This window comes from Hemiscyllium ocellatum, chromosome 11 (genome assembly GCF_020745735.1).
Source record: "Hemiscyllium ocellatum isolate sHemOce1 chromosome 11, sHemOce1.pat.X.cur, whole genome shotgun sequence".
Taxonomy (NCBI): domain Eukaryota; kingdom Metazoa; phylum Chordata; class Chondrichthyes; order Orectolobiformes; family Hemiscylliidae; genus Hemiscyllium; species Hemiscyllium ocellatum.
The window spans coordinates 79,208,430-79,280,518 of NC_083411.1; positions in this window are offsets into that span (position 1 = coordinate 79,208,430).

Here is a 72,089-nt window from a genome sequence, read left to right on the forward strand (position 1 = left end):
CTGTTTCCATGCTGTACATCTCTATGACTGTACGACTTTATGAATCACATTGCCAGTGGAAGTCATTGTGCCAGAATCTCAGGTCAGAACCTCAAAGTATTGGGCACATTTTAGATTTGTAATTCCAAAATGTGTATTTTTAAAGGGAGCTTCTGCGGTCAAAAATTGCTCAAGATGTACGTTAAGTGGCTGTTTGGAGACACAGGCCCATGGAATGTCATACCCATAGATGCAAAGGGAACTTCAATAGCTGTTCAAAGAAGGGGAGAAACCAGTCAAAATAGACTGGACTGTGATAGCTTGGAACTGGAAAGACAATGAGAGGTTAATGAATCCCTCCACACGTGCCCTACCCCACCTCACTCAACTGCAAGCCATTCTCTATCGAACCACAGATTCATTTTCACAATGAATAACATACATTCATAAGACACAGTTTGCTGATTTCTCAGCAACTAACCCAAACAAGCAGACAAAATATCTCCAGAAACACCAGCCACTCTCCCCTACATCAAAAACATCTCGAAAATGACTGCCAGACTACTCAGACCCCTTGGCATCATGGTAGCCCACAAACCCACCAATACACTAAAACAGCAGTTGATGAACTTGAAAGACCCTATACAGGCAACAAACAAGACTAATGTCATTTACAAAATAATTTGCAAGAAATGTAACAAACACTACATTGGACAAACAGGCAGAAAACTAGTCACCAGGATACATGAACATCAACTAGTCACAAAAAGACATGACCTAATCTCACTAATATCCTTACATATGCATGAAGAAGGGTGCCACTTTGACTGGGACAACACATACATCCTAGGCCAAGCCAAACAGAGACATGCATGAGAATTCTTAGAAGCATGGCATTTCAACCGGAACTCTATCAACAAACACATTGACTTGGATCCCATCTACCACCCCCTGAGAAAAAGAACTGGAAAATGACATCACCATAGAAAATGCCATCACCACAGGAAATAACATCACCAACCCAAGGAAACCCAAACATACAATTAGAAAGCAGACTACACCACCATTGCTTCATCTGGAGGCTCCCTGAAGATGTTACCTAGTATGGTGATGCATTGTCTGAAAGTGCACGGCGGCTCAGTGGTTAGCACTGCTGCCTCACAGTGCCAGGATACTAGGTTCGATTCTAGCCTCTGGCGACTGTCTGCATGGCATTTGCACATTCTCCCTGTGTCTGTGTGGGTTTCCTCCCACAGTTCAAAGATGTGCAGGTCAAGTGAATTGGCCCTGCTAAATTGCCCATTGGTTAGGTGCGTTAGTTAGATGGAAATGGGTCTGGGTGGGTTACTCTTCACAGAGACGGTGTGGACTTGTTGGGCTGAAGGGCCTGTTCCCACACTATGGGGAATCTAATCTAATAAAAGAAGCGAACCTTCCAGGTCAGCGAGCAAACCTGCATTTAGAATCTTAACAATCATAAGAGTTAGAAGGGCAGCTTCAACTGTCATGGAGTGTGCTCATGGAACTAATTTTTTTTGTGTACAAGTGGTGTTCAACAGTTAGCGTGATGAAAAGGTTACAATTAAAGATTTATACCTGAGTCACCACAATGTTGATGGAAATAAGTCTCTCATTCCAAGTGCTGAGAATCATCTAACTAGCAGCAGATGAACGGAAAACAGGACAACTTGAGGAATGTCATTCTTCCTGTATGCCACAATTGAAAGGTAAAGAACTACAGAATCTCAACCAGTCTGGAAAAATAAAGAACATAAAACTAAGCGTTCAATTACAACATCAGTGCTATTGGTAAATCCACTGCAATGGGTACAACATTTCACCATCTGCTTCTTTCAATCAAGTCAGAGTCATCAATATATCCTAAATAAAGACAAAATGCTACGTACCTGAGAATTGGAAACAAGCTTAGAGAATGCTAGAGAAACTCAGCAGGGTCAGCAGCTTCAATGGAGAGACAAATAGTGTTCGTGTTTCCAGTCAGGTATGCCTTTTTTCAGAACTGAAACCTGTTAATGTTTGTTTTTTAATACTTTTGGTACACTAGAAGCCTGGTGCAAAAGACAAACAGTTTGTTAATGAGGGAAAAAAATGTAAAACGGGTGTAAATTAAGGTGTGAAAGGGTGAGAATTGGTGCTCACTACTCAGTCCATACTAAACAAGATAAGGTTATGTGGGCGAGGGGAGTGATTGTAAGAAAAAATTGCAAATGGGCGTAATATGGTCAGTTTCTAAAGTTATTGAATTTGATAGAGACTTCTCAGCTGGAAAATGCCAAAGCAGAAAATGAAATATTGTTTTGCGACCTTGCATTGTGCTTTGTTGGAACATTTCAACAGGCCTTGGCAAAAATGTTAGCATAAGAGAAAGATGGTTTCTTGAAGTAGCAACGTTTGTATGTTTGTATCTTTATTTCTAGCTAGCTAGCAAACCTTTGTTTGAATATCTTAGAGCAGTGGCTTTGCAATGAACTAACCTTTATCTTATTTCATACAGGAGCTATATTGCTGACCTGATCCGAGTCCCTCCATCTGCATGTACCTGACTCCCATCTGCTGACATCTAATTATGACCTGTGCCCCAACTATCATGTCTGATCTCCCTCCAAACAGCATCCTCTCCTCATTTTATTCTCTCTCGAACACCAACTGGATCCCACAAACATGATCACTCCCTATTACTTTCTCTGCTGGATATTCCTGCTGCAGGCTGCTCTAACTGAGGGGTAGCCAGTCTGTCAAATCAGTCAATACATTGATCGGCTGACGGTTGGAAACCCAGGGGTATGTGGTGGTAATCTCAAATTTGTCTTTAGAATTTTTTTCCATTCACTTACAGAATGTATTCTAGTCTCTTGCTATGTTCCTTCTAGCTTACAATTCATATCCTATTTTCCTTTGATTATCAGGGATGTTGGTACTCCTTTGCTGAATTCTAAAGTGCTCCCAATTTTCAGCTGTGCAACCATTTTGACAATGTTTTTGAGCCTCCAGATTTGATCTAATGCAGTCTTAAACTTTCAGTTAGCTGTGGTTGATTCACTTCTCCTTTTCGGATTTTGTGCCATAAAAATGAAAGCAAAGTCATCATTGCAGGTCTGTAGTTGCCTCTTTGTTGATGGACACAGTTGTAACAGCAACTTCAAGAAGTGTGTCAATATCCCTCCTCTTTATTGGTTCTGCTGGAATGACAGCATGACAGTTAAAAACTATCTGGAATCTGTTTCACCAGAATAGTGGACACCATTATTCTACAGACCTGGGTGTTGGAGGGAGAGAGAGAGAAAACACAACTTTCATGTGTGGGTTGCAGCAACTTTAGTCACAGCTGATGGTCGAAGCTATCGTCACAGAGTCCGCTGAGATCTCTGAACACTCAATTAATCTTTCAACCAATCTTTAATCACAATTAAACAAAATTGCTGCTGATGTTGACTTTGATAGAGTATTGTTTGAAAAGGCGAGTTCAATTTTGCTTGATTTCACTACACTGTCCTTCCAGTCTCCTATACATGACTGCAGAAGCTTTGAAATGTCAGTGGACATTCCTGGAATAACTTGAATTATTTATTGATATTTAGTGATCAATTCTTAAGGAACACATCGAGCTGTCTGCTTTTGACTGCAGTGAATCAACAAGAGCAGTTATGTGTCTTCTGGCAGGCGTCTTGTAAGATTGCTCAATTTAAAAAGACAGATTATTCTTATTTACAAGATATGTACTATAATTACAAGTCATGTCAGCCCTATTTAGCTGTATTTCCTTGTTAACATGTGACACCATCATGGCAACTTATGTTTCCTCGCATCTGTCTTGATTAATTTGGAATCTTTCACAGATAATATCTTCCAAAACAATTGCGAGGAATGCAAGCTAAAATGAGGAAAGATTTAGATATGATTGGAAGTTAGATAGAAAGGTTATATACAGCCACAATAGAAGTTTAGTATGATTTCCTTTATTGGTCAGAGCATTGAGTGTCGGAGTTGGGAGGTCATGTTGCGGTTGTATAGGACATTGGTTTGGGTCATTGTGACATTGGCCACTTTTTGATATTGCACGCAATTCTGGTCTCCAACCTATTGGAAGGATGTGAAACTTGAAAGGTTTCAGAAAAGATTTATAAGGATGTTGCCAGGGTTGGACAGTTGGAGCCACAGGGAGAGGTTGAATAGGCTGGGGCTGTTTTCCTTGGAGCGTCAGAGATTGAGGGTGACCTTATAGAGGTTTATAAAATCATGAGGGGCATGGATAGGATAAATAGACAAGGTCTTTTACCTGGGTTGAGTGAGTCCAGAACTAGAGGGCATAATTTTAGGGTGAGAGGGGAAAGATATAAAAGGGACCTAAGGGGCAACCTTTTCATGCAGAGGGTGGTGTGTGTACGGAATGAGCTGTCAGAGGGAGTAGTGGAAGCTAGTACAATTATGGCGTTTAAAAGGCATCTGGGTGGGGATATGCATAGGAAGGGTTTAGAGAGATATGGGCCAGGTGCTGGCAAATGGGACTAGATTTGGTGAAGATATCTGGTCGGCATGGACAAGTTGGACTGAAGGGTCTGTGTCCGTGCTGTACATCTCTATGATTCTAAGTTCAATAAAGAACTGCAGATGTTGGATATTTGAAGCAAAACCAGAAATTGCTGGAGGAACTGGTCTGCAGGTCTGCCAGTATCTGAGGAGAGAAAGCAGAGTTTACATTTTGAGTCCAGTGATCCTTCTTCAGAACCGGAATACAAAGGTTTTGTGGGGACCTTTGTCTTGCAGTTCCTGCTGTTAGGGACAATAAGATATAGAATGAGGTCATTCAGCCCAATGAATCTGCTTCACCATTTGATACCTTTATAGAGTTGGGTTACTCCCAGAAATTTGGAAAGGGCTTTTAAAACAAACGAGGAAAGCTTCTGGGAGACCTTTTCAAGATTTCATTAATACTTTCTTTACATTCATTAAAAAGGTTAGTGTAATTATATGGAATGGTATATGTTAGTTTCACTCATTCTGCACACACAATCTATAGGTGGAGACAATGAGTTCTATTCCAGCTTTTAGAGTGACCAGATGCACCAACAGTATATCAGTGACCTAAGATCCTGTGATGATAGCTGACCAATTGTTGTTGCATTTATTACAGTGCAGAGTGTGTTGTTGGGAAAGCACAGCAGGTCAAGTAGCACCTGACGAGCAGGAGAATCGACGTTTCGGGCAAAAGCCCTTTCCTGATGAACTGCGTTTGCTGGAAACATGGATTTGGGGCGGCACGTTGGCACAGTGGTTAGCACTGCTGCCTCACAGCACCAGAGACCTGGGTTCAATTCCCACCTCGGGCAACTGTCTGTGTGGAGTTTGCACATTCTCCCCATGTCTGCGTGGGTTTCCTCCGGTTTCCTCCCACACACCAATGATGTGCATTTAGGTGAATTGGCCATACTAAATTGCCTGTAGTGTTAGGTGAAGGGGTAAACGTAGGTGAAGGGTTTGGGTGGGTTGCTCTTCGGAGAGTCAGTGTGGACTTGTTGGGCCGAAGGGCCTATTTCCATACTGTAAATAATCTAATCTAATCAAGTGCTCCTCGGATGCTGCCTAACCTGCTATGCTTTTCCAGCACCACACTCTCAACTCTGATCTCCAGAATCTGCAGTCCTCACTTTCGGCTAGTTGTATTTATTGCAGTCAGGCGATAAAATTTCTTATCTAAGAGCAGCACCTCTGCAGATACTGAACAGTAATGTATCCTCAACCACTAAACATTAGAAAGGTCAAAGCTAAAGCAGGGAAAAGGATGATTCAGGATTAAAAAGCAACCTGAGCAATCCTTATTCAGAACCAAAGATGGAAGTGGCAAATACCGCAAAGTGCCAGCAGTGGTCAGCTGGGGGAAAAAAAACCAAAGAATTCTTATATGAAAAATTATTTGGTTATCATGAGTTGGCTCGGGGTCTGATGTGGTCATCAGACAAAATGAATGAAAGATGTGAAACAAAAGCTGGAACTGAACTGGAAAATACTGTACCAATACAAAAGTGGGCGGCACAGTGGCACAGTGGTTAGCACTGCCGCCTCACAGTGCTAGAGACCCGGATTCAATTCCCGACTCAGGCGACTGACTGTGTGGAGTTTGCACATTCTCCTCATATCTGCATGGGTTTCCTCTGGGTGCTCCGGTTTCCTCCCACAGTCCAAAGATGTGTGGGCCAGATGGATTGGCCATGCTAAATTGTCCGTAGTGTAAGGTAAAGGGGTAAATGTAGGGGAATGGGTGGGTTGCGCTTCGGCGGGTTGGTGTGGACTTGTTGGGCGGAAGGGCCTGTTTCCACACTGTAAGTAATCTAATCATCTAATCTAATGTCTTCAACACAGTCAGAGAGGTACTCACAGATACGATGGGACATCCTGATGCAATGGTGTTGTGGATCTTCAGAAGGCAGTAGAAGTCACCTACGCAAGAAGTACGTGGGATACGGGTGTATAGCGAACTCTGGGGGACTGGATCAAAAGTCCTGATCAGTGTTTTTAGTTCACCGGTGTGCTCTTTATTGGATCAGCTGGTAGTTGCCTGCAGTGTTCTGGTTATTCAGTTGTTGGTCGTCAGTTCAGTTCTCAATCTGTCGATCCTACATGCGTACATATATAAGCTTGTGGGGTGAATGTGTTTTTGCAGAATTTCATTTTACTTTGCTCAAAATCTGCATGAATCCACGTAAAACTCTAAAACTTTACAGAGGGGTTGTCAGTCTGACATTGCATTGGACACAGACAGCTTCACATGTATTGTTTAAAAAGCTGAGCTGTTTTGAGAATGTAATTTAAAAGAAGTTCTGGGATTTACTTATCAAAGAAACCAGCATATCCCATTATAAAAGATGGAAGTTTTAATCTAAGATTGTTTACTGTATCACATCTCCATGACACTGGGCTCCTTTGGTTATACATTCTGTGAGCATGATCTTAATCTCTGTGACCACCTAATGAAGGAGGGGCGCTCTGAAAGCTCGTGCTTCCAAATAAACCTGTTGGACTATAACGTGATGTCGTATGATTTTTATCATTCTGAGAAGGTTTGTGCTAAAACCCCACCTTTAAATAAGTATATGTTATTTGCATGGCAACCATTTAATACCTGTTTTCACCATTTAACCAATATAACATTCTCCCTCTCCCCAATGTTCCCACCATTCTGCGTTCTTAACAGTGTGATTTCCTTGATTCAGGCATTTTTAAAAAAATTTCCAAGTTAATTACTTTTCCCCGATTAAGTGAAATTGAACCATTTTTCGGGATCTGATTAAATTCAGATTTTGCTGATGCCAGTGAAAACAGCTAATTATCATCTTTATGGGGCTATTAGGCAGGGACCAGAATGCTTTTATAATTTTTTTCCAAATATCTGTTGATACAGATGCAGAAATGAAGGAATGAAAGAGTACAAATATAGTTCAGATGTGAGTAGGGTGATGTAAATATCCGAGCACAAAATGAAATCCGAGAAGTGGATAAAAAAATTGCTTTGGGATATTCATTTAAAGTGAGTTGGAATTCTGTCTTTATTTTTGACAGTTCTCAGTCTTACACTTTGCTTACTTCCCTGAAGTACTAATTTTTCGTTTGGGGGCATGTTTCTTGAATTGCCTGTTAACCACCTTGTACTTTGCTTAACTGCTGAATGTTTAGCTTTGTGCCATAACAACACATGTTGAAATGCTATCAAATAAGTGAAGCCTGATCTTGTCTCCATTTGATCTACATTTCCAGCACAGATTAGCGAATAGTGCCATGCAAGCAGAATTTGTTGCTTCCTTTTCTCTCTGCCTGTAACCCAGGGCAATGAAGGGAGCTCTGAAATCACCTCTGGCTGACATCAGAGCTTAGAACAGCGGTTAAAAATTGGATGTTTGTGGTTTGCATAACTGAGCTACTCACTGAACCATTAGGAGAACTGTCCAAGGTTTTTAAATGCAATTTCTATTTAACAGGTAGATGTTATTTAATTGGCTGGCTGATTAAATGGAACTGTCTGTACTAGTTCAAAATGTCCTTGTTTAAATTGAATCGACAGTAGTTTTTAAAAAGCCTTGCGTGACATTTTAGCCAAATGTTAAATAATACCTATCAAGAACAAAATGAAAAAATAGCAAATTTCTAACTGAATGTGTAAAAATTCCTCTCTGCACGACTTGTTGAAATTGTTCTATTTGTGAAGAGTCAGCCAGCTCTGCAGAACATGCATCAAATGAGCTGATTCAATACAACTATTGCAGTTGAATGTAATGAAAAAGCCCTAGGGAACTTGTCAGCTTGCGCCACATCAATCAAGTGCCTCTCACTTTATTTGTGATGTGGTTTTCTACCATAAATGATTGTTTATTGTTTGAAACTAATCCAGTACTTACTCTGCCAAGGGGCCTCTTTATTGTGGATATTGAAAAATCTGGCAGGAATTTTGCAGTGATATATGATGAATAGCGTTCAAGTCTTACACACGATGAGTGGAGAAATGAAATTTTATTTTGCTCTCATAGTACTTCAGGCCACCAACCATTCTGTCACATATCACCTGGAATAAATTGGTGATTGCTTTGTCTGTAGGGGATGCTCATTCTTGTTTTTTTTCCCTGCCAGTTATTTCTATTAGAGTCCATGTGTATCTAACAAAATGACAGATAATCTGATCCTCTTCAGTCAACCTGTACAATGGGTTGGTCATGTATTGTGTACTGAGAGGATTTCCACAGCGATCAACTAAGGATAGTGGTTGCATGGAAGTACAATGTACTGATTCGTTTTGACATTGAATGGGTTTGTTTTGGACTCATTTCTCTGGGAAGAATTTACAGAGGACATGTGTTATTCCTCACCCCTCATTTCCACTTGCCCCCCTTCTTTTTCCACCAGCCCCCACCCCCCGTGACAAACTTTGATCACTGGCTTTCAGAAGGATCTCCCTGCCATGGTAACATGCTGGGATAATAGACTATCTTTCACAAGCTGAGAAGGGATAGCTGCCAGCACATCCTGCCATTGTGAGCTATTGGATCCTGCAAGAACTCTGATGGGATGAAGTCCCAAGAAAAATAAGTACTTCTGTGGATGTTAGACAGAAAGTAACTATGGGATTTTTTTTGATCAGGAAGGTACCTTTGATCAGGCATCTCATCGAACGGGTGAGATGAGTAAGTGGTCAAGGTTGCGTTCCGGAGACCAGGGAAGGAGGCACAAAGTGGATGCCTCCAATGGAGAGAGGGACCTTAACACGCACCATTCCCAACTATTATCCCAACTATTATCCCACATTGGGAAAAATAGTGGGCTAAAAATAGTAGTCCACTATTTTTCTGTCTTCTGTCGCCAACCATGTAATGGTGATGGAAGCAGAAATAAGTATTTAAGTTGCTCTTAGCTGATATATGAAGAATGTAATTTGCAAGCATTTGGCCCATATCCCTCAAAACTTTCCCTATTCGCATACCTATCCAGGTACCTTTTAAATGTTGTAACTCTGCCTGCCTCCATCATCTCTTCTGGCAGCTCATTCCACACACTCACCACCTTCTGAGTGAAACAATTGCCCCTCACATCCATTTTCAATCTTTTCTCTCTTGCCTTAAACCTGTGGTTTCTCGTTTTGAACTCCCTGAGGCTGGGAAAAAGATCTTTGCTATTTGTCTTATCTATACCCTCATGATTTCATAAACCTTCAAGTTTACTCCTCAGCCTCCCACACTGCAGAAAAAAAAGCCCCAGCCTTTTCATCCTCTTCCTCTAACTCAAACCCTCCAATCCCAGCAACCTCATTGTAAATCTATTGTGCACCCTCACAAGTTTGACAACTTTCCTATAGAAGGGTGACCAGAGTTGTATGCAGAATTCTAAAAGTGGCCTCACCGATGTCATATACAGCCACATGATGTCCCGAATCCTATACTCAATGTTCTGACCCAAATCAGGCAAGTGTACCAAGTGCCACCTTCACCACTGTGTCAACCTGCGACTCCATTTTCAAGGAGCCATGCACCTGCACCTCTTAGTTTCTCCGTTCATGTTTCTGTTATGTGTCTGAACATGTTGATTCTTGACCCTCAGACCTTTAGGCACATGGGGCAGGATGTTTAGAGAAAGAGTGGGATTGGAGGGCAGGATTTTTCGCTTTTTCTCTTCTCTGCCTCTGCACTGCCTCATCATAAAGGCATTTGAACTCACAGCAAGATGGCAAAGTTGTTGTTACTTTGAGCAATTGGTTGCAAGTGCTTCCCGGTTGGTAATGTCAACACTGCTGTGCTTCAAGGAGATCTTCATAGCAATAAACACATTGCAAAACTATACAGTAAATGAAGACAGACTGATGAATGTTCACCTGAAGGATGCAAATCAAATATTAACTTTTCCTCAAGTATCGTTTGAATGGCCATGGCTAAGTGTTATTCACACTGTCAAGAGAAAAACTTTCTCTGTAATTTCCTCTGAATTGTTTCAAATGCAGTTCTTTCAATGAAACATATATGTTTGCAACCCAGTTGTGATGCTTTGCTGTGTTTCAAAAGATCCCATTTTCTTGCTTCAGTTGTCTTTTATATGTGAAACAAGACAGCATTGTAGTTTTGCACCTAATATCACATCTATGCCCACACTTCAGACAGAAGGCATATCAGCTTTTGTATTTCACTCCACTTTCCTATTATTTTCTGAGTAAACAATGCTGAGTTAAAAGCAGTCACACAAGCAGTTTCAACTAAACAACAAAAACATTTTACTTTTAACAGGTAGCTGGTTAATTTTATAGAAAGATCATTGATGTCATCATTGACCAGCAATGCTGTTTACCTTTTTTTAATTCTTTTGAGGGATGTGGGTGTAGCTTGCTGGCCAGCAGTCGTTGTCCATCCCTAGTTGCCCTTGAGAAAGTGGTGCTCCAGTGCTGTACTCACAATCTTTCATAAATTAGAGGTAAATTTGCTTTAAAAAACATAATCTAATCTGTCAACATATCCTTGAATTATGATTGAAAACCATATTTAAAAATAAAGATCTTTCTGGCAATTGTCAGGCTCTTCTTAACTGTTCTGAATTCCCTTCTGTCTAACAATCTTTGTGCTCCAATTCATTATCTGCAGAACAGGATAGTTGTCATATTGTGAAAGAAATAGAGGTGAAATAATTTTCACAACATTTGTGTTGTGTTGAGTTGAAGTGGGAATGACGCATAGGTACAGGACTTCAAACCTAACATCCTCAGGACCGAGACTGTACTGGATTTTGGAGTTAAAAATCACGCAACAACAGATTATAGTCCAACAGGTTTAATTGGAAGCACACTAGCTTTCGGAGCTACCACTAATGAAGGAGCATCGCTCCTAAAGCTAGTGTGCTTCCAATTAAACCTGTTGGACTATAACCTGGTGGTGTTGATGTTGTGTGATTTTTAACTTTGTACATCCCAGTCCAACACTGGCATCTCCAAATCTGGATTTTGGAGGTATCCTGATTTCAGGTTAGGTGTTTTGAAAAGTAGTTAGCTTTGTTCATCCAGATTGAGTATTATCACAGGCAAAACAGAGCAAGTTAGTGAAATCAGTGACTACCCTGCATTAATACCTACCTGAATTGTTCATAATTTTTATAAATAAGTTTACTCAATTAAGTTTGAGATAAAAAAAATGCAGTTTGCTCACAACTTGAGTTTTAAAGTAGTCAGATTTGGGAGAGATTACTTTGTATGACCATTTTTTAATATCCCAGAACAGTCATCAATAAATTGTACTTTCATCACATTTACATTCTTAAATGATCATGGAACCATATGGCTTAGAGAGTTTTCCAGTCCATCATGATGTTTGCACTGGATTTCTGAAACAGTGATCAAGTAGTCTTACTTCCAAGCTGTTTCTCTATCATTCTTCAAAGTTTTTCTATTTATGAACAGTCTAATCCAATTTTATACACATTGATAGTGAAAGTGGTTCCAATGCCCTTTCAGGAAGCACATTTCAGATCATAACAAACGCACTGAACACAGTAATGCTTCTCGATCTACCCTCTGGGCATATTGCCAATTATTTTACATCTATGTCCTCTCATCACTGACCCTCTGCCAGATGAAACTGTTTCTCCTCAACTACTAAAATTACACTTCATAATTTGTTATGATGCAACTAATAAAATGTGAAAATAATTCTGGTTCATTATAGCGTTTATTTGTGACATGCAGCAATGTTATCAGATACAGAAGGCATTGGTAAGGTTATGTTAACGATATCAGGTGAAACATTTCTCTCTCAATGCTCACTAGGATACCACAGTAAGAAAGCCCATTTCTATATTTTAATTAAATGTCAAGTAACTTGCTAATGAGGCATTTTGAAAGAGGGCTCAGCTTACTATTCTTATTCTGGTCTCTAAATTATGCAAAATGACATTGGCTTCCTTTGTGGAAATAACATGCATTTACAATTGACTTATAAGTGACCTCTATTTATTAACTGATAAGTAACTTTAATGTTTTGTCATTTAATTATTATTTCACTTTTCTATAATCTGTATGAGTGACAGACATCTTCACTTTAACTGCTTTCAATCACTCATTGATCTTCCTTATCATCGACATTGTCTGGGGTACAGGGTGTTTGTTTCAGTTATATATAATGGGACTCCTGCAGTAAAGTAATAATAAAATGTATTCCCTAAGCTCTTAAATTAGTTCATTCGATTAACAACAGAATGAAAACGTAGGTGTATACAGTCTATATTAAAAGAAACTTTATACATTTTTAATGAACAGAAACATTTCATAGAGATAAAAAGACCATAAAGCCGAGAAATTAACCTGGTGTTACTTTCCATAAATGGCAATCAATGACGTTGATAATGTGCCTCTCCTTGGTTCCCAGAATTGTTGTTAGTTTGTGGCCATGTCAAAGAAAATAACAAATTACTTTTAAAACATATTGGATGGGAGATCTGTGTTAATCTGCACAGTGACTGCATCATTTACCAAAACAGAGAGGGAATTGAATCATGATATTGGTGGCAGGGTATTGGGAGTGGGGAGGTTATCCTGAAATCCCAAGGACACAGAGGCTCCTCTGACAAATTTGCAAGGCTGGCTGAAAGTCAATGTTTGGGAAGGGGTTTGGCCAATCAGTGCCTTGAAGAGAGTATGGCCAATTGGTGAGATGGAAGGTGAAGATTTTCTTACGAGGTTGGGAAATGCAATTCTTGTTGTTAGGTTGAGAAGACTATCAAAATTGGTAACAACTTTAAAGAGCACTGGCGCTAACTGAGAAGTGCCAGAGAAAGATGTACCAAAATAAGCCTCTGTGTCCTTGGGATTTCAGGATAACCTCCCCACTCCCAATACCCTGCCACCAATATCATGATTCAATTCCCTCTCTGTTTCGGTAAATACTGCAGTCGCTGTGCAGATTAACACAGATCTCCCATCCAATATGTTTTAAAAGTAATTTGTCATTTTCTTTGACATGGCCACAAACTAACAACAATTCTGGGAACCAAGGAGAGGCACATTATCAACGTCATTGATTGCCATTTATGGAAAGTAACACCAGGTTAATTTCTCGGCTTTATGGTCTTTTTATGGTCTTTCTGATGCCAGAAAGAAATGTTCTCAAAGTAATTACTTGCTTTACCTAACTGCTCCCACACCTAACTGCTCTGACTTCCTGGAAATCCAGCCAAGGGCCATGTAATTTAGTCAAGATTCCAACTGCTCAGAATATTCACAGATCACATGAAGTGTGAGGCTTTTCCAGGGTAGAAAACATGCATGCCACACAAGCTGCCACTCTGATAGTGGTTAGAGACAAAAAAAAAAGATGCTGGAATCCAAAGTAGACAGGCTGGAGGCTGGAAGAACACAGCAAGTCAGGCAACTTCAGGAGGTGGAGAAGTCAATGTTTTGTGTTACACCTCAAACATCAACTTTTCCACCTCCTGATGCTGCCTGGTTTGCTGTGTTCTTCCAGCCTCCTGCCTGTCTACCCTGACAGTGGTAGCAGGTTTGGGGCGCATCCCTCAATTTTTAATTGATATCCTTTCTCTCCCACTCATTGTGGGTGTTTGAAGGAAATCAATAGCGAGCCCTGTGTGACTGCAAGATTCACATTGAACAATGAGAAGACTATCAAAATTGGTAACAACTTTAAAGAGCACTGGCGCTAACTGAGAAGTGCCAGAGAAAGATGTACCAAAATAAGTTAAAATCGAGTTAAAGTTTACAGATGGATTAAAGGGAAATAATGATATTGACATTGACAAATAAAACTTGTTTTACAGCAAATTATCAGTTCAATCATATCCATGCAAAAGTGACATACAGAGCTCCATGTACTTTAAGCAATATTGTAACCTCAACACAAAACTTTGATTAACCTTACATTATATGTTTGTTAATTCGTGCAGTGAGCATTTTGCCAACCTAACAACACGAAAGGGGAAACAAACTAAGCAGTAGATGGGACATATCAAAAGGTTAAGAGAATTTGATATGACTGAATCATAAGCTTAGGAGACCCCATAACTGAAAACTCCATTAAACTGTCTGTGAAAAGCAAAAAGAAATCATTGCACCAGCAGCCCATTGCCTTGTAATTACACACCAGCATAGCGATAGGTTCCTCATTGTTCAGTAGACATAAAATATTTACTTTTTGGATTTAATTACTTGGCGTTCCTTTTGCTAAGTGCCCATCTGTCTCCCTAGTATCATTTTTCATTTGTGCTATTGATGTTTTTGAAGGTGATCGGTTTGCATGAACTAAAAATAATGCTGCTTCAAAGGAAAATGGGACCTACACAAGTCAGAAAGATTTATGACAAAGTACTTGTTTGCTTTACGGCTTTCAATTGATAGATTAACAAAATAATGTCGAACTGAGTTTTATTAGAAAGTCTCGGAGTAATTTATAGGCCAGAAATTTATTTACACAATGTAGGCCTGACAGGGGAAGGAGTTAAACAACCATCACAAGGTGATGCCAGTTTCATTTCAACAGTTGCTTGGTTATTGGATAGTTAGAAATGTTGCTCATTTCATGATTTGTTGAATGATATTTTGAATAATTTTCATTTTATTGAAATTTTGTTTTCAGTAGAAATGATGATGCAATCCTTTTGAATAGAGCATTGATGACTGATGATGCTTTGATTCAGATTGATGATATAAGGAAGCATAGAAAATAGAAGTAAGAGTAGGTCATTTGGACCCTTGAGCCTGGTCCATCATTCGATATGATTGTGACTGATCATCCAAATCAGTACATTGTCGTGCTTTCTCTCCATATCCTTTGATACCTTTGGCCCTAAGACAGACAGGCTGTTTGTCAGTAGGGATCTATCTAGTGGGGTGGTCACACCTCTGTGAATGGCACACCTGGACATTAGTTTAACATGAACAATATGTGCCAGCTGCCTGCACGGCAAAAAATTATGCATGTTCATTCAAACAGAAAGCCGTATCGGAAAGTAGTTGGGGTTAATCTTCAGCTCAGTCAAGTGGGGGCCATTGTTGATCTAAGTAACCTGGTACTATTAGTCATGGGCACAGTCTGCACACAATCCAAGGTAATCTTACTGGCAACATCATGACACATAGCCAGCATGGCTGACCCTCATTCACGGGTATTTAGATTAGATTAGATTACTTACAATGTGGAAACAGGCCCTTCGGCCCAACAAGTCCACACCGACCCGCCGAAGCGCAACCCACCCATACCCCTACATTTACCCCTTATCTAACACTACGGGCAATTTAGCATGGCCAATTCACCTGACCCGCACATCTTTGGACTGTGGGAGGAAACCGGAGCACACGAAGGAAACCCACGCAGACACGGGGAGAACGTGCAAACTCCACACAGTCAGTCGCCTGAGTCGGGAATTGAACTGGGTCTCAGGCGCTGTGAGGCAGCAGTGCTAACCACTGTGCCACCGTGCCGCCCACTAACCCATTTACTAACACTAGTCACAGTTTGACCACGACCACACAAAGCTATCTTCCATCTGAGTGCACTAAATCAGTGCTACCCGATCCCCAGTGCCCTCTAGATATCTGCATATTGTTATTGTCCAATAGGGACAAGTCATATAAAGACAAACAATTGAACAATTCCAAACATGACCCTTTATTTACAGATAGGAAAAGGGAACACAACAAATCCAATAGAGGCTGAAGATGGCCCCAAAAATGCAAACCAGATTTCAGCAACATGACCAACGCATAATTCACAGTTTGCATGCATTGTGAACATAGTACTTGTTATAAGGATGTCGTGTTTGGAATCCTAACTGGGTAGGAAGCCAAAGTTAGAGTGCAGAAACAAAAAGAAATGATAACAATATGGAGATGATTCACCACAGAATGTGTAAAGAAATGCAGCTTTAACTCATAAAATTCAGGCAATCAAAATACAGACAGCTGACTGTGAGGCCTGGTATCGTTATGGCTCAGTGGTTAGCACTGCTGCCTTACAGCACCAGGGTCCCAGGTTCGATTCCAGCTTTGGGCGACTGTCTGTGTGGAGTTTGCACATTCTCCCCGTGTCTGTGTGGGTTTCCTCCGGGTGCTCCGGTTTCCTCCCACAGTCCAAAGATGTTCAGGTCAGGTGAATTGGCCATGCTAAGTTGCCCATAGTGGTACATGCATTAGTCTGGGAAGTGGGTCTGGGTGGGTTACTCTTCGGAGGGTCAGTGTGGACTGGTTGGGCCGAAGGACCTGTTTCCACACTGTAAGGAATCTAATCTAAACATGTCAGACCAACAATCGAGTATAAGAACTATTTGGTCTTAATGATGAAAGGACCATGCAATAATTTTAGTAATAATGCTGAAGTAATGATAGTCAACAACTTTTATTGTCAAGTACTCTCCTTTTCTTTCACTCTCACCTCACCATAAAATCTAACCGGGACCTTGTGTGTCCTTTCATTCGCATAAAATCATTTTTTAGTAGCCCTTTTATTGAACATCCTGAATTCCTGCCCTAAACCAGCAGAATATTGTTGAAATATGCAAGGGTGTGCCCCTTGTCTGTTTTAAAAGACTGGGTCCATACCTTCCAAGGAGAAATGGACAGAGAGGCTAGATTCCATTTCTCAAGGTGCTGAGTGGCATATTAGTGACCTGAACAGGACTATTGGATAGTCTTATCAGAAGCTTAGTTGATTTTCCTGTCTCCCTCTCCACATAATCACCATTCCACACTTAGCTCATCCCCCCTTCCTGAGCCACTCCAGATCTTTGAGAGTCCACAAGCAGCAATTTCCATTGTCTCCACAGAAAGCCTCAGGCCCACTGCCAGCTGGACTGCCAACAGTCACTTTGACATTCACATCAGGTACACAACCAATATTGAATCCATCTTGCAGCCATCCCATCTAAAAAAAACATTTCCCTTTGTATTGCAGTCCTTACAGAGAATACAATTGAGTGAAATACTGCTGATTGCATCTTAAAATTCAATGCAATGCATTCGGCGAGAGTTAGTGGAGCAAACTTTGCTTTAACCAGCACTTTATGAACTGGCATTCTGAATTATATATCTCAAATACCACAAAGTTTACTGTTTTATTCTGTCCTATTATTATAGTTTTTTTTAAAATTTATTAACCGCAATGGAAATATATTTTTTCAATTGAATGGCCACATGAAATGTCAACAGTTGATTCAATTTCCAGTCAATTTCTCCTCAAATACTGCAATGTCCAATTAATCAGTTGAGGGGGTGAGTGGGAAGCCTCTCTGCTGCTAAGTTTTATTTAAGGAAAAATTGCTCTCTTATTTAAGCAATTTAGGCTATTAATAAAGTATAACAGTGATGTGTAAACCCCCTACATTATGTTTCTATTACTGAGTGTGTGTTTTTACGTTGATGATGTGGATCTCTTGGTCAACTGGAAAATTTGACCAACTGATACTCTCCTTGTCCCATCGGTGCCGGGTTATGAAAAGTCTGGTGGAATTAGAAAAGTATAGTTTTAATTTAAGGTCAGGACATGAAGAGTGAGAGATAAGTATGAGGTGACAGATATGATCAGGTCTGTCATATAACTAGCTGCCTCTCACTGTCTTTTGTAAAGTAGGTTGGGCAAGCACACAGCTGGATATGAGAGCTCTTAAAATCTGGTGAACTTGCACTTTATAGAGAATTTAAAAGCTGTTATGTCCTAAAGACCTTATTATGTTACAATGTCACAGGTCCCCATTATAAATGTAAGTAGTTAGTGTTGTGGAACTCTTTAATTGTCTCATTCAAACTAGCAGATACAAACACGAAAAGGAGCAGAAAGGAACAATAATCAGGCTTTACACCATAAATGTGATATCATTTTCCTCAGAGAAACATTTAGGTTGAATCATTTTGCAATAAAATGAATATAAAATGGTAGCACCACTTGTTGAGACTGTTACTGCAGTCTTATGGAAATTTTAATTACAGCATGCACAGAGTGAGAGCAATAAACAAAAAAGGTTTGATTTATTAAACAATAGAAAAGCAAAACTGCCGACTGAATACAAAACAATGTAAGAATGTACCTTACAACAATTTATTTAAATCACTGAGACATTTTGGTCAATTTAGATTATCATTGAAGCTAATTGCTTTTCCCCATCATATCATTCAACTATCAGACAAATATTTTTCAATGGTGGCTCCATATAGTCATCCAGTTTTCTCTGAATTGGTTTATAAAAGTAGTTCTCAACATTCAATTCATTCATTTTCTCTCCCTAATTATCCAGAGGGCAGTTAAGAGTCAACTTCATTGACAAGAGTCTGGAAATACATAGATGGTACATTCATTCTTGAAAGGACATTAGTGAACCAAATGGGATTTCCAACAATTCATAATGGTGATCATTAGCCTGTTAATTCCAGGTTTTTTATTGTGTTCAAATTCCATAGCTGCCATAGCAGGATTTGAAGCCAGGCCCCAGATCATCACCTGAGTCTCTGGATTAATATTCTAATGATAATAGCACAAGGCCATCACTGCCCATCTCATGTTTTGCTAGTTAATTTCCATATCTACTTGTTGCGCAGTTGATGGTAATTTTAACTCATGGATATTGTAATGATGTAATGGCATGCAGATTCGTGAGCACACATTTTATACCACTAACAAACATTATGTGGCTCAATAAGTGGTGTAAGAGTGGCAAAGGCTGGAGATTAGATGGTGGGTATGTTGCTGGTAGTATGACCATGCCAATTCCAAATTAGAAGAGATCAGCTTCAACCTTTCTGACTGGTGTGTACAGGAAAGTTCACTGCCATGCTTTCAGTCACCTGGACAAGGGCACTGCCATCATGTATATGTCCTGTTGGTCAACAGAAGCTTTCCTTTGAAGTCACAAGGTTGCTGCTTCCCATGGCATGCATTATGGTTGGGAGGACCAACTGGGAAACATTATGAGATGACGGGCATTCATTGGAATAATGGGGCATACGGATTGCAGAAAGCTCTAAGAGAAACTGAACTATCTGTCTGACAAGACTGCCTCCAAAGATCGCCTGAAAATAGCATTGAGATGGTAGGGATCAACCCTGTCAACCTCCTGGTCATCTCACTTCTCTTAAAAAAAATATAGTGCAGACATCACCATCTCCAAATGCTATGCCAAGAGTGATAGGAGTAGCAACAGCAGGATTTGACACCAGTTACAGACCAACTTGTAGAGGCAGAGCAGAAGGCAAAGGTAGAACCTAAGTTGTTGTGGTTCTGTTCGCTGAGCTGGGAATTTGTGTAGCAGACGTTTCGTCCCCTGTCTAGGTGACATCCTCAGTGCTTGGGAGCCTCCTGTGAAGCGCTTCTGTGATATTTCCTCCGTCATTTATAGTGGTTTGTCTCTGCCGCTTCGGGTTGTCAGTTCCAGCTGTCCGCTGCAGTGGTCGGTATATTGGGTCCAGGTCGACGTGCTTATTGATTGAATCTGTGGATGAGTGCCATGTCTCTAGGAATTCCCTGGCTGCTCTCTGTTTGGCTTGTCCTATAATAGTAGTGTTTTCCCAATCAAACTCATGTTGCTTGTCATCTGCGTGTGTGGCTACTAAGGATAGCTGGTCTTGTCATTTCGTGGTTAGTTGGTGTTCATGGATGCGGATCGTTAGCTGTCTTCCTGTTTGTCCTATGTAGTGTTTTGTGCAGTCCTTGCATGGGATTTTGTACACTACATTGGTTTTGCTCATGCTGGGTATTGGGTTCTTCATTCTGGTGAGTTGTTGTCTGAGAGTGGCTGTTGGTTTGTGTGCTGTTATGAGTCCTAGTGGTCGCAGTAGTCTGGCTGTCAGTTCAAAAATGTTCTTGATGTATGGTAGTGTGGCTAGTCCTTTGCGTTGCAGCATGTCCTCATTCCGTTGTCTTTCCCTTAGGCATCTGTTGATGAAATTGCGCAGGTATCCGATTTTGGCGAATACATTGTATAGGTGTTCTTCTTCCTCTTTTTGCAGTTCTGGTGTACTGCAGTGTGTTGTGGCCCTTTTGAACAGTGTCTTGACGCAACTTATTTTGTGTGTGTTAGGGTGTTTGCTTTCATGGTTCAGGACTTGGTCTGTGTATGTGGCTTTCCTGTATACCTTTGCGGTGAATTCTCCGTTAGGTGTTCTCTGTACCATCACGTCTAAGAATGGGAGTTGGTTGTCCTTTTCTTCCTCTCTCGTGAATCGGATTCCTGTGAGTGTGGCATTGATGATCTGGTGTGTGTTCTCTATTTCTGTGTTTTTAATGATTACAAAGGCGTCATCCACATATCTGACCCAGAGTTTGGGTTGAATTTGCGGTAGGACTGTTTGTTCTAATCTTTGCATTACCGCTTCTGCTATGAGTCCAGAGATGGGTGAGCCCATGGGTGTGCCGTTGATTTGTTCATATATTTGGTTGTTGAATGTGAAGTGTGTTGTGAGCCACAGGTCCAGTAGTTTGAGTATGCTGTCTTTGTTGATAGGTTCAATGTCCTGTTGTCTGTTCTGTATGTCGAGCAGGTTGGCTATTGTTTCTCTGACTAGGGTTTTGTCGATAGAGGTGAACAGTGCCGTTACATCAAATGAGACATGACAGAAGCGCTTCACAGCAAGCTCCCAAACACTGAGGATGTCACCTAGACAGGGGACGAAACGTCTGCAACACAAATTCCCAGCTCAGCGAAGAGAATCACAACAACGAGCACCCGAGCTACAAATCTTCTCACAAATGTAGAACCTAAGTGTTGACCTGAAACCAAGTTGACAGGGTTCAGTGTAGTTAACTGCTTATAAAGGAGTTTTAAAGTCATTGCCATCTCGTTATATCCTGGGAAATTCTCTCCAACATCTTCCTGGGGCTGAGTGAGCACTTGTGTCATGACAGACTGGGAGAGAAACACATCCTGCCAAGAGGTTAATGGTGGTAGTCAATTTCTAGGAGAATGTGAGGTCTGCAGATGCTGGAGATCAGAGCTGAAAATGTGTTGCTGGAAAAGCGCAGCAGGTCAGGCAGCATCCAAGGAACAGGAGATTCAACGTTTCGGGCATAAGCCCTTCTTCTTTCCTGAAGAAGGGCTTACGCCCGAAACATCGAATCTCTTGTTCCTTGGATGCTGCCTGACCTGCTGCGCTTTTCCAGCAACACATTTTCAGCTCAGTCAATTTCTAGGCCAGTCAATCAATTCAGAGAGCTACTGGGGAAATGTGTGTGATCTCACAGACAACTGGTCATAATAATTTCCAAGAGATCACTGATACTCTATTTGTTCAGGCTAACCTCTTTATTAATTTCCCATGGAATTTCCCAATGTGAGTCCATCAGCCACGACAGTTGCTTTGTACCATTACAAGATTTCTGCAGATCAGTTTTCCCAATGGAGCCAGCAGAGTAGTCTTCCTGAAAGGGCAAGGGTTCCACTTGGTGAGTTGTCAGATTTATTTGAGATCCAAACAGCCAAATACTGCACATCTGTGCATGTTATTTCGCAAGTGTGCACAATGTCTGCACTCTGGAGCACTCACAGTTCCCCTGATATATAGGGATAGTGAGGCAGCAGTTAACCATTTCCCCTCTAACTCTGACGGATGACATTTGACAGGAATCCACAAACTGACACTGAGGAGAGATAATGGCAATGCATATACTGACACAGCAGCGGAGACAATTGGCTTCTGAAGCTGAAATTCGGATGTCTGGACCAGTCAGACTGTGAAGTGCAGTATACCCCTGACTTCCTTTCATTTTACTGGTAATCATTTGTACCATTGGAAGAGAAGTTGAAGAGTGTGGCACTGGAAAAGCACAGCCGATCAGGCAGCATCCAAGGAGTAGGAGAGTCAATGTTTCGAGCATAAGCTCTTCATCAGGAATATCCCGGCATCCCAAGCTGGGATATTGTTCATATCTTGTTGTATTTGAATATGGACTGCTTCAGTATCTGAGGAGTGGTGAATGGTGCTGAACATTATGCAATCATTGGCGAACATCACCACTTCTGACCTTATATTGGCTGGAAGGTCATTGAAAATGCTTGGAGCTAGGAACTCTGAGGCACTCCTGCAGAGATGTCTTAGAGCTGAGATGACTGACCTCCAACAACTGCAATCATCTTTCTAAGTCTCAGGTAATGACACCAACCACCGTAGAGTTTGTTCTGGTACCCATTGATTTGAGCTTATCTAGGGCAATGTAATGCCACACTCGGTCAAATACAGCCTTGATGTCAAAGGCTGTCACTCTCCCCTCACCTCTGGAATTCAGCTCTTTTGTTCATGTTTGAACTAAGTTTGTAATGAGGTCCAGAGCTGAGTAGCCCTGACAGAACCCAAACTGAGCAGGTATGCTTATTAGCACTGTTGATGATATCTTCCATCCTTTTCCTGATGATCAAAAGTAGACTGATGGAATAGTAATTGGCCAGATTGGATTCTCCCTGCTTTTTACATATAAGACACACCTGGGCAATTTTCCACTGTTGCCAGTGTTGTAACTGTATTGGAACAGTTTGGCTAGGGGAGGAGCACATTCTGGAGCACAAGGTTTGATTCCACAGAACGTGTGGAATTTGCACATTCTCACCATGTCTGCTCCAAAGGTGCCTGCTTCTATGCCATTCGATGGTTCTACAAGTCTTGAGTACTATTGCCAGAATGATTTCAGGGCTAATAGGCTTTGAAGTATCCAGTGTCTCCAACAGTTTCTTGATATCACGTGGAGTGAATAAGATTTGCTGAAGACTGGTAACTGTGATGCTGAGACCATTGGAGGAGGCTGAGATGGATCATCCACTTGGCAATACTGACTGAAGGTTGCTGTGAAAGCTTCAGCCTTATTTCTTGCAATGAAGTGTTGGGCTCATCCATTATTGAGGATGGGGATATTTGTGGAGTGTCCTCCTCCGGTAAGTTGTTTAATCATCCCTGACCATTCACAACTGTATGCGGCAGGATTGCAGAGCTGATCTGTTGGTCATGGGATCACTTAGCTCTGTCTATCACTTGCTATTTATGCTGTTTGGCAAGTGGTCTTGTTTTTTAGCTTCACTCGGTATCTTTTAAGGTATACTGCATCTCACTTGTGTTGCCACTTTCAAGGAGCTATGGACCCCTAGATCCTTCTGTATTATCAGTGCTCCTGTATACTTTATAATAACCTTTCCTCTTGCAGTTGACCTTCCAAAACACCTCTGCATTCATGTCTGTTGAAAGCACAGGTCTCCTGCATGAGCTGGGTCTGGGCCCATGCTGTCCATGCCTGGTGGGAGGATTTCTTTTGACCTTCAGAGAGGGAGAGGATGAAGTTGAAGCAGAATATTCAGAGAAACAAACAGTGCGATGCCAAGCTATCTTATAACATTTGGCACACATCTCCAGGAAGAGGGGAAAGGAAAGTGAAAAACACTACCACTGTTCATCTGGAGTTCTGGTTGGCAATGGATGAAGGAGTGCTCAGGTAGCCTTAAATATGACAGAGGAGCCTTCATTACCAGAAGGTGCCAGTGGGAGCAAAATGTATATTTGTTTTAAAAATTATTCATGGGATGTGTGTTCTGACTAAGCTAGCTGTATCCATTACCCATCCTTAAATGGGGGGCGGCACAGTGGCTCAGTGGTTAGTATTGTTGCCTCACAGCATCAGGGACCCAGGTTCAATTCTAGCCTCGGGAGACCCTCTGCGTGGGGTTTGCACATTCTCCCCGCGTCTGTGTGAGTTTCCTCCAGGTGCTCCAGTTTCCTGTGCATCTTTTGGATTGTGGGAGGTTAGGTGAACTGGCTATGCTAAATTGCCCATAGTGTTAGGTGCATTCGTCAGAGGGAAATGGGTCTGGGTGGGTTACTCTTCGGAGGGTCGGTGTGGACTTGTTCAGCTGAATGGCCTGTTTCCACACTGTAGGGAATCTAATCTAGTCTAATTTAATCTAAATGCTGTTGAGAAGATGATGGTGGCCTGCCATCTTGAACTGCTGCTGTCCATGTGTTGTATGTAGACCCATAACGCCATTAGGGTGGGAGTCTCAGGACTTTCACCCATTGACACTGAACAAACAGCTATACTTCCAAATAAGGATAGTGAGTAGCTTGGTGGGTTCATTCAGGTGGTGTTCCTATGTATCTATTGTAATCATCCTTCCAGATGAAAATAGTTGTGGGTTTAAAAGATGCTATCTAAGGATCTTTTGTGAATTTCTGGAATGCATCTTGTATAGAGTATACATTGCTGCTATTGAGTATCAGTGGTGTTTGGGGTTGTGGTCCCAATTAAGTGGGGTTCCTTTGTTTCACATAGTGTGAAACTACATTAGTATTGTTGGAACAGCACTCATCCAGGTAAGTGGGGAGTATTCCATCACGGTCCTGACTGGTGCCTTGTAGATGGGTAGGCTTTGGAGAAGTAAATGACAAGTTTCTTACTGCAGATTCTTCGTCTCTGACCTGCTCGTGGAGCCACAGTAGTTATATGGCTATAACTAGTGCAGTTCAGTTTCTGGTCAATGCCATACCCACCAATATTGATTAAATATTGACAACACCAATGAATATCAAGGGACAATGGTAAAATTTTCTCTTGAGAGATGTCCATTACTTGGCATTTGTAGTGGCAATGTCACTAACCACTTTTCAGCCCAAGTCTGGATATAGTCCTGGTCTTGCTGCAATTGGACGTGGGCTATTTCATTATCTAAGGAGTCACTAATGGTGATGAATGTAGATGTGATTATTGATGAACATCCCACTTTGATTTTATGGTGGAGGAGAGATCATTGATGAAGCAGCTGAAGATGGTTGGGTCCAGGACACTACCCTGAGAACCTCCTGCAGACATGTCCAGTAACTAAAATGTCTGTCCTCCAACCACCATGATCTTCCTATGTACCCTGTATCAGGTATGACTCCAACCAACAGAGAGCTTTCCCCCATATTCCTATTGACTCCACTTTTGCTCCTCAGTATGAGTCAAGTATAGTCTCAATATCGAGGGCAGTCACGCATTCTCCCCTCACCTCTGGAATTTGGTTCTTTTGATCACATTTGAACATCACATTTGGGAGCTGAGTGGGCCTGGGAGAACCCAAACTGCGTGTCAGTGAGCAGATGTGACTGATTGTTTATCTCACCATGGACCTTGCTTCATACAAACTGGGCTGAAGAGTTGCTAATCACTCGAGAACTGACCATGCTTGCTATCCAAAATGCCTGCCGCCATATTTAACCCCTTATCCGGCAAAGACAAGTTAACGTGTCTTCACCCAATTTGTCTTTTTCAGAGTGCGACGAGTAAACTCGTCCAAAACATATAATTTCAAAAACAGCCACAGACTAGTTTATACGTCAATTTTTGGCATTTCTGGGCCCTTCTCAGCTAGAAATGAGTATACTCAGTGACTCATATGTCTGGTAGCTGTGTCTCTTCCACCTCAGGCATTGCAAGAAGCGTTGATGCACCACTTTTGGACACACACTGTCATTCGTTTTTTTCTGTTTTTGTTTTACAAATTACGCCCAGATGTCGAGCTCAGAAGATGACAATGAGTATGAACCTTCTATTAGAAGCTTGGATACATCAGATGAGAGTGCAAGCTCGTCTGATAATGGCTATTCTCTCTCAAGTGAGGAGGAGGAGGAGGAGGAGGATGGACGAATTTGGTGTCGACATGTAGTGTCGGAAGAATGCATGCTTCCACCACCACCACACTTCCCATTCACTGGAAATCCTGGAATATCAATTGATCAAGACACAGCTGATATGACTCCTTTGGATTTTTTTAATCTTTTATGTGACAACAGAATTATTGATTCTGGTGGACGAAACTAATCGCTTTGCTGAACAAACTGGAGAAAGAGATTGTGTGTGGTGCCCTGTAACAAAGGCAGAAATGTGTGTGTCTTTCGCCTTGAAAATGCTTGGGGGTATTGTGAAAATGCCAGATCAAGAAATGAACTGGTCGAAAGATGAACTACTTGAAAGACCAATTTGTTTTTGCCGAAAATGGTATCTTCAAAATAAGATTTCAAGTAAAATATTGAAAATAGATGAAAACAAAAGTTATTTCCATAATCAGCATTAAAAAATACTATAAAGAAAGCAATAAAAACAATCGTCTGAAAATGAAATGTTTTCCCCAAAATAAATCGCTGGGGAAGGGGTTAAAGGCCTCCTTCTCTCATTGCAAGGAGCTCCAAAACCTTTGATTCTTTGTGTTCAGGTTTTAAACTGAGAACCTGACTTGAATAATACTTAATTTGGGTCCTCCATCTCTTTTGTAACCAGGCCACACAAGTATACCATCAGACAGTACTTACAGTAGGTCACATGTCCCTTTTCATTACTCATTTCACCTTGACTTAAAGAGACTGTTTAAATCAAACCAACATACTGAGAATTTTTAAAGGAAGATCACTAATCACAGGTCACAAACACATACAAATGAAACAAGGCAAACAAAACATGCTTTGATATATATCAGCTGTCATTCTTCTCTTTACATGAAGGTATAGTTTGCTTTGAAACTAGTGATTGAAACGTCAAAGTGACATTTAGTCAATAGAAATCTCTTTCATACTTTTGTTCTCCTTAACTTAGAAATTGAAGAAAAAGAATCCATCTTCTTTGTTAACTTTGTAGAAGTAGTAATAAGCCAAACATATTGTTGATCCTGAAGCTGAAATATTAATTTTTCTTGCCATGACGTTGATATTGCTATTTCCAAAGTGTTTAGAAACTCCTAGAGTCATTGGGAAATTGAACTTGTGCTGTGTGTTTTGCCTCAATGTCAGCTGTCTGCAATTTACTGTTTTTTGAGAAGTGCTGGTAATTTCTGTAGTTCAATTCACCTTTTTCCAGTATGGGCATTAACATTAATTGCTGACTCTTGTGTCTTTTGCTGTGGTGTGTTAATGATTTTTATACTGGACAATTCAGCAGAGAAAAAATATGCTTCTGTTGATAATTGTAAAACAATTATATGATGATTCCTTCAAATACCTGGCTAACCATAGATTAAATTATTGTACGTATAAAATATGATACCTGCATTAGATGCTCATTTATTGTTTCTATTTCACTTATACATTTTTAAGATGACTATATGCTATCCACAGTGAGTGGAAACGCATCCTGGGTGGTAGAAATGAAAAGATGGCCCCATTTGCTGTCCAGATGATCTAGCATCTAGAATTTAGAATGTTTCATATATCCAGCTGTGGAGTGGCTCAAAATTGTTAATGTCCTTCGCTAAATAAAATTGTAAGTGGATAAAATGGGAGATATAAATTTCTTCAGTTTCTATGTTAAACACAGCAGTGTGAAACATTGAACATCAAAAAGCTTCACTGTTATATATGTGTTACACGGATATAGCTTTGCTTTTTCTGTAAGGAAAACAGCGCTCTTTGACCAAACATGAAACTTTAGTTTCTAATCTTACCTATTAACTATCTTGCCCACTATTAGTTGAAGACTGTTGGACGGGTAGGGAAAGGCACAGGAAAACAGAATCCAGAAAGCGTGCTCGTAACCTGATATTGTGTCTACAATAGGAAAAAGAGATATTTTCTATCATTGAGAAGGATTCATGTAAATTGTTGCACACTGTAATCAAAGATGGATTACAGTCTATCTTTGAATCACGCATACAATGAAAACACAATGCTAGCAGTGTACTGACTAGTCTAGTAAAAGTGATGACAGCATTCAATTTATTTTTGGCATCGAGCTGTTTCAGGTTGAGACTACCAATGATCGAATTTGACATGCTGATTGTTAAGTTAAATTCAGCACTGAGATCCAGCAGGAAAAGGAAATGTTTGCAAAACTTTTACAAACGTTGTTGCACATCAGGTAATAGAGTGTCTTCAGTTGTGCCCATCTGGACATTCAAGTGCCTGTGTAACAAGTTCGATGTTTCGGGCATAAGCCCTTCATCAGGATTGAGGAGAGGGTGCCAGGCAGGCTAAGAGGGTGCCTGCCTGGCACCCTCTCCTCATTCCTGATGAAGGGCTTATGCCCAAAACGTCGAATTTCCTATTCCTTGGATGCTGCCTGACCTGCTGTGCTTTAACCAGCAACACATTTTCAACTGTGATCTCCAGATCTGCAGACCTCATTTTTTGCCTGTGTAACAAGCCATTATTCATCAAGGTGATCGCTTTGTGAAGTTCCAAATGGTGTGCAATTTCAGCCTAGAGATTGTGCACATGAACACAACTTAAGAACAGTGCCCTTGGCAGTCTTGGAGGGTTGTTGGTTCTCATTTACACTAAGGAGAACCATTTGAAGCATTGATGTCCTGTAAGTACAAACAGCAGTGCCTCATCACAACTCTATGCAAATAAACGCTGAGCAAAGATTCCAAAGGAATGGGCAGATATCCACTGAGCAGAGATTTATCATGTTGAAACACCAGTTTTCCTTTATAGATATTTTGAGGATCCTAGCAATGTATCTTAGAGAGAATTGGTATAGTGTCAATAGTGTTCTGCATGCTACATCCTCATGGAAATATTTATGTCGATATTGGGAAAAACATATTTAAGACCATAAGACATAGGAGTGGAAGTAAGGCCATTCGGCCCATCGAGTCCACTACGCCATTCAATCATGGCTGATGGGCATTTCAACTCCACTTACCCGCATTCTCCCCGTAGCCCTTAATTCCTTGAGACATCAAAAATCTATCAATCTCTGCCTTGAAGACATTTAGCGTCTGACCTCCACTGCACTCTGTGGCAATGAATTCCACAGGCCCACCACTGTCTGGCTGAAGAAATGTCTCCGCATTTCTGTTCTGAATTGACCCCCTCTAATTTTAAGTCTGTGTCCACAGGTCCTAGTCTCCTCGCCTAACGGGAAAAATTTCCTAGCGTCCACCATTTCCAAGCCATCTATTATCTTGTAAGTTTCTATTAAGTCTCCCCTTAATCTTCTAAACTCCAATGAATACAATCCCATGATTCTCAGCCGTTCCTTGTATGTTAGACCAACCATTCCAGGGATCATCCGTGTGGATCTTCGCTGGACACGTTCCAGTGCCAGTATGTCCTTCCTGAGGTGTGGGGACCAAAACAAGACACAGTACCCCAAATGGGGCCTAACCAGAGCTTTATAAAGTCTCAGTAGCACAATGGTGCTTTTATGTTCCAACCCTCTTGAGATAAATGACAACATTGCATTCGCTTTCTTAATCACGGACTCAACCTGCATGTTTACCTTTAGAGAATCTTCGACTAGCACTCCCAGATCCATTTGTACTTTGGCTTTACGAATTTTCTCACAGTTTAGAAAGTCGGCTATGCTTTTATTCTTTTTGCCAAAATGCAAGACTTTGCATTTGCTCCCATTGAATTCCATCAGCCATTTCCTGGACCACTCTCCCAAACTGTCTAGATCCTTCTGCAGCCTCCCCACTTCCTCAGTACTACCTGCCTGTCCACCTAACTTCGTATCATCGGCAAACTTCACTAGAATGCCCCAGTCCCTTCATCCAGAACATTAATATATAATGTGAACAGCTGTGGCCCCAACACTGAACCCTGTGGGACACCGCTTGTCACCGGCTGCCATTCCGATAAAGAACCTTTTATCCCAACTCCCAACCTTCTGTCAGACAGCCAATCCTCAATCCATCCCAGTAGCTCACCTTGAACACCATGGGCCCTCACCTTGCTCAGCAGCCTCCCCTGTGGCACCTTATCAAAGGCCTTTTGGAAGTCTAGATAGACCACATCCACTGGGTTTCCCTGTTCTAACCTACTTGTCACCTCTTCAAAGAATTCCAACAGGTTTGTCAGGCATGACCTCCCCTTACTAAATCCATGTTGACTTGTTCTAATCATACTCTGCTCTTCCAAGAATTTAGAAATTTCATCCTTAATGATGGATTCTAGAATTTTACCAACAACCGAGGTTAGGCTAATTGGCCTATAATTTTCCATCTTTGTCTTGATCCTTTCTTGAACAAGGGGGTTACAACAGCGATCTTCCAATCATCCGGGACTTTCCCTGACTCCAGTGACTATTGAAAGATCTAAACCAATGCCTCCGCTATTTCCTCAGCCACCTCTCTCAGAACTCTAGAATGTATCCCATCAGGGCCAGGAGATTTATCAATTTTAAGACCGTTTAGCTCTTCTAGCACTTTCTCTTTTGTAATGGCAACCATACTCAACTCAGTTCTCTGACTCCCTTTAATTGTTGGGATATTACTCATGTCTTCCACTGTGAAAACTGAAGCAAAGTACTTGTTAAGTTCTCCTGCTATTTCCTTACCTCCCATCACTAGGCTTCCAGCATCAGTTCGAAGTGACCCAATGTCTACTTTTGCCTGTCGTTTGTTTCTTATGTATTGAAAGAAACTATTACTATCATTTCTAATATTACTGGCTAGCCTACCTTCATATTTGATCCTCTCCTTCCTTATTACTCTCTTTGTTATCCTCTGTTTGTTTTTGTAGCCTTCCCAATCTTCTGATTTCCCACTGCTCTTGGCCACTCTATAGGACCTCTCTTTTTCTTTAATACATTTCCTGACTTCCTTTGTCAGCCATGGCTGTCTAATCCCTCCCCAGATAATCTTTCTTTTCTTGGGGATGAACCTCTGTAAAGTGCCCTCAATTATACCCACAAACTCCTGCCATTTTTGCTCTACTGTCTTCCCCGCTAGGCTTTGCTTCCAGTCTATTTTTCTCAGTTCCTCTCTCATGCCCTCATAAGTACCTTTATTTAACTGTAACACCATTACATCCGATTTTTCCTTCTCTCTTTCAAACTGCAGACTGAACTCTACCATATTATGATCACTGCTTCCTAAGGGTTCCCTTACTTTAAGATCTTATATAAAGTCTGGTTCATTATAAAGCACTAGGTCCAGAATAGCCTGCTCCCTTGTGGGCTCCATGGCAAGCTGTTCCAAAAAGCCATCCTGTCAGCATTCCATGAATTCCCTTTCTTTGGATCCACAATGTAAATATAAATATCATGGACCAGATCCTTCAAGGTCCAGTTGCTGGAGATTGGAGCTAAGATCAATTGCAAATTGCATCTCTATGGAAATTCGTTGTACGACCAAAAAGGAAGGGAAAGGATGAGATTCTGAGGGGAGAATATAGAAAATTTGTTTGGAATTTAAAAAGGAGGTCCTTGAGGAGAGTAATATCTGGACTACTCCCAGTGCTATGAACCAGTGAGGGTAGGAATATGAGGATAGAACAGATGAATGTGTGGCTGAGGAGCTGGTGCAGGGGAGAAGGGTTCACATTTTTGGATCATTGGAATCTCTTCTAGAGTAGAAGCGACCTGTACAACAAGGAAGGATTGCACTTGAATTGGAAGGGGACTAGGGAGGAGCCTCAATTATCTGAACAAGATGCGCATTATTTCATTCGGATAATTGATTAGTCAGATAATCGATTTTACCTTAAATAAGGGAAGCCATGCTGATCTATTGCTGTGATCTACTGGAGAATTTGTTTAAATCTATAATGTTAATGTATTGTGTGCAAGAGGACACAGATTTCACATGATGGACAAAATAAAGCAATGATAACATGAGAAAACCTTTTAAAAATACAGCAGTAGTTAGCATTTGGCGAGGACTGGCAAAGACAGCATTAAACAAACTCCCGAACAGCTTCCACGATCGCGACAGTATTTGTTAGTTCCGAGAATGCAGTCTCACGGGAGAAAGATGGAAGCACCGCCTCACACATGTGTTCTTGGCCTTTTTTTAACGAATGCCCAGTAAAATGATGGGAATACCTGTACAGTAATGTAAAATATTTACTTTTGCAAAGGGCTGTATAACAACTCTTACCTAAAAAAAATCCAGTCGCTGATGCTTGAGCTGCTTGTGTTTTTTTGTTTTTGCCAGTGTTTTCACATGTTCTTCAGTACAGGTACTTACCTCTTTGTTATAATGTTTTTGTGGGACCTTGAAAGCTTCTTTGGATAATCCCAAATTCAGATAATCGATATTGAGATAATCAAGATTCCTCTGTAATATACTGACAGGGAAATTTGCGAGAGCTGCTTTGGAGGATTTAAAGTAGTAAGGTGGTGGTGAGGGGGTGAGATCCCAGGGAGATAGTGAGGAAAGAGATCAGTCTGAAACTGGCACGTTTGGGAAAATGAGTGAGTCAAACAGTCAGGGCAGGCAGGTTCAAAGCAGAGAACAAGATAGGGCTGATTAATTAAATTGCATTTATTTCAGTGCAAGAGGCCTAGCAGGGAAGGCAGATGAACTCTGCATGGTTTGGAACATGGGACTGGAATATCATAGCAATTACAGAGACATGCCTCAGGGATGGACAGGACTGGCAACTTAAATGTTCCAGGATACAAATGTGAGAGGAAGGATAGAAAGGCAGGTAAGAGAGGAGGGGGAGTTGCCTTTTAGATAAGGGATAGCATTACAGCTGTACTTAGGGAGGATATTCAGGATGCTTCACTTGAATACATCCAGGGAAGTTATTTGGATGGAACTGAGAAATAAGAAAGGGATTTTGTTGGATTATATTATAAACCCCCCAATAGTCAACGGAAAATAGAGAAACAAATTTTAAAGGAGATCTCAGTTATTTCTAAGAATAATAGGATGGTTATGGTAGGGGATTTTAACTTTCCAAACATAGACTGGGACTGCCATAGTGTTAAGGGTTTAGATGGAGAGGAAATTGCTAAGTGTGTACAAGAAAATTTTCTGATTCAGTACATGGATGTACCTACTAGAGAATGTGCAAAACTTGACATATTGTGAAATACGGCAAAGCAGGTGACTGAGGTGTCAGTGGGCCCGTATTTTGGGGCCAGTGACCATAATTCTATTAGTTTTTAAATTGTAATGGAAAAGGATAGAGCAGATCTACAAGTTGAAGTTCTAAATTGGAGGAAGGCCAATTTTGATGGTATCAGGCAAGAACTTTCAAAAGCTGATTGGGGACAGATGTTTGCAAGTAAAGAGACAGTTGAAAAATGGGAAGCCTTCAGAAATGAGATAACAAAAGTCCAGAGACAGTATCTTCTTGTTAGGGTGAAAGGCAAGGCTGGTAGGTTTAGGGAATGCTGTGTGACTAGAGAAATTGAGGTTTTGGTTAAGAAAAAGAAGTAAGCATATGTCAAGTATAGACAGCCTACATCAAAAGAATCCTTAGAGTATAAAGGTAGTAGGAGTATACTTAAGAGGGAAATCAGGAGGGCAAAAAGGGAACATGAGATAGCTTTAGCAAACAGAGTTCAGGAGAATCCAAAGGGATTTTACAAATACATTAAGGACAAAAGGGTAACTCGGGAAAGAATAAGGCCCCTGAAAGATCAGCAAAGCAGCCTATATGTGGAACCACAGGACATGAATGAGATACTAAATGAGTATTTGAAGAACGACATGAAAGATATAGAATGTGGGGAAATAGATGGTGACATCTTGAAAAATGTCCGTATTACAGAGGAGGAAGTGCTGGATGTCTTAAAATGCATAAAAGTATATAAAATCACAGGACCTAATCAGGTGTAACCTCAAGCTTTGTGGGAAGTGATTGCTGGGCCTCTTGCTGAGATAGTTGTGTCATTAATAGTCACAGATAAGTTGGCAGAAGACTGGACATTGGCTAACGTGGTGGCACTATTTACGAAAGATGATAAGGAAAAACCAAGAAAGTGTAAACTGGTGACGCTGACATCTGTGGTGGGTAAGTTGTTGGAGACAATCCTGAAGGACAGGATTTACATACCTTTCAAAAGGCAGGGACTGATTAGGGATAATTAACATGGCTTTGTGTATGGGAAATCATGTTGTGTGTAGGATTGATGTGGGCAGAGCAGTGGATGTGATCTATATGGACTTTAGTAAGGTGTTTGACAAGATTCCTCATGGTAGACTAGTTAGCAAGATTAGATCTCATGGAATACAGGGAGAACGAACCATTTGGAGGCAGAACTAGCTTGAACGTAAAAGACAGAGGGTCGTGATGGAGGGTTACTTTTCAGACTGGAGGCCTGTGACCAGTAGTGTGCCACAAGGATCAGTGTTGGGTCCACTGCTTTTTGTCATTTATATAAATGATTTGGATATGAATTTAGGAGGTATAGTTAATAAGTTTGCCCGATGACACCAAAATTAGAGGTTTGTGGACAGCGAAGATGGTTACCTCAGAGTACAATGGGATCTTGATCAGATGGGCCAATGGGCTGAGCAGTGGCAGATGGAGTTTAATTCAGATAAATGTGAGGTGCTGCATTTTGGAAAGACAAATCGCAGTCAGACTTATACACTTAATGGTAGGGTCCTGGGAAGTATTGCTGAAGAAGGAGGCCTTGCAGTTCAGGTTGAAAGTAGACTCGCAGGTAGATAGGATAGTGAAGAAGGCATTTGGTATGCTTTCCTTTGTTGGTCAGAGTATTGAATACAGGAGTTGGGAGGTCATGTTGCGGTGGTACAGGAGATTGTTTAGGCCACTGTTGGAATATTGTGTACAATTTTGGTCTCCCTCCTATTGGAAGGATGTTGTGAAATTTGAAAGAGTTCAGAAGAGTTTTCCAAGGATGTTGCCAGGATTGGAGGGTTTGAGCTATAGGGAGAGTCTGGATAGGCTGGGGCTATTTTCCCGGAGCTTTGGAGGCTGAGGGTTGACCTCATAGATAGGGTAACTTGGCAAGGTATTTACCCTGGAATGGGGGAAGACCAGAAGTAGAGGGCATAGGTTTAGGGTGAGAGGGGAAAAATTTAAAAGGGACTCAAGGGACAACTTTTTCACGCAGAGGGTGGTGTGTGTATGGAATGAGCTGCCAGAGGAAGTGGTGGAGGCTGGTAGAGTTACAACATATAAAGACATCTGGATGGCTATATGAATAGGAAGGATTTGGAGGGATATGGGTCAAGTGCTGGCAAATGGGACTAGATTAGACTGGGATATCTGGTCAGCATGGATGGGTTGGACTGAAGGGCTTGTTTCCATGCTGTATATCTCTATGACTCTATAACTTGTGGGAAATATCCAGAAACTTTGAACTTCTGACAGCAACTGCCCTGCTCTCCAGGGCCCCTTGAGTTTCAGTTAGACCTTGGACTGTTTGGATTTATTTATCTGTTACTTATCCTGGAAATACTAGACTGAGATTTTTCTGTCTAACTGCTGAATAGAACTTCCTCTGCCACCTCACCACAACCCCTCTGCTGACCTTTGTCTCTCCCCCTGAGCTACTGTCTCAACCTGACTGTCTCCAACCTGCTTACTGCTCCCCTGACCCCTTGACCCTTGCCCAATTCAATCTGATGCCCTCAACATGGCAACTACTTCTGCCATGACTGAACCCCTGATGACTGTCCGACTGACGTACTTAGTTACCCATTCACCAAGCCATCCATATGCCGCTGTGTAACACTCTCCACTTGCCACCCTATCCATCTGCTGCTCACCCATGACTTCTCACTTCAATTGGCCAGGCAGCATCCAAGGAGCAGGGGAATCGACGTTTCGGGCATGAGCCCTTCTTCAGGATTCCTGCTGCCTGACCTGCTGCGCTTTTCCAGCAACACATTTTCGGCTCTGATCTCCAGCATCTGCAGTCCTCACTTTCTCCTTCTCACTTCACTTGCCTACCACCTTAGCCATCTGTTAACTGAATCACCTGCCACCACGTCCATACATCATTGAATTCACCCAGTGCCCTAACCACCTCCTGTCCCACCCAATCGCTAGCTAAGTCAGCCTTGTTCCTTCCATTCTACCCATTTGCCTCCCGCCATCTGACTCACCCTCCAACATAATGAACTGGTACCTGACTGACAACTTTTCCACACTTAGCATGCACACCTAGGCACATGGGAACAGGAGTAGGCCATTCAGCCTTGAATCTAGTCCACCTCAATGAGATTAAGGCTATCCTGGAGCCTAAATCCATATACTTCCCTTTGGTCCAATGAAGTAATGCAACGATGAAATGAAAATAGGAATTAAAATGGAAAGAAAATACAGCAAGCAAGAATCTGCTCAACAAGAAAATTATGTAGGTAAAAACAATGACTGCAGATGCTGGAAACTAGATTCTGGATCAGTGGTGCTGGAAGAGCACAGCAGTTCAGGCAGTATCCAAAGTGCAGCGAAATCAGCGTTTCGGGCAAAAGCCCTTCATCAGGAATAAAGGCAGTGAGCCTGAAGTGTGGAGAGATAAGCTAGAGGAGGGTGGAGGTGGGGAGAGAGTAGCATAGAGTACAATGGGTGAGTGGGAGAGGGGATGAAGGTAATAGGTCAGGGAGGAGAGGGTGGAGTGGATAGGTGGAAAAGGAGATAGGCAGAAAGGACAAGTCATGGGGACAGTGCTGAGCTGGAAGTTTGGAACTAGGGTGATGTGGGGGAAGGGGAAATGAGGAAACTGTTGAAGTTCACATTGATGCCCTGGGGTTGAAGTGTTCCGAGGCGGAAGATGAGGAGTTCTTCCTCCAGGCGTCTGGTGGTGAGGGAGCGACGGTAAAGGAGGCCCAGGACCTCCATGTCCTCGGCAGAGTGGGAGGGGGAGTTGAAATGTTGGGCCACGGGGAGGTGTGGTTGATGTTCCCTAAAGCGCTCTGCTAGGAGGTGCCCAGTTTCCCCAATGTAGAAGAGACCAGGGCTTTTGCCCGGAACGTCGATTTCACTGCACTTTGGATGCTGCCTGAACTGCTGTGCCCTTCCAGCACCACTAATCCAAGAAAATTATGTATCTCAGCTTTAAAGTTAATAACTGATCTTGCATCAAATGCTATTTGTGGAAGTTGAGTTCCAACTATTCCCTGGCTTTTGCATCTAAAAGTGTTGCATATTCATCCACGCATTTGCTCACCCATTCACACATCCACTTAAATACAAATACATTGCAAAATAGTTTAAAGTCCCAAAGCTTTTTGGTGTATTCGTGAGCTCTTCCCTGAATCTGACAGTTGAAAGAGAGAGAGAGGCAGTCCCCCTGCCCCATGATAAGCACCATGAGAAAATGGTTTGGTGGAACTTCTCACTGCGTTTTTAAAGAGGCCTACTCAGAATGGAAGATGTGGCCAGAAATGCCGAATTCTGTCAGGATGCAGAATGGTAAGAGCAGAAGAGTGATTCTCACTCCTCAGAAGGTCCAGGTCCATGTCTGGTCTCATTGGCAACCCACAGTCTCTTTAAAGCAAATGGCAGTGTTAAAGTGGTTCTAGTCTTCAATATTTTTCACGTGCTTCTTTCTGGGTTTACCTGTTGTGCATGTTGTGCATATCATTAGAAATTTTAAAGATACCCCAACATGTTACATTTCCAGCAAAGTATTGGACCGCATTCAAATTAGCACTCAACCATTCCAGAAAATCTAACTCCATTCCAGATTAAACAAATAGTATATTGACCTTGTTAATTTTGAAAGGTCAAGTTGCTAATATCCCTTCAACATTTCCATGGATGTAATTTCATGTTCTCTGCTAGTTATAAATGGATTCACACTCCACACTTAACAAGCATTCATTTACTTTCCCATCTGATGTACTCCATTTCAGATTCTTGCCTGCTGTATTTTCTTTCCATTTTAACTCCTATTTTCATTTCATAGTTGGATTACTTCATTCTGCATTACTTATACCAGCTAAGTGTCTTTTCAGATTGTTCAGTAATGTTTTTGCAAGATCTTGTATATTAGCTGCTTAAGTCTACACTTGTTTTTCGTTAAAGCAGGAGATTCATACAATAGGAATTCATTGAAACTGTGGCTTATAACAAATTAAGTGGAGTAGAATTGACAATACAAGTAATAAGTACCTCAAAGAAACAAAAAAATCTATTAAAAAGAAATTAGAAAACAATCACTTTCGAAAAGATACCACAACCCAAGCTGCACTATAATTCAGTTCAACGCCATTCATCTGATACTTAACTGAATCAAAACGCAAGTTAATTGTTTTTGTTCATTTATGGGATGTGGGTATCGCTGTGTAGAACATCACTTATTGCCCATTCCTAGTTGCCCTTGGTCGTGGTCAGCTGGATTCTTGAATTGCTGTACTTGATCTGATGCAAGTATATCCACAATGCTTTTAGGGAGGATGTTTCAGGATTTAGACCTCGCCACAGCCAAGGAACAGTGATATACTTTCAAGTTAGAATGTTGAGTGCTTAGAAGGGAACTTGCAGCTGTTGTTTTTTCCCATATAACTGCTGTTTTTGTCTTCCTAGATGATTGAGTTTGTGGGTTTGGAATGTACTATCTCAAAAAACTTTCTGCAGAACATTTTATGCTGTTTGGGACTCAAGTAGTCCTGTCTTTTAGCTTCACCAGGTTGAGACCTGATTTTTAATTGTGCCTACTGTTGTTCCTGGCAGTAAACCAGTGATGATCTCTAGCTTGATGTTAGTGGTAAAATGGGGGATCTGTTGAGCCATGAGTTTGCATCTGTGTACAATTCTGCTGCTGGTCCACAGACCCTCATGATGCCTAGCCTTTGTGACTAGATTTGTTTGAAGTTTGTCTGATTTAGCACAGAAATAGTGCCATATAGCACAATGGAGGGTATCTACATTGTGAAGATGAGACTTTGGCTGCTCAGGCACTGTATTGGGGTCAGTACTACCAATGCTTCTTGAATTGATGTATCTGAATTAGACAGCTTGATGAGGATGAGGATGAGGTAAAGTACATTTCTACCTCTTGTTGATTCTCCCATTACCTGCTACAGATCCAGTCCAGCAACTACGTCCTTTAAGACTTTGACCGGCTTGGTCAGTAATAGCGTAGCAGAGTTGCTCTTGGTGGTGGGTATTAAAATCTGCTACCAGAGTAAATTTAATGCCTTTGCCATCTTCTGTGCTCTTTCAAGTGGTGTCCAACATGCAGGGGCACTGATTCATCAGCCGAGGACAGGGGAAAGTGTGTGAGGGTAAAGATGGATATGGCAGGTGCTAATTTTTGCCCGGATGCCATGACAGTTCATGGGATCCAGGGTCAATGTTGAGGACTTCCAGATCAACTGAGTGTCAGCTGTGTATCCCTGTTCTGCCAGCTCTGCTTTGTCTATCCTGCTGATGGGACAGGACTTATCTAGGGTTGGCAATGGCATTGCTTGGTACATGAACTGAAGGTGTTATTCCATGTGACAATGTCAAACTGTTACTTAACTAGTCTGTGAGACAGCTTTCCCCCATTTTGGCATTATCCCCACAAGTTGGACATGAGAATATTGTGAGTTTGCTGTTGTCATTTCTGGCGTGGAGGACAATTCTAGATGGTCATCCAATTTCATCCCGGTTTTGAGAGATTTTTAGTAGTTGATACAGTTGAGTGGCTTGCTAATGGGACATTGTGCTGGCAATCTTCCTCTTGGAAAATATATCACCGTGCTGAAAATATCAATTCAGCAAAATGCAACCTGTACCTATCTTAAAATCTATTTATTATTTTAAATAGAAGCTTTTCTCAGGACACATGACTACAGAATTATATAGCATCTCCAGTATTATTGATTAGTCTGCAAGTATGTGAGTCATTAGGGTCACCACAGGCCAATTAATTCTAACATGTAGCTGCCGTAAAATTCTGCTGATTACACAACCTTTAGCCAATTCAGCCTGTTAATAATGTATGAGGTGAGCGCTAAAACATAGCATTTGACAGCTCTGGAATAATGTCCATGATTGTAGGTATCTGATCTCAGCTGTGATCTCCATTTGTCCTGCACATTCCCCACTACAAAAGTCTAAGATCATTCTGTTGCGCATTCTTTTAGATTAGATTCCCCTACAGCGTGGAAGCAGGCCCTTCGGCCCGACCAGTCCATACTGACCCTCCGAAGAGTAACCCACCCAGACCCATCTCCCTCTGACTAATGCACCTAACACTATGGACAATTTAGCATGGCCAATTCACCTAACTTGCACATCTTTTGGACTGTGGGAGGAAACCAGACTACCTGGAGGAAACCCACGCAGACATGGGGAGAATGTGCAAACTCCACACAGACAGTCACCTAAGGCTGGCATCAAACCTGGGACCCTGGTGCTGTGAGGCAGCAGTGCTAACCACTGAGCCACCGTGCCGTCACAAATTGCTTCTTCATTTCTGTATTGTCAATGTCTTTCCTTCGTAGTCAGTAATGTCCAACTAAAGGACCCACCTTATCTCGATAATTTTGTGACTTGTTTTAATTTTGTCACTATGTCTCATTCGCACTCAGCAGTTAAGCATAAATATATTGTACATAATTGCATGACAATACAAGAAATTGGATTGGAGTTTGTTCCATTATCCATTACCTGATCTTTTGTATCAACTCTATTTTCTCACCTATTCCCTGATTCCTCAATAACCCAAATAGCTTGCCTGTTTTGAATATATTCAGTGATGGAGCATCCAGGTCCTTCTAGAATCAAGAATTTCAAAGTTTCTCAAACTTTGGAATAAAGAAATTTCTCCTCATTTCAGATTTAACTGATTGATCCTTTATCCTAAGTTTATGCCCCATGTTCTAGATTCCCTGAAAGAGCTATGTATACTATCCTAAAATTGGCTGGGTTAGCCAGAATGAAGTTCAACGATATTAAATTGAATGAAATATGGACAAAGCATACGAATCCAAATGGTGGTGACATAATGCTTAGAAAAATCATGAGTTTAAAATACTTTTTCATTTTTCTGAAAGAATGTCTGTGTTTATTTACATCAAGTCTTGTAACTCAGTAATAATGGACTGAACTGCCATAGAAATCCTGGAAAAGCTTCAGTTTGCTTGAAAAAGATAATCATCAGATGTGATAATCAGCAGAATCTGTGATTGTGGAATTGTGCTAAAATTGCCAGTGTTAGATTACGTAAAACTGATGAATAACAAGCATAAGCTAAGCTGAGGTCAGTTTATTAAAAAAAAATGATCAGCCTGTTTCCAAATAAGTCTTCTTGAGCTAATTGATCAAATCAACATACAAACTGTAGCATGTTGTGGTGTTTGCCAGTTGTCGACCTGATCATTTGCTGGAGACTGGATAGTATCAAGAATGGGAATGCATAGTGTCTTTATATGTTAAAGATATAAAGCAAGCTTTTCCCTCAGTAAAATTTAGCGAGCTTAGGGAGAATATTTGTTCAACACTTAGAAGTTGAGATGGAAAAGGCTGATCACCTGTTCTTCTGGTCTTTGGATAAATCCACATCAAAGAATTCACGTGATTGCAAACATTATACAGGTAACCCCTACTTTTCGAATGTTTGCTTTACGCAATTTTGTTTTTACGAAAGATTTATATTCGTTACTGTTTTTGTGAATCCGAAGAGGATTTTCGTTTTTGTAAATAATGGCGATACTTTTTTCCCATAGAAATCATGCACCTTCTATATATGCCATTTCCGGCTTACGAGACGTTTCCTCGGAACGGTACTTTCGGATAGCAGGGTGCTACTTTTACTGGTAAGATTTTTGCTGTGTTATTTTTGTGCTTTAATATAAAATGTTAGGTGTATTCCATTGTTAGAGTTGCCATGAATTATTGATTTCCAGAGCATACCCGATGGGTCAGTGAAAGTGGGGTTAACAGCATACAGGAGGAAAAACTACCCTGTGTCTACCCTGGCAAGCCTCCTCAGAATGTTGTGTGTTTCAGTTATACTTGTCTAAATTTCAACAAGTATTGTCCCAGCTCACTCAGCTTCTAAACTGAGATCAAGGCTTTCATTTCAGGGACTAATCTAACGAAGCTTTGCTGTAACATCTCCAAAGTAAGTATGACATGCTTTAAATGTGGAGATCAAAATTCTTGCACATTACAGTTGGTTCTTCAATGTGAATTGGTGTATCGTATTGAAGAATTTGGACCATTATTTGTAGAATGCACACTTTTCTTGCCTGTATTGTTTATAATGCGATTTCAGCTCCGTTACTTTAAACAGTGCTACTATTATGTGATTTTCTCATGACGCATGGTCGCATGGGAACAGCACTATCTCATTATATCAGAACCGACTGTACTGACCAAAACTCTGTTCAATTATAATGTTACAACTTAATGCCTGTGTTCCCGTTTTCTTACAATAAAAGCTCAGATGTAATTTGCCTTCCTAATTGCTTGCAGTATCCACATTTTAAATTTCTGTGTTCTCTACATGAGTGCATGCAAACTTCTCTGAATGTGAACATTTACAAGTGTCATGCCTCTTAACAATATCTGGCTTTCTTATTCTTCCGATTAAAATGAACAACCTAACACTTCCCCACATATTTCTCTTTCTGCCACCTTGTTCTTACTCACTTAAACCTGTCGAAATTCCTTTGTAGTTTATTTGCATTCCCATCTATCTTACATTCTCACTTAGCTTTATATCATCAGTAAACTCAGGTGGATTATTCACAGTCTCAACTATTTAAAGTTATTATTATAGCTTGTAAATAGATATGGCCCCAGCAGTGATACTTTTACCATTCCATGTGGCACAGCCTGCTAATTAACAAATGGCCCATTCATCACAAGCTTTTCCTTCAAGAATCTTCATCTTGACAGCATATTATCTCCAAACTCATGAGCACTTATCTTGTATATTTACCTTCTCTCAAATGCATTATTTGGAAATATTAGTCTACTATATCTTGTAAAATCCCCACACACAACTTGTTAAAAGTGTGGGGACAGGGGCTTGAGTGCTTTTAGAGGTGGCAACTTAGAGGCCAGGGAAGAGGATGAAAAGAGACGAAGGAGGGATGATCATTTGCCTCTGAGGAACCCTGGGCATCCACGAAGAAAGATTCCATTGCTCATAGCTAAAGCTGAGTCCTGGGCCTGGTGGGTTAAATACCAAAGGGACAAGATCAGGTTTGGAAATGACCATTGACTGGTTGCTTCATGCCTTTCACATCCCTGTAGGATTTCAGACGAGCAGAGTAGATGGATAGGTGATGGATGTTGTATAAATCATTTTGTCCCTGAAAAGATTAACTGGCATCACACAATAAGCTCCACCATAAGGATATGAGGGGCTTGTCCTGATGGGCACTAATGAATGTTGTACTCATCTCCAATTTGTACTTCAATGATTGTTATTTGAGTTAAGTGTGTAGTTAAAACAGTAGTATGAATTTGTTCTAAAGTTGAGCCTTCTAAACAGTAAAGATCCATTACATATTATCGAGTAGCTAGTTACATGTCTTTAGATGTAGTGTAACTAGTTACTCGGTAATATGTAATAGACCTTTACTGTTTAATTAAGTCAGGGCCCATATTCTACCAAATATGTTTGGTATGGGCACCCTTCCCGGCATGGTTTTGGCAGCTTGACAGAAAGATTGGTGATGGTGAATCTACCAAATATGTCCCAACTGGTTCTGCAGAAACTAACTTTTACATTACGCTGTTAGCATTACACCCAAAACACAGGAGTGGGCAGGCTACATATTGGATTAAAAAACAGAAGTTCCTGGAAAAGCTCAGTAGGTCGTGTGGCATCTATGAAGAGAAATCAGCATTAATGTTTCAGGTCTGGCTACCTTTCCTCAGTGAAGGGTCACTGGACGTGAAACACTAACTCTAATTTCTCTTCACTGAGGCTGCCAGACCCACTGAGCTTTCCTCAGCAACTTCAGGAATTGTTTCTGGTTTTGAGCATCTGCAGTTCTTTCAGATTTCACATACTGGGTTTTATGTGCTCTGCCCCCCAGCCTGACTTCAAATCCATCAATGTTAACATAAAATTCAGCTTAACGTTTGATTAAAATAGAAGAAGTAAGAAATGAAGGCTGAGGTAGGCTGTTTGTCCTTTGAGCAAACTCTGTCATTCACTCATCAATCAACTTCAACTTCTTGACCTTGCCCACACCCCTTGACTTTCTTAGTATCCAAACCTATATCAATCTCTCTCTCTTTAATGTACTCAATGCTTGAGTATCCACTGTCCTTATATAGTGGAGAATTCTGAAGCTTCACACCCTTTTTCATTCTGAATTAGCCAACCTCCTTACTCTGAGATTGTCCTAGTCCTAGATGCTCTGGCCAGTGGAATCTGCTTGCCAGCATTTAATTTGTTAAACATTTTAAGAATATTGCACGATTCAATAAAATCATTTCAATCGATCATCTCTGTTTCAGGCTCATTCCTGCAGCCTGCATTCCAAACTACCGACCCAGAAAATGCATAGTAGAACATAGAACACGGAATATTACAACACAGTACAGGCCCTTCAGGCCTTGATGTTGTGCTACTCTAAGATCAGACTAACCTACATACCCTTCACTGTACTATCTTCCATGTGTCTATCCAAGGGTCACTTAAATGTCCTTAATGTATATGAAGAGAAAGTGAGGACTGCAGATGCTGGAGATCAGAGCTGAAAATGTGGTGCTGGAAAAGTGCAGCCGGTCAGGCAGCATCCAAGGAGCAGGAGAATCGACGTTTCGGGCATAAGCCCTTCTTCAGGAAGAAGGGCTTATGCCCGAAACGTCGATTCTCCTGCTCCTTGGATGCTGCCTGACCTTAATGTATCTGACTCTACTACCATTGCTGGCGGTGCATTCCACACACCCACCACTCTCTATGTAAAGAACCTACCTCTGACATCTCCCCTATACCCTCCTCCAATCACCTTAAAATTATGACCCCTCATTATGGGCATTTTCACTGTGGGAAAAAGTCTCTGGCTATCCACTCTATCTATGCCTCTCAACATCTTGTACACCTCAATAAAATCAGCTGTCATCCTTCTTCACTCTAATGAGAAAAGTCCTAATTCCTTCAACCTTTCTTCATAAGACATGCCTTTCAGTCCAGGCAGCATCCTGGTAAATCTCCTCTGCACCCTCTCTAAAGATTCCATGTCTTTCCTGTAATGAGGCAACCATATCTGAACACAATATTCCAAGTGTGGTCTGAGCAGGGTTCTATACAGCAGCATCATAATCTCATGGCTCTTAAACTCAGTCCCCTTGCTGATGAAAACCAACACACCATGTGCCTTCTTAACAACCCTATCAACTTGGCTGGCAACGTTGACGGATCTATGGACGTGGACCCCAAGATCCCTCTGTTCCTCCAACTGGCAAGAATCCTGCCTTTAGCCCTGTATTCTGCTTTCAAATTCAACATTCCAAAGTGAATGACTTCACACTTTTCCAGGTTGAACTCCATCTGCCACTTCTCAGCCCAGTTCTGCGTGCTGTCAATGTCCCGTTGCAACCTACGACAGCCCTCCACTATCTCCACAACTCCACCAACCTTCATGCCATCAGCAAACTTACTAACCCACTCGTCTTCCTCATGAAAGCATATATAAAAATCACAAAGAGTCAAGGTCCCAGGACAGATCCCTGTAGAACCCATTGGTCACAGAGTACCAGGCTGAATACTTTCCATCTTTCACCATCCTCTGTCTTCTATGGGCCAGCCAATTCTGTATCCAGACAGACAGGTTTCCCTGTATCCCATGCCTACTTACTTTCTGAATGAGTTTACCATGGGGAACCTTATCCAACGCCTTGCTAAAATCCATGTCTATCACATCCACTGCTCTACCTTCATCAACCTGTTTTATCATATCCTCAAAGAATTCAAAGATTTGTGAGGCATGATTTGCCTCTCACAATGCCATGCTGACTATCTCTAATCAAACTATCATTTTCTAAGTAATCATAAACCCTGTCTCTCAGAATCCTCTCCAATACTTTGCCCACCACTGATGTAAGACTTACTGGTCTATAATTTCCAGGATTATCCCTATTCCCTTTCTTGAACAGGGGAATAACATTAGCCACCCTCCAATCATCTGACATGACTCCAGTGGACAGTGATGATGCAAAGATCATTGCCAAAGGCACAGCAATCTCTTCTCTTGCTTCCCAAATGAACCTTGGGTATATCTCATCGAGGTTAAAGACTGTGACAAGGTGGGGGAGGGGAAATGAGGAAACTGGAGAAATCTAAGTTCATCCCTTGTGGTTGGAAGGTTCCTAGGTGGAAGATGAGGCGCTCTTGCTCCTGCCGTCATGTTGCTATGGTCTGGTGATGGAGGAGTCCAAGGACTTGCATGTCCTTGGTGGAATGGGAGGGGGAGTTGAAGTGTTGAGCCACGGGGTGGTTGGGTTGGTTGGACTGAGACATGATGGAGGGAGGGGCAATGAGCATGAAGTTGTGATCACTCTCACCAAAATGTTCTCTCACCAAAAGATCTGACACATGGCATGAGATTCATTTATTGTATCTGTTGCTCCCGATGTGGTCTCCTCTACATTGGGGAGAGTGGGCGCCTCCTAGCAGAGTGCTTTAGGAAACATCTCCAAGGCACCAATCAACCACACCTTCCCGTGGCCCAACATTTCAACTCCCCCTCCCACTCTGCCGAGGACATGGAGGTCCTGGACCTCCTTCACCGCAGCTCCCTCACTACCAGACGCCTGGAGGAAGAAAACCTCATCTTCTGCCTCGGAACACTTCAACCCCAGGGCATCAATGTGGACTTCAACAGCTTCCTCATTTCCCCTTCCCCCACTTCACCCTAGTTTCAAACTTCCAGCTCAGCGCTGTCCCCATGACTTGTCCGGATTTGTCCAACCTGCCGAGCTCCTTTTCCACCTATCCACTCCACCTTCTCCTCCCTGACCTATCACCTTCATCTCCTCCCCCACTCACCCATTGTACTCTATGCTACTCTCCCCCCACCCTCCTCTAGCTTATCTCTCCACGCTTCAGGCTCACTGCCTTTATTCCCGATGAAGGGCTTTTGCCCAAAACATCGATTTTGCTGCACTTTGGATGCTGCCTGAACTGCTGTGCTCTTCAAGCACCACTGATCCAGAATGAGGTTCATTGCCAAGCACCAAATCCAATGTGGCCTTCCCTCTCGTCAGCCTATCTATATATTGCATCAGGAATCCTTCCTGGACACACCTGATAAAAACATCTCCACTATTTGAACTAAGGGGGTTCCAAACAATATTATGGAAGTTAAAGTCACCCATGACAACAGCTCTGTTACTTCCGCAACTTTCCAAAACCTGCCTCTCAATCTGCTCCTCAATGTCTCTGTTGCTAATAGGGGACCTGTAGAAAACTCCCAATAAAGTAACTGCTCCTTTCCTGTTTCTGATTTCCACCCATACTGATTCAGTAGACAACCCCTCCTCGACGACCTCCCTTTTTGTAGCTGTGACACTGTCCCTGATTAGCAATGCCACTCCCACATCTATGTTTTCTCCTCCTCCACCACTCCACCCATTCGTTTTGAAACACCTAAATCCTGGAACATCCAACAACTATTTCTGCCCCTGTACCATCTAAGCCTCCATAATAGCCACGATGTCATAGTTCCACGTATTGATCCATGCTCTAAGTTTGTCACCTTTATTCCTGATACATCTTGCATTAAAATAGACACACTTCAACCCATCACACTGACTGCACCTTTGACCTATCAACTGTCTATCCCTCCTTACAGACTCTCAACATGCTGTCTCTGGCTGTTTGTTACCTCCTACATCATCTGATCCATAGCTCAGATTCCCACCTCACTGCCAGGTTTGTCTGAGATGAAATGCAAGCTGTTGTAAACAAAAGCACAACTATGCCAAGCAATGTTAACTGATCATACCATAAGGTAGACATACAAAATGACCAAAATGCATGAGGGCATCATAAATATATAATATGTATGTGAATGTAGACTCGTTAGGTATGAGACCAAAAGGAAAATGGAAGAAATGGTTGAAGAAAGTAAAACAACAGCTCCATGGCCATATTGCTCGATATTTGTTAATTTTTAAAGTATTGTACTGCTAATGATTTCAAGGGCTTTCTGACTTTCTGAATCATCACTGCCAATTGTTTCCTTCCTGTTCAGAATTTAAGTAGCATTTACATTTGCTTCCACATTAATCAACTACATTTCAGTCACGTCGTTCAATAATTTAAATTAAATTGTGCTTTTCAAAAATTCAGAAGTGTTGCTTTCAAAGGAGATAAATTAACAATATGTAACTGAATATACCTGAGTAGGGATGTTTTTGATGTGGAGATACCTCAAGCACTTGCCTTCCATGGTAATTGGCTATATTTTAGTTCATTACTGCACAGCTCAATATACTGTACATGATTACACTTTTGAAACTTTAATAAGGCTAAAAAATATGAGACCTCATAACCAAGTTATATATTCTTTTTACCTAATTATTGTCAAGTGCACCAGATTTGTGAACCACTCTCAATCTCTTCAACTCTGCAAGCAAAAGAAAACTTAGCTAATCTTGAAATATTGCCATAACAAATCTGGCTTGGTCAGCCAAGTGTTCCAACTCCCATTTAAGTTGAAGGAGAGACTCTGGAATACGTCCAGTACTTTCCATATCATAGCAGTCACCTCTCTCAAGGCCAATATTGCCAATGGAATCCAACACTCGATCATTTGTGCTAACTCAGCCTTCTCCAAATTATGGCAGAAACTGTTTGACAATGGAGACCTCTGCAAATAAACAAATATTTACAAAGCTATTGACTGTAAGTAGATCTGGCCCGTGTCCCCATGACATAGCACTGTGAAAATTCCAGCAGCAATGCTTCAATCTCATCCTGGGAGAAATGTCGAGTAAACCTTGGTGTCCTTCTTGAAGCCAACATGAAAGATATTCAAGCAAAACACCTGGAAACCTCAACTTCAGTTCACTTATTTTTTAAATACCCCACCTTCCAGGTGAGGACAATAGAAATGCCATAAATGTACCCTGAAGCTCTGCTTGAAGTGTGGCAGCCTTAATGTGTAACCATATGTGTAGCCAGCTAAAAAACTCGAAAACAGATGTAGATATGTTTCACCAAGGATCGCCCTGGCCTTAGAACTGTGGAGCCGGCCTGATAATTATTTGGCCAGACACAGTTGGTATCATGAGGAGTCTTTGAACAGAAGGAACATTGTTTCATTGAAACCTGCTTAATCACAACAAACATCCCAAAAGGGCATTTGTGAAGGCTCCCATTGCAATGGAAAGTTTCAACACTTGCTGATATTTATCATCTGAGACCTATGGAGTCACTGTGCCTGCAGTTTAATGGGTCAGGCTGACTAAAACAACATGAAACTGGCGACAATACCATGGTTTAAAAGGTCTATTTTGTCCTTTCTTTTATGAAGAAAGTTTGAGACAGAGGTCCCAAGCAGTTTGCACAAAGCCAGTAAAGCAAAGAGCTTGTGAGGCCTTGGTGTTGCTTTAAAAAAATTGGAACAATAGAAGCAGACTGACTGGGTGGGGTTACACTCCCACAGAATCAGGATTTTAGTCTTGGCTTTCAGCAGTTTCTGGATTCTTGAAGTTGGATGTAGAAGCTTTTATTCCTCTCTCTGTCAAAGCTAAAAGCTGGGGTTCTCTTTCTGCTGTTAGAATTGCATGTGAGACAATCTGTTTTATTGAATTTGCCTTTGCCAAGTGTGTGTTTATGGGATGTTACAATATTGGACCAGTTAATTCATAATAGTCTATATATATATAATTTTGTTAAGCATTTTGGCAGAGTTACAGTTAAATTAATTCTTTTATTTAGTTTTGTTTTATCTGTATTTTACCTGTATTATAAAAATGAAGCATGTTTTGCTTAAATTTGAGTAGTTTGATTAATCAAATTGCATCTAGAATGCAACAACTTACACTTAGCCTAGACCCTAACTTTTTTATTTTAAAGCTATTTTTTAATATATTTTGAAGGAGTTTGGTGTGGTCCATAACAAACTGCTCAAAGACAGATCAAGAGAACAAAGAGCAGGCAGTGGCCCTACAAATGACTATGGGTACATTGAATCACATTATCATGGAACAACCCGGAAGATTGGAGAAAAAACATACATGAGTGGAACACTTGGAACTCACTTCCGTGTTAACTCCACAGACCGACTACCCCAGGAAGAAGCAAAACCTCTGGTTAGGGACCTGACTGAAGACAGAATCCTCCTTGTAACAAAGACTGGCAGTTTCATTGCAAGCTGGTAATATATAACTCTCAACCTCTCAGTTTAAATGCTGTACCTGAAGTTTTGCATATATCTTTGTGAAGTGGTCCATTAAAGCACTTCTGTACAAGTATTGCATGGGAAATACAGGTTAAAGTTCTTGAATTAGGTGCTTTAGTAAAGCCTTTGCGTATATTAAGGAATAACAGCCATTTAGATACTAGGGAGTGAGTGTTGTGTACCTAATGTTCACTTTCTCCAGACGATGGTAAGGGGATTGCAATCAACAAATGCCAGGGAGGTGTTCATTATCAGTCATTTAAACCAGTGACAGCTTGCCCATCAAACTGCATCATGCTTTATGCCATTAAGCACTTTGCAATGAGGCAGAGTAACAGCAGAAATGCAAAGAAAGGAATGTAAATTCTACACTCTGGATTCCTTTATCCTGTGAGACATCCTGCATTACGTACTCAAAGATCTGCTGGTTATTGATTCAATGTGGCAGAAACTCATGATCTTGAGTAGATGGCATCTTCAAATTGAAGAAATCATGTGGAAAATGGGATTTATTTAACGGTTGGGGATTTCTGATTATTTTAACAAGTCTGCATTTCCTTGAAAAATACAAATCCATGGTAAATATTCAATTAAAGATATAGAGACCTCTATTCAGTCAATTGTTCAGCCAAAATTCCATTAAACTTACTTCATAAAACATGTTGTTCAATGGATATCCCCTGGAATACACTCCTGAGGGAATGGTGCATGAGCCACCAACTTGATGCTAATCTGGCAGCACACACAAAAAAAAAGTACAAAGAGAGAATTTCTCAGAAAGAGAACAGGGAAGCTCTCCATCGATAAGACCCAACTCTTGAGTTTGATTAACCGAAGTTCAGCAATCTGACTAAGCTGATTGAGCAATGTCAGTGTTGATCCTTGTGGGGCCAGGACACAATTTTCAGAGTTCTTAATGATCTGAACTTCTTCAGTGATTGGGATAGTTATTCATTCAGGACATTTAACAAATTGATCTTTGAGATGTCGAAGGTGTTTGAACTGTCTGCGAATCTCCTGTCTTCAGCCTTGCAGGTATTTTCATTATTGTTGACTCTTCATTCCTTAGTCCAAGAACTCCCCACCTACGTTCAGGACACTACCAACGCCCTTCACCTTCTCCATGATTTTTGCTTCCCTGGTCCCCAATGCCTTAACTCCACCATGGACATCCAGTCTCTGTACACCTCCATTCCCCCAGCACGAAGGCCTCAAAGCCCTCCGCTTCTTCCTTTCCCACTGAACCAACCAGTACCCTTCCACTGACACCCTCCTTCGACTGACTAAACTGTTCCTCACTCTGAACAACTTCTCTTTCCAATCCTCCCATTTACTTCAAACCGAAGGAGTAGCCATGGGCACCCACATGGGCCCCAGCTATGCCTGCCTCTTTGTAGGATATGTGGAACAGTCCATCTTCTGCAGCTACACTGGCACAACTCCCCATCTTTTCCTCCGCCATGTCGATGACTGTATCGGCGATACCTCATGCTCCCACGAGGAGGTTGAACAGTTCATCCACTTTACCAACACCTTCCACCCCAACCTCAAATTTACCTGGACTGTCTCATACTCCTCCCTTCCCTTCCTAGACCTCGCCATTTTTATCTCAGGCGACTGACTCAACACGGACATTTACTATAAACCGACCGACTCCCACAGCTACCTAGATTACACCTCCTCCCACCCTGCCCCGTGTAAAAATGCCATGCCATATTCCCAATTCCTTCGCCTCTGCCGCATCTGCTCCCAGGAGGACCAATTCCAATATTGAACAACCCAGATGGCCTCCATCTTCAAAGACCGCAATTTCCCCTCACACATAGTTGACAATGCTCTCTACCGCATCTCCTCCAGTTCCCGCTCCTCCACCCTTGTACCCCGCCCCTTCAATCACCACCAGGACAGAACCCCACTCGTCCTCAACTACAACCCCACCAACCTCCAGATACATCATATCATTCTTCGTCATTTCCGCCACCTCCAAACACACCCCATCACCAAGGATTTCCCTCCCTTCCCCTATCAGTGTTCCAGAAATACCACTCCCTCTGCGACTCCCTCGTCAGGTCCACACCCCCCACCAACCCAACCTCCACTCCCGGCACCTTCCTCTGCAACCGCAAGAAATGCAAAACTTGCGCCCACACCTCCCCCCTCACTTCCCTCCAAGGCCCTAAGGGATCTTTCCATATCCTTCACAAATTCACCTGCACCTCCACACACATCATTTGCTGCATCCGCTGCATCCAATGTGGCTTCCTCTACATTGGGGAGACAAGCCGCCTACTTGCGAAAGGTTTCAGAGAACACCTCTGGGACACCCGCACCAACCAACCTAACCGCCCTGTGGCTGAACACTTTAACTTCCCCTCCCACTCCACCAAGGACATGCAAGTCCTTGGCTTCCTCCATCACCAGACCATGGCAACACGACGCCTGGCTCAAATTGGAAGCCTGGCTTAGAAATATGGAGCTTGAGGGTAAGGCAAACATAAACAAAGCAGAATTTGAGTCCATTGGTGACTTCCACTTCTTGGATCTTTGCATGGATCTTTCACATCAAATTGTAGGGGCAGACCAGGTTTCATGTTAAAGACAACACCTCAGAGTACAATACTCCATGCACTGAACCCTCAACTTAGACTTTGTGATTAAGTTGCTGAAGTGGGACTTTCACACTCAACCAGACTCAGACTGCAGTGCGCTACCAACTAATCCATTGTGAGAGGAACAAACAATTTGAAACAAAAATAGATGAATGCATCTTTGTTCCAAATAATAGTGCTGGAAAATTGAAGATTAAAAAAAAGGCAACTGCAATATTTCAGTGCACCAGGCCGAGCTGAGAAATCAGGAAAACTTGAAATGCAAAGTGCCATCTGAGCTCTAGGAGGAGCATGGCATTTAAATGCAAGCTCCGAGTCCCTTGCTGATCTGCAAGCCAATATGTAATTAGGAATGCATTTTAAGTACATGAGTATGAGGTTTCATGTTTGAAGAGGTGTAAGATGAAAGAAATTGTGTCAGGAAGATCAGCTGTCACTGTGGTTGATGTACCATGCTTTCCTTTTTGTCACCAACCCCTCAAGCACCTGTCTAGCTAAGACTAAAAACTACTTCTCCAGGTTCTGAGGGAACATTGGCTGCCTTGTAGTTATAGGTGTCTATTGCACTGACTACAGTCAATCTGCACCATATGCTCAGCACATCAGTCTCTGTCTTATTTTAGGCTACTATGGAGATTACCCACTTTTATCAAAATATTAAGAAATCAATTGAAAATTTCAAAAGTGTATTGAATTTGCAGGGTATTAAATGTGTATTTCAAATGTGTATTTAATTTGCAGGGGCGTCACGGTGGTTCAGTGGCTCAGTGATTAGCACTGCTGCCTCACAGCAGCAGGGTCCCAGTTCGATTCCAGCCTTGGGTGACTGTCTGTGTGGAGTTTGCACATTCTCCCTGTGTCTGCATGGGTTTCCTCTGGGTGCTCCGGTTTCCTCCCACAGTCCAAAGTTGTGCAGGTCAGGTGAATTGGCCATGCTAAATTGTCCATAGTGCTAGGTACATTAATCAGAGGGAAATGGGTCTCGGTGGGTTACTCTTCAGAGGGTCGGTGTGGACTGGTTGGGCCAAATGGCCTGTTTCCACACTGTAGGGAATCTAATCTAAATGCTACAGAAGGAAGGCAGAAAGGTGGGGTTCTACTATGTATCATTTCTGATTTGTTTAAATGATGGAATAAACCCTGGTGTGTTGTGAAGTTGGTTGGAATACTTATAGAATGGGAGGTGGGAAGTTAGAATTTGTTTTTTGTAAAGTGCTGGGGGAAAAGTTTTGTGTGGTCCTTTTAAAAGATGGTGCTTTTTTCAGTGCCTAGGCAAGTACACAGAGAATTTGAACTGAAACATTTGTATCAAAAGGCCCAATAATTAGAGGGCCAAGCATTAGCTTTTACCAAGACAACAGTCTTTTGAATTTAGCCAATCAATTTGAAGGGCTCTGGCCCGAAACGTCGAATTTCCTGTTCCTTAGATGCTGCCTAACCTGCTGTGCTTTAACCAGCAACACATTTTCAGCTCTGATCTCCAGCATCTGCAGACCTCACTTTTTACCCAATCAATTTGAGCCAGGTACTTCAATACACAAAAAAAACAGTTAAATTTAAATCTGATGGTTTTTGCCAACATAGGACCTGTCCTATTGTAAGAAGTATTGATGCATCATCACTGGTCGAAAAGAAGGGGACATTTGGACAAAGACACCAGAGCTAACTACCATCCACCAGAGTGAACAACCCTCAGCTCAGAAAATAATCGCTGGCTCTCACAGTCGTTTATGCATTAGAGAAAGCACCATCTAAATTCCTGACAGATGAATCAATGGAGAAGGTGTTGCTGAGAGGAGAATGGACAGAGAAAACACAGAACATTCCGAAAAATAAGTAACCTGACTGTATTTTCAAGAGAGTAAATTCTATTTTTGTTATGTGAATGGGACTTGTTTTTATTGAAACAATATAACCGCAAGAATCATGTTTTAGTCTGGATTAGTTAGTTAGAAGGGGTTTATTTAGTTTGCTAATAGGTTAGTTAATTTGTTCACTGTTAGGGTTACATTAATAAATTATTACTCATTGATTTTAAAGTGAGTGTCAGAGACTTATTTTATTTAACAACTAGAAATTGCTGAAAAGCAGGTTATACCAGCTTTTGCACTCCTTTTACAAGTTATAAGGTGAAGTCCACCTCTTTGGGAGTTTTGGTTTTAGTTCTCAGAGCGGGGTCAACCTCTGCTTCATAACAGTTGCCTTCAGGGGAGTTTACTTTTAAGGTTGCCACGTATATAATATTGCTACTTTACCTCACAGTGATCTTTGTGGATTTCCAACTGCGCTCACACAAATCATTTATGTGCCATAAAGTCTGTTTCATAAATTATGATGTATTTTACTGTATCAAATCAACTAACCTAGCCCTGACTAGCAATTGATTGTTATTCCATTATAATTAACATGACATACTTGAGGGGCTGAATAGCCAACATCTATTCATATATAGGAGACTGCACAGTGTCATTAGAACTTACAAGACAAAGAGTCTCCTTAGGAGTCTCTTTAGTCCCTTTTTGTCTCTTTAGGAGACCAAACAAAATTGCCAAGGTCAATTCACCAAATGGGCAAGAGATAAAATGTGAAATGTGAAATTCGATTTTGGAAAAATGTGCATATTTTGTCCAAAAGGTAAATGTAACAATTATATGGAATGTAAATGTGATCAGTTTTGTGGAAGAGCAAATTAATTTTAGCATGTAATTTCCTAGAGCACGACAGGCAGCATCTCAGGGTGGATACAAAAGGTATCTAACATCTTAGTTTGTTTGAGAAGATGCTGAACATGAAAAAAGAAAATCTGATGTAAACTTTAAGGCTTCAAGTAAAATATTAGGCTGTGTGTGTAATACAGACAATGGGAACCTCATTGCCAGCTAGACTGTCTGTGAAGGCCGAAATTGCCTCCATTGGGGAAGGACAGTGTACTAACTGCTTTAAAGGGACCAATCATGAACCTTTGTTAGAATCAAGGACTCTGTGCCACTTGCCTCTAATGTCTCCCCCCACCCCCACCCCACAAAAGAGCTGCTGGTCAATCAGAAGCCAACAATTGTGTACTTCAAGTCACACTAAAAGGTGACGTGGCACACCATGAAAGACCCAACATCACCAGGCAACCATAGGTGAAAGAGGGTAGGATGGAGTCATGAGGAGTTTGTGGATCATTAGGTCAAGAGTTGGCTGTCAGTACACTGTCCAATCCTGATACTTAGCTGCCTAATCAGGCACTGGATACCTTACTCCGAGGTACCAAATTACCCCTTCAATGATTACGATCAAATCCAAAATGACTTTGCTCTTCAGACTTCCAACATGGTGAGTCACCAATGGATGGTATTTGATTAGCAAATATGGGATGATGCATTAAATGCCCACCTCATAATCTCAGTTGGCAGTGAGGCAGGAAGGCCACTCTCCCTGGACTGAAGGTGACAGTAATCCTATAGGCCTCCTTCTTGTCTCACGCCCCTGCCACCGAACTCACCTCAGGGATAGCCATTATGTTTTACCCACTGTTTTCAGTCCAGACTTTCAGACAACATGAAAGGTCATTGACTCGATAGCGTGGTTACAACAAAGGACCTACAGCGCTTTGGATGGTGCGAGGAAATATGAAGAAAGATTTGAAGGGCTGTGTCTGTTTTTGTTAGAACAAATACAGAGCATGAACAATATAATAAAAGTGTCAAAATGATAAAAGAATGGGATTGGGAAGCTACAGTTTTTATTACTTGATTGATCAAGTACAAAGGATTAAAGGGGGCAAGTCTAAATGTAATCAAGAGCAGGATAAATGTTTTTGCAGAGATGTGAGGTTGCAGAATTTGTTTCTGGAATGATGCTTGAGACCAAAACTGTGTCAACAATCGAGACTAATTTATTGTGCGCAATTCTTGTCTCCGTGCTATAGAAAGAATGTTGTGAAACTTGAAAGGATTCAGAAAAGATTTACAAAGATGTTGCCACAGTTGTCGGGTTTAAGCTATAGAGAGAAGCTGAATAGGCTGGGCCTGTTTTCCCTGGAGTGTCAGAGGCTGAGGGGTGACATTTTAGAGTTTATAAAATCATGAGGGGCATGGATAGGGTGAATAGCGAAGGTGTTTTACTTGTTGTGGGGAAATCCAGAACTAGGGGGCATAGGTTTAGTGTGAGAGTGGAAAGATATAAAAGGGATCTAAAGGGCAACTTTTTCATGCAAATGATGGTATGTGTATGGAATGAGCTACCAGAGGAAGTACTGGAGGCTGGTGCAATTACAACATTTCAAAGGCATCTGGATGGGTATATAAATCGGAAGGGTTTAGAGGGATCTGGGCCAAGTGCTGACAAATGGGACTAGATCAATTTAGGATATCTGTTTGGCATGGACAAGTTGGACCAAAGGGTCTGTTTCCATGCTGTGCAGCTCTCTCACTCTGGCTCTAAATCAAGTTGCTAAAGGAAAGGACTGAAATAACTATCAGCACAAAGTGAGTATATGTTTCAAACTACAGTATTTGCTTGTGTACAAGATGAGGACTAGTACGAACTTGTTAGGCTGAATGGCCTCTTTCTTTATTGTAACATTTAAGCATTTGTGATTTTATATCTTCTTTTTATTTGGTGTTATTTTTGCACTTGTAGTACCCATTGTCTTTGGTGCTAACAGTTATTGGATGGAAAAAAGTGTTTTCACTGTATCTGCGTGGATTTGTGCATAAGTGAGAAAGGCCAACTCCCAATAAAGTAATCGACTAAAATGAATGCAGAAACATTCTGTACAGGATCCATTGGAACTAGTCATAGCTGCAGTGGAAAATTGAAATACATTTTCTTCCCTGTGACACTAGATACTCTGCCAGACCTGAAACCTAGATCAACATCGTTTCAAAGGTCTGTCTTTGAGCCTTGTTTATATTGTAGGATTTTAAAAGTGTAATGTTTACATGGTTGCTTGCATACATGGCTAGGAGTAAATGAGAAAGAGAAAATAGAGAAAAGAGCTAGATTCCACAATCTGTCCTGTACGACACTTTTTCAGAACTTTTGTTCAAATTTTTTTACCATTTCATCGTTCTCTTGTCATTCCTGTCAGTGCCCTTCAGTCTGTCTCCTGTGTTATACAAGCAACCTACGAATATTGAGATGTTGTAAAGCGAAAGAGCATAACAATGGTTCCCATTTACAGCCCATTCTAGGTAACAGTCAGTGCAGTATTGTAAAGTTAAATTACAATTCAATGATTTTATGTGTGAAGTCCCCTGTGACCTTGAGTTTACATGCTGTTAAAATCTGGATGCACACAATCAGCAACAAAAGAGCTGCAAGAATTATATGGATCTTGTTCCAGAAAAATCCTCATATTGAGGCATCAAGTTAGCCTCATGACCACAGAACATTACAGGTCAGAACAGGCCCTTCAGCCCTCAACGTTGCTCTGATCTGTGAAACCAATCTGAAGCCCATTACCAATCCAGCACTATTTCATTTTCATTGATTTGTTTATCGAATGCCCATTTAAATGTCCTTAAAGTTGGCGAGTCTACTACTGTAGCAGTAGACCAGTATCCGTGTTTCTTTTCAAATTCATTATTTTACTGCAGTTTAGTTAAGTGTGCACTGCCCTTCATTCAAATAACCAATCAAATGGAAAATTGGTCCTGTACTTAAGCCATTAAACATTCCATTTGCCGCAGTTGTTAAAGAAAATAAACAGAAGAAATAGAAACAGTTTCTGTAAAACTGGCAGTGACATTAACCCCTTCTACAACTGTTGATGGAACAAGGTCTGTCGGTCTTGCATATGTGCAAATGAGAGCTATCCTCACAGAAATCTACAATAATATAGAATAAAATAGGATAAATAGAAGTTCAACTTCAAGTGACATTTTTTATTTCAAAAATATACTTTATTCATAAAATAGCTTTCATGAAATATCTTTATGTATAAACATATTCACTAAAGCAGTATGGTTCTGTACAGTAATGTATGAAGAAACAAACATCGGAGTTTGACTATCCAAACAACAAAGCAAAGGCATTTCTTACTTATATATATTTACATTTATTTGAGGCACTTGGTGGGTCCTCTTCAGTACCTTCACAGGCGCTGTGCCCCAACACTTTCACTGTTACATGGATGACTGCATCGTTGCAGCATCCTGCACCCAGGCTGAACTGGAGGAGTTCATCGACTTCGCCCACAGCTTCCACCCCGTCCTCAAATTCACTTGGTCCATCTCAGACACCTCCCTTCTGTTTCTTGACATCTCCATTTCTATCTTTGGTGACAGTCTCCAGACAAATGTTTACTATAAACCCACAGACTCTCTCAACTACCTAGACTACACCTCCTCCCATCCAGTATTTGCAAGAACTCCATCCCATTCTCCCAAATCCTTAGCCCCTGCTCAGACTAGGAGACATTCCACTCCCAAGCTTCCCAGTTGTGAACAATGTGCTTTTCCCTTCTCTGTCATCCAGACACCCCTCCATTGCACCACCTCCATTCCCCATTCCACTGCTCTAAACAACCCCTCTCCGAATACAATAAAGACAGAGTCCCCCTTGTCCTCACCTACCACCCCACCAGTCTCTATATCTAACGCATCATCATTACAAACATTCGCCAATTCCAACTAGACCCCACCACAAAGAACATCTTCCCCTCCCCACCTTTCCTTGCATTCCGCAAGGACCGTTCCCTTCGTCAATCCTTGGTTCACACCACCCTCCTCACTTGACCTTGACCCCTAGGTACCTTCCCTTGCAACCAAAAAAGGTGCAAAACCTGCTGGTACACCACTCCCTTCACCTCCATCCAGGCCCCCAAACAGTCCTTCCAGATGAGACAGCAGTTCACCTGTCTCTCTTCTAACCTAGTTCACTAGATCAGGTGCTCCCAATGTGGTCTTCTCGACATCGGGGAGACCAAATGTAGACTTGGAATAGTTCACTGAACATCTCAGCCAGCCAGTAAGGGCTGACCAGACATGTCAGTCACCACGCATTTTAATTCCCTTTCCCGCTCCCTTTCTGACATGACCATTCTTGGCTTCCTCCATTGCCACAATTAACTTAACTGAAAATTGAAGGAACAACACCTCAGCTTCCACCTGGGCAGCCTACGGCCCAAAGGACTCAACGTTGAGTTATCTAATTTCAAATAGCCTCCCTTCCCATCCCCCAAGCCCCTTCACAGCACTGCCCCTTACTTCCACTCCTCCTAGCCAGCTACCGGATTCATTCCTCCCATTGACCAACCAGATCGTACCCTCTACCTGTCTTCACCTATCCCCACTTCACCACCCTGCTCCTATCACCTCCTTTTACTGCAGCTCCCCCCACACCCACACCCAGTCCTGAAGAAAGGTGATACCGGAAATGTCGCCTTCTCCACCTCCAGATGCTGCTTGCTGTGTTCTTCCAGCCTCCTGCTTGTCTACCCCATTTAACTTCAGCAGAAAGACCTTAGATGGTGGTCTTTCTGCACTGCATTTTGGTGGCAGCTGCCCCATTTTTTAATGAGTTCTTTGTCACATCGTCCTGGATCTTCAAATGTGCCAGTCTGCAACAGTCAGTCAAGGCCAAATTCTTGCTCTGTTAAACCAACGGGTTTTGGGCAGATCAAAGAGCATCTTCCAGCAAGATGGCACTCCAGACACAGTCAATGTGTCAGTGTGTGTCCTGGGGAACAGACCAATGGGTCCTGCTTCTTGGAGCTGCTCGGGATGAACCTCGAAGGCGGACAGAGCAGGCATACATGAAAAATCTCACAGCTAGTGCCCTTCTTACCATCGATTAAGTAACTGTTGGAAAGTTCAGGTGATGAGGAATTATACAAAATGGCTTTGACAGTCTGCTCAGAGGACAACCCACCAGAATCCACCCTCTCTTTTTCCCATAGGGTCTTGAGTGGTTTTCTTTGCAAATTTCTCCACAAAGAATAGGTGATAGGAAATGATCCAATCACTTGGAATGTTCCGCACCAGTGAGACCAAGCACATCCTTCTCAACACCGGGGATGGGTAAAACCACTTGGTGAAACTTGGTGTTTATGTACTGAGGGTCGACACACTGCTTAATGCAGCCGCACAAAAGCGCCGTTTGCACATGGTGTCCTTGCAGGCATAATCCATCTTAGACTGCCAGATGAAGTGGAGGATGGCTCAGATGACCGAAACAGGTTTGCGAGGAATAGGCCAGACCTACTCCACATACAATAACACAAGTTACAATACGATAGGGTAAGACATGCAGAATAAAGTTAATACAACACAAGTTCAAGACTATCAGAGAGCTTTTCATACTTTTGCACTGCAACTTCTGAATGACCCTGATAATTACTGAGACAGAAAATAATTAGCAGGTAAATGTACTCAGCTACATGTTGTACAGAAGGCTGAAGTTGAAGGTTGGAGCTGAAAGAAAGAGGTCATCTCGCTTTACTGGTGCCAGGACGCAAGGAGTTATATTTGTGGTAGTGACCAATTAATTGGTTTCTAAAAAGGCTACCATCCCAATTAATTATAGTGACATGCCCTCCTCTAACCGCTGAGCTTTTGCATTAATCAGGCGATCAGCAGCACACAGCCTTAGCAGTGATTTTCAAGCCCTGTGCGACAAAGCTATTGTTCTTATATAGACTGCGTTATTTAAGCAGAGCAATGTTAACAACTCATGTTCCTTGTTTTGAGCACTCTTTTGGCTGTATTAGAAAGCTGCAAGATCAAAGCCTGCTCCAGAATCTATTCCACTGTGTCATTCCAGTACAAAAGTAATAGAATGTTGCATTGCTTTTTTGAAAGACACACTAACTCTGTCTATCTCAATGGATCTGTTGGATATTTAAGCAGCATCGGGCTACTTGATTAGAAGGAGTCTCCCAGTAGCTGGTCAAAGTTTCCACCATCATTCAACAGCATCCAGTATAAGACTTAGAAACATAGAAAATCAGAGCATGAGTAGGCCATTCAGCCCATGAGTCTGCTCTGTAATTCATTTATGATCATGGTCAATCATTAAGCTTTAATACTCTAATCTCACCCTCTCCCCATATCCCCTGATACCTTTAGCCACATATACTTAATTCCTTCTTGAGAAACACATAACATTTTGACCTCAACCACTTTGTGTTAATGAATTCTCCAACCTCACCACTCTCTGGGTGAAGAAATTTCTCATCTCAGACCTCAGAGGTTTATCCCTTATCTTTAAGCAATGCCCCCTGGGGACAACCCCTCCATCAGGAACATCCTTCCTGCACCTAACCTGTCTGGTCCTGTTAGAATTTTATACTTTCTATAAGAAGCCATCTCATTCTTCTTAGCTGGTCATTGATGTTCACGGAATCTTTATACTGTGTAGCGAACATTGCACATTTTCAAAATTAATTCATGACATTCAAACACTGGAGACAGTTTTGCTCATAAAATGTGTTGACAATTATTCTGTTAATAAAGTTTATCGCATTTTATTTCATACATTTATAAAATTGGGCCCACAGGTCTTGTAGGAACAAGAAAGAAATCTCAAAGGGATTATGTGAACATCAGATTTCTCTTTTCATGTTTCTATTTGTGCTTTCTTTTGGGTTGTTGATATTCAGAGGGCATTAGAGGAATCTTTTCCAATATTTGTGCATGGATGCTCATATTTTTAAAGGAGGGATAGAAAGCAACTGATTCCTTTAGTAACGGGTCAATATCAAGCGGGCAAAATCTTAATGTTAAAGTTTAGAAGGGGTTTGAGGCAAAATCTTTTCACCCAGGCAGTGGTAGTGATTTGGAATATACTGCCTGGGAAGATAGTAGAGATGGGAAACCTCATAACTTTTAGAAAGTGGGTGGATGAGCATTTAAATGTCATAACATTCAAGGCTACAGACCAAGAGCTGGGAAATAGGATTAGTTCAAATAGATTGGAACAAACTGAATGGGCCAAATGGGCTCTTCTGTGCGATATGACTCTAAAGCATGCTTGACCAACTTTGATTTTAATGAGCTACAAATATTTGTATTTATACAGTCATACACTTGTATAGAATGGAAACGTACCCTTCAGTCCAACTTATCTGGACTGACCAGACATCCTCGTCTGACCTAGTCCCATTTGCCATACCCCTCTAAACCCTTCCTATTCATATACCTATCCAGATGCCTTTTAAATGGTGTAATTGTAGCCGACTCCACCACTTCCTCTGGCAGTTTGTTCCATGTATACACCATCCTCTGCATGAAAACATTACCCCGAAGTTCCTTTTTAAAATCTTTCCCCTCTCACCTTAGACCTATTTCCTCTGGCTTTGGACTCCACCACCCGAGGGAAAAGACCTTGGGTACTTACCCTATCCAAGTCCATCATGATTTTATAAAACTCTATAAGATCTCACCCCTCAGCCTCTGATGCTCCAGGGAAAATAGCTCTAGCCTATTCAGCCTCTCCCTATAACTCAAAGCCTTTAGTCCTGGCAACATCTTTGTGAACCTTTTCTGTACCCTATCGAGTTTAACAACATTCTTACTATAGAAGGGCAACCAGAATTATTCACAGTATTATAAAAGTCACCTCACCAATTTCATCTACAGTCACAACATGTCATTCCCAGCTCTTGTACTCAATGTTCTGACCAATGATGGCAAGCGTGCCAAATGCCTTCTTCACAATCCTATCTACTTACAAGTCCACTTTCAAGGAGCTATCCACTTGCACCCCAAGGTCTCTTTGTCCAGCAATACTCCCCAGGGTCCTACCGTTAACTTTTGTATTAAAACAATGATTGGATGAAATAAACCTGTTTTGGCCACTAGCAAAATTCAACATTCAAAGACATAGTTTAACTCAACCTGTCCACTCAGAGACCAAGATATAAAAGTTCAATTTCCACCAATATCCCATTTTGATATCCAGTCTTGCTTTGCTGTCACTGTCTTGATTCTGGCAAGCAATCACTGAATGATCACTGACAGCCACTGACTAATTGTCACTTTCAGTTAGAAGTGGATGAGCAGCCTACTAACTGTGTTCAAACAAAATTAAAACCTTCAATCCTGACTACCAAGCAAGATTGCCAAGCAGTCTCACTAACTTCCCCAACTGGAGAAGAGATCTGCACTTGAGTTCCTTTGCATTTCTTTCCAATGAGAAAGTTTCCATTCAGTTATATTCTTTTTTCCACTTTCTCCAGTCGATGTACAAGTAAATTTTCATTGTGTTGCCTATTATTAACTTTACCAACATCTGAATGCTTCCTGAAGCGACACTACATCAGTGTCAATAGGCCGCTGTATAAAATGCAGCATGATTCAGTAAAGAAAGGATTGGATGAGAAAGTGAGGGATTGTAGCTGGAGGTGGGAAAGAAAAGGGAGAGCAAATGAGAAAGGAGAGCACTGGAAGCTAAATTCCATGTAAAAAGCACCAAAATAATATTGCAGGGAATATATAGAAGCGATTTATCTTATTAACAATTTCACCATTAGAGCCTTTGACGTACTTTATTTTTCATTTTAACCAACCAAGATTTATTTTGCTGCATCAATGTGCTTTTGTGGTGCAAACAAATCACTTTGCTGACAAATTTATACACTGTCCTTAGGGTTCTGAGACTCCAGTTTAAAAAAAATCTTCATACTCTTGAGCCAGTCTGTTACAGTAACTGTTATGTCACACTGCAAAGAAATGAAGTTACTGGAAAGTTGCTTGTCACCTTTAGATGCATCCTAGGCACATAGTCAGCGTTCCCTTGAGCAACTGTATTTTAACAGCAAACCGATGAGTGATTCTATCAGCTTACTAAGAATTATAAGTTGGCAGCACTTCCCATTTCAAATCACGGCACTGACTGCTTGGTAAATTAATATGAACCCAGGAACCTTGAGAATGTCAGGCATCTTCATGTTCCAAGTATCTGTGAAATTGTCATTTTTGTTGTATCAGTTGTTTCTCTACTCTCTGAATAATTCTAAGCATTTCCATTGATTTTTGCAGTTGGGTGTTCGCACTTTCATACGTGATCCATTTTCTCCCTCACTCAGTGAGTCACAGAATTCATTCCTCGCTTACTTCCTCATTCATCTGAAACGTTGGGCAGAACGTTTCTGAGCTTTTTAGGCCGGTGGCTGAACTGAGGGAAAACCTGAAAGCAACATGGCAGGTGTCTGATTCAATACGTTCCTGTCCCTGAGTGCTTTTTGCAGAATGGGGATTCACTGTGATGCTGCTCGCCCTCAGCGGTTCACAGCCAATTACCTCAAGTAAGGGCTGAGGTGGCAGGGTGAAGATGGTACTGGGATTTTCCTCAGAGTGTCAGATCAACTCCAGCTAATCGAGACACCATCAGCTACTGAGAAATAGGATCTTGGTGGCCAGTTGGGATTGATGCCATCTGTGTTTCCTCTTTCCGCCTGAACATAAACCCAGCTAGTACACGATGGCCCAAAACTATGGCTGCAAACCATCCATTGGAGAGGTTCCCTTTACATGGTGAATCCTTGACTTAACAATTGTGGCAATGAGGAATTTTCTTTTCTGATGCTGGAGATCATTTCTTCATTATGCTTGTGATCTTCTGCCTGCCTCTGCCAAGTCCACCTCTCCCAGTGGATCTATTGACTTGAGTTTATTGCAGGCTCTGGTGTGAGAGCTCCTGCTAACCTGACCTACCTGCCAACTCTAGCTGGGTTGCTCCACACAACCACATCTGTAATTTAGGACATAATCTACAAGAGGCAGCTCCCTCATTATCTCTGCATCCATAGGCGATCACATCCAGTTTGTTTTTAATAGCCATTCTACTATTGAAGGGTTTGAAGTTCATTGGCACCTCTTCAGTTGTGACATTCCATGTGTTCCACTCACGGATATACCAGGAACTCACAGATTTACATCCACAGTCATCTTCTGGCTGTATATCCTCTTTTTGTTAAAAAAGAACACATGTTGGAATTCAAAATTTAATACCATGACAAATCCTGAGTTCTGACCATTTGTCATGATAGTTGTCAGCAGTGGTGTTATATTTTCTATTGATCCCAGAAAGGCAACATACATGAAAGACCAGCCTCACCTTTCCGCATTGCGGCAGCACTCAGCGGCTCGTGGTGGGGCCCAGCCTGGTATCTCAGTGGCTCTCGGCCTGGTCTCTCAGCAGCTCTCAGCCTGGTCTCTCGGAGACTCATGGTGGGGCCCAGCCTGGTCTCTCGGAGACTCATGGTGGGGCCCAGCCTGGTCTCTCAGCGGTATGTAGGCTCGTCTCTTGGCAGCTCATAGCCATGTCTCAGCTTGGCATGTGATTGCATCCCGCCCAGGCACATTCCCAAGGCACTGGGGGAGATCAAAAAGGCAGCAGTTTCAACAATGAAGGTTTTACAGCAGCTGAGGTCTCCCAGGCTGAGATAAGTGGAGCACTTATTAAAGACTGTTGAACTTTTAATTCATTCCTTAATTTCCTCGTTTAAATTACAAAAGATTTTAATATTAACTTTATTTCTTTATTTTTGTACTATTCTTTGAATACTTAAATACTTAACTTTTTAACACCCATTTCCCTTCCTACTTTGTACATAATTTTTTGTACTTAGTTACCTTGGTATCTAAGATGACTCCATGTGTGGTGACATTAGACTCTTTTCACTGTACTCCTGTACTTCTGTACCTAATTACACATGACAAAATCTAAAATTTAAAAATCTACATTTAAAATAATTAAATGATTTCACAACATATGATTTTACAGTATGCCGGCACCCATCTTACCTTCCATAGCAGTCATAATAGTCTTAATCTGCTTTCAGTTGGTGCATCTTTGCATTGTATATAAGGACAGAGTTCAGACTATGTGTAAGCTTAGGATTTTACAGAGTGTAAAGCAATAGTGTGATTAATAGACTTTAAAACATTCATTTCAACAAGAACCAAGTGCTCATGGTATACTTACAAGGGCTAACATGCAGAGACCTCTCTGACCACATTATATTGGCAATGGTGTTTCACATTAGATCATCACTGCTTAAAATCCATAATTACCCTTCCGAATTTGTTCGTGCACTGCCTTCTTGAACCATTGTGGTCCATTTGGCGAGGACAATCCACATCGCTGTTTGGAAGGGAGCACCAGGACTTTGACACAACAGCTGTGAAGGAATTGCGACTGAGTTCCAAGTCACAATGGTGTATGACTTGGAGAGAAACAATCAGGTAATAACATTCCTATAAATCTGTTGCCCTCATTCTTAACTGTAGATATCTTGGATTTGGAATGTGCTGTCTGAAACCTCAAAGGCTTCAGAGAAGATTTACAAGGATGTTGCCAGGGTTAGAGAATTTGAGCTACAGGGAGAGACTGAATAGGCTGGGGTTGTTTTCCCTGGAGCATTGGAGGCTCAGGGGTGACCTTATAAAGGTTTATAAAATCATGAATGGCATGAATAAGATAAATAGACAAAGTCTTTTCCCTGAGTTAGGAGAGTCCAGAAACAGATGGCATTGGATTTGGGTGAAAGGGGAAAGATTTAAAAGGAACCTAAGGGGCGACCTTTTCACACAAAGGGTGGTACGTGTATGGAATGAGCTGCCAGAGGGTGTGGAGGAGTCTGGTACAATTATAACATTTAAAAGGTATCTGGATGGTAAATGAATAGGAAGGGTTTAGAAGTATATGGACTAAGTGCTGGCAAATGGGACTAAATTGATTTAGAATATCTGATTGGCATAAACAAGTTAGATAGAAGGGTCTATTTCCATGCTGTGCATCTCTATAACTGTGTGGTTCAGCTAGGTATCAGAGATCTAGTCCATTAAGACACATGTATTTTCACACTATCATATTAGTAAATGCCATTGCTTTAAGATCACAAATCTGGCAATAGTATCAGGTGGCATGAGTGGGCACAATCACTGGGAATTAATTCCAAGGAGTTTTGCCAGGATCAAATCACAAGAAATTTCCACCCTGCTATTTTCTAATATCAGTGATATATATACAGAATAAAATTAATTTCTAAAGTTTTGTTCATTATATCTCTTTAAAGTAACGCAAGTGAGATACTTTGGAAAAATACAGTTAACCTTGTATCAGGACTTCTCAAATTGTTTATCTTTATTTCGAATTAAATCCTATTTTATATGAAAACATTAACAATGTATCAAGAGTTGAGAGTTTTCTTTGCAAGTGCATTGGGGGACCAGTTACTCCTATGTTTTAAGGGAGCTCTGGTGAAGGAGCTGAACTGGAAAGGTTCTTCTTTCCTTTTGTCGTTTGCTAATAGACTTGCTATCTGTTTCTAGCATTTGCTTTACTTGGGCAAACAGAAGGCAATGACCTTTATAATGATGTGCTATGGACTCAAAGCTCCAATTTTAATGAGGCAGGATTTTTTTCTCTCTCTGTAACTAATGGCCATTTAACAAAATTACAGCCTTGAAATTTATGCATTTCATGGCTAAGCTTTTGTCAGTTATTCATAACTGAAGTTGGGGGTGAGAGGGATAGTTATCATCATTCCTGCAAGGCACTAATTTCAAAATTTCACAACTACATTGGTAGCAAGTATGAATTACTGCATGAACACTAAATTACATGGCTTTAAACATATTGTTCCCTTCAAACAATAATTACCATATTTTGATACATGCATGGTTTATTTATGGCAGTTTCATACTTATTGATTGATAACAGGGCTATGAATTAGCTTTTGAAGGAACCTAACTCTGACGAATTGGTTCTGCTAGTTCTGAACATCACACTGGGAGTGTAGCTGATGTCAAACAGGTACCACAGCTTAATAACTAGCAATCGATATCTGCCAGCAGCTTCTCACTCTGACACAACTAAATCGATGTTCCGTTGTTGTAGTTGAACTGCTGATGAGCCTGAGGATTACTGATATGTCCGATAAGTACATATTGAGTTTGAAAACTTATTCAAAACTCCTTGGATAATTTGTCTGCATAAGAAACTAAAAACACAGTTTAGGAGCCCTGACTTCCTCTAAATGATAAAACAAGAAATTTTTGGCAGGGTTATGCAGTGATTTTTGTCATCGGACTAAGTACAGAGACTAACATACAGAAGTGGCACTGATTGATCTTAGAACTTCTGCATCAGATGAATGACAATACCATTGGCACAATTTTGCAAATTGAGGCCTTTCAGTCCATCAAGTACACATCAAAAATGGAAACAAAAATTGCTGGAAAAGCTCAGCAAGTCTGGCAGCGTCTGTTTAGAGAAATCAGAGTTGATGCTTCTGGTTGAGTGACCCTTCCTCAGAATGTTTTAAGTCCACATTAAATGCTGGACTACAGTTACATAATGAGTTGTGAGTTTGTTTAGAAACAGGCAGTTTGTTTTATCAAAACCTTTTATTGCGACTGAGACAGGAAATGTTGGAGAAACTCAGCAGGTCTGGTAGCATCTGTGGAGAGCAAAACAGAGTTAACATTGTGAGTCTGATATGACTTTTCTTCTGAAATGGAGATCTCCACTCCTCAGCTTCCCACCTCATAGTTGCCAGGTTACATACAGCTTGCTTCTAACTCCTTCCTAAGATTCACAGTCAAGACTGCCCAAGCAGATTCATCAATTCAATCTCTTCCTGCCCAATTGATCTTATTTCTTCTGATTGTCAGTCTATTTTCTCCCCTTATTCAGTTTTTTGCCACTTACATTTGTGATTCTTCTGCCAATTTACATCAGTTTCACACCATCTGGTTTTCTGTTCTCACTTGCCTCCCTCACCATGGATGTGCAAGCCTCCCAACACTTCCAAATCCCATCGGGATGGATTGAATATTGTCCTCCTATTCTTTAAGGAGAATCTTGAGCAGCGTTCATTCACCACAATCCTCCTTCACCTGGCTGAGCTCGATCTCACTTTGAACAATTTTTGTGGGTCCTAAAGAAAGGTGTTTCCAAACTCAAAATGTTAACTTTATTTCTCTCTCCACAGACCCTTCCAGACCTGCTGGGTTTCTCCAACGCCCTCTGGTTTTGTTTCAGATCTCCAGCATCTACAGTCCTTTGTTTTAGTGTCATGTTCTTATAATTTACCTTAGTCAAAAACTGAAGAATTTGGACAGAACTTCATCTGAAATTACGACTTGGTGTTGTCATCAACTAAACTTTCAGTGCAATTGCGTGTTTTCACATGTCATAGGCAACATTCTGAGCAATTTCTCAATGCCAGCTTTTAGTAGTCAGATTTTGCTACTCCTTTGTATGTAAATAAAATCGCAATGCATGCTGAGTGAGGGGAATTTTCCTATCCCTGGAGTGGAGTGAGACGTGGTGAAAAAGTTGGGAATATGTGATGAAGAAAAAGAAAAAAATGGATCTCAATGTTGGGAAACTTTGATGGATGTGGAAGGCTCCTTTGGGGCCTTGGATGGAGATGAGGGAGAAGGTGTGGGTGCAGGTTTTGCAATTTCTGCGGTGGCAGGCGAGGGTGCCAGGAAGGGAGGGTGGGTTGTAGGGGGCCGTGGACTTGACCAGGTAGTCACGGAGGGAACAGTCTTTGCGGAAAGTGGAAATGGGTGGGGAGGGAAATATATCCCTGGTTATAGGGTCCTTTTGGAGGTGGCAGAAATGTCATCAGATGATGTGGTTTATGCGAAGGTTGATAGGGTGGAAGGTGAGCACCAGAGGCGTTATATCCATGTTACGGTTGGAGGGCTGAGGTTTGAGGGCGGAGGTGCGGGATTTGGACGAGATGCGTTGGAGCGCATCTTTAACCACGTGGGAATGGAAATTGCAGTCTCTAAAGAAGGAGGCCATCTGGTGTCTTCTGTGGTGGAACTGGACCTCCTGGGAACAGATACGGCGAAGGCGGAGTGGAATACGGGATGGCATTTTTGCAGGAGGTAGGGTGGGAAGAGGTACAATCCAGGTAGCTGTGGGAAGCGGTGGGTTTATAAAAAATGTCAGTATGGCAAGGCTGGTGGTTTGCGTATGGTAACATGCATGGATGAAGAGTAGGGACGATGATGTCCATGGATGATACAGGAACAATGTTGTAAAGACAGCATTAGGTGAAGGCTCAGAGAGCCGCAGACACCAGGTACTCATTCAGATTTACATGTCAGGATTTTCCACCAACTTACTCGTGGAAGGAGACAAGAAATCAAAGTCATAGAGAAATAAAGGGAATTGAAGTTTAATGAAATACAAATGTATGGAAATAAGGTTGTTGCCACTCAGCAATGAGATTCTGAAGTTAAAACATAAAGCCTAATGGCAAATAGGAACAGTCATTAATGGTAGGAAGGGGAACTATGGACAGTCAGTCAGTGCCACCAGAGTCCATCAAAGGGCTCATCTGGTTCCAGTCCAGGAGTTTGACCAGGGTCAATCAAAAGCTTGGTTCTCCTAGAGTTCAAGGATCCATGTCTTTGAGGTCCAGGGATTTGGCCATGATCAGCTCTGCAGATCAACTGCAATTAGTCTCGAGAATGTAGATACACCATTTACGGTGGTGTGGGGACATCTTTCCTGCAGTGAGACAAAGGTAATGCCTTAGCATGGTGAAAGTGGATGAAGAATAGCTAGTGATGAGACAGGAGCAGAAGGGGTGTTTAGGTGACCTCATTGAATTAAAATGTACAGTATGCAAATCAGTTAATCAACCCTCTTCCTTTTTTTACAGACATACAGGTGACTTTTCAAGTGACAAAAGAGCAGAAAAGATTAGAAATCTTCCACTAGAGTTGCCCATGGTGAGGAAGTTAAAATGTCACAGAGGGGTTAGTTCCATGCTTTACTTCTCTTCCAGGGCACGCTGGGGACTTTAGGGTTAAAAATCCTGCTACCAAAAAAAAACTTACGCAACAGTAACTGAAAGCCTGCAATCTTTCAATCCGCACATGTCGATTCCCCCATTCCATGCACGTAAGCCTAGACAAGAACGTTGTCCTTTCCAGACAGCACTAATAGCACTGGCCACAACCTAGTTAACTGCCTCCCTCTCCCATTGTCTCACTTCCACTCCATATTAATATAGATATGAGAATCCCCCCATTTACCACTCCTCCATATTAGCTTAGCTATATGAGTTCCCATTTGTGTCAGGCAAAACCTTTCTGCCTT